A 59,208-nucleotide genomic window follows, 5' to 3' on the forward strand; every position below is an offset into this window, starting at 1 on the left:
GTTATTTGTGGTAAAGTGGGGCATCTGGGTAGAAAAACTAGTGTTGTGTGCACTTCGACCCACTGAACTAACATTCGGTGAAAATGTCGCATTGTTAGTTGGGGCATATATAGGTCCTGCCCCTCGTACGCCTGTTTCATATTGGTATGGCATTCCATATGGATTATTTGGTCTCCATTCGAAAGCAGAATTCGTGCCTTGACCAAACAAATTGTTTGCAGTATTTGTCGAGGAAAACGGTACGTCCTCTGCACTTGTGGATGAGGGTGCGGTTGTCGACACTGAAACTGGAATAGTCCCTGAGGGTCCTGTATTATTTTCAGGCATAGCCTGGGAATTATCTGCAGGTCTCGATCCATTTGGACCCGTTGTATCCCGTGTTCCTTGAGTGAAAGTCGAATTTGCCGCTCCTGATCCTGAACCTTGTGGGGGATCTTGATCACCCCCTGCACTGGCCGTAACGACCATTTTCTTGTTGTACCTTTGTTTGGGAATCGGTTGTGCACTGTTCGTTAATTTACCGTTCCTAAGGTTCATACAAGGTCTTGATATTGTCTAGACAAAAATAAAGCAATTGATTAAAACAATCCGCTTGACACTGTCCCACTGGGCGTGCCAATTTGTTTACGGTGATTTCCGGTAAACAACCGCTAGTCTTCCAAACTATAATAAATATGATTTGGTTACTCGCAGGATCGACTAGATTGATCCTAGGACACATAGTCAAAAAGATTGTTATCAATGCTCATTTGAACCATATTCATGATTCGTCTTCGTCAATAAGCGTTGTTCGATTAAAGAACAAGTAATCTTGATAATCACTTTGTTATATGTAAGTATGATTTCAATGAAAAGATAAGTAACATAACATATGAAACTAAAAGGACTGTTAAAACGTAAAGAATCTTAGAATGCAGAAACGTTAAAGACTTTGAAAGTAAATAACATGAAAGTAATTCGAAAGTAAATGACATTAAAGTAAAGATACAAAAATGTAAATGGCAAGAAGTAAATGGAATGCAGTAATTCTGAAAGATATTTGAAAACGAAAGATAATACACATGTATTAAAGTGGTGGTGTCATACGTACATTTTCTCAGCGAACTCTTTCTTTTAACGCTTGATACTTGAGTAAATATGTGAGTGATTTGTACAAAATGAACACACAGAATCCTAACATTAAGACTCCTATTTATACTAGTTTCGACCTTAACGGTCCTACACTAATCTGCTGCCACGTCTCTCATAAGAACTTCCAGCGACGCCATCTGTTACTTGGACAGTTACGAAACCGTCTTCGAATTTCAAATCTTCCCGCCTGAGTCCGTCTTCGACGCGTGGCAGTGTATTAAAAACACTACGAAAACACGCTAAGTAGTAATACTTGAATATATTTTATAAATTTTGTCTAAGTCCCCGAAGACACATACTTTCACTAGCTTTCAGTATTCATTATCTTCATAACGAACTTAGAAATCTTTATTCTCGAAGCATGGCCATCAGTAGCCATTCTTTCATTTTTAAGGGATGGCCATCAGTAACCATCTTTCCTTCGATTTTCCACTTCTTCGAAGGACAAATATTACAAGACGAAATCTTCAGCTAACATTAGGTCATGTACAAACTTTCAAGTTTCACCCATAATTCAGATGCCGTCGTTTCCTTTGATACCTGCCAGAGAACCATATCACCAAGGCTTAACAAAATTGTGATGTGTGCTCTCTCTTTCCGTTAACGCATTGTCCATAGTCGTCGCTCCCTTCAACGCTTCCAAGCAACCCTGCTGAACCAGTAGGGATTTCATCTTCAAGCGCCACAGACCGAAATCGTTCACTCCGGTGAACTTTTCAATCTCATACTTTGTTGAAGGCATCTTCTCCACGCTCACCGCACCAATTTGTTGTGAACTCAATGCCAGGAACGAAGTATAAAACAAGGGATGAATAAAAGAAGAACAAAAGAATTGGTTATAACTGATATTATTTTACTTTCTCTTAGAAAACAAGATTACAAGTTTACAAGAATAACAAATAACCTCTCTCACCCTAAATTAGGATTTGCAGTATGCAATGATGAGAGACTAGTATGCTATTTATAATAAAACTTAACATACTAACTAATGGGATTTTTCCACAAGGCCCATTACACAAGCTAACTTAATAAACAAGCTAACTTAACAAATTAGGGTTTAAACTATGTATTTTGAATATTTCACACAAATTAAAAAATATAATTAATTTTATATGAAAAATAGAAATTATAAATGACTCTACAATAAACTCTTTATTAATTATATGGAAAAGACAAATTAAAAGATTTGAAGGAAGAAACCGTAGTAAATACATATACATGTGGATATTAAAAAAAATTATTAATATTATATTGAAATTGTAAAGTGACTTATAATTTGAAACAATTTTTTACAAAATATTTTATAATTTGGAACACATGGAGGTTTTTGGCTCAAATAATATTACACTCATGAGTCAGGTTATTGGCTCCGCTACTAATCTTAAATATTCTTTTTTGAAGAAGTTAAAAACATTAAATTAAAACATTCTACAATGTCTAGAATGACTAAGATGCTAGAGTTCAAACAAAACAGACAATCATATGAACAAACAAAACAACAAATCAGGGTGAAAACTCAATGCAAAGAAGCAGATGAGTCCATCATATATTAACATCATAATTAAAAGACAATTTTTCATCTCACCTTTGCTATATGTAGCGCATCTTTAAAAATTTTAAAATATTTTTGGATAAATTTGGAGATACATCTCCAAATGCACCAAATACTAATTTTTGGCAAACTTAATTCGTAGAAGTGTCTCTGAATACACCAAGGGTAAATTCAAAGATACATCTTTGAAATAATCTTTTCACTTTGAATTTTTTTTAAACCGTTCAGTGATATTTTTGGAGATGTATATCCAAAAATGTCCAGCGGAAAATTAAATATATGTATGATCATCTTCCTCACTCTTCAAACTCTCCAAACTCCTCTATAACAAAAAAAAAACCTTGAAAAAAACTCATTCTCAATCAACTTTTCGATTTCAAACCAGATTTCTTACATTTTATCACATCAAATGGAGCATAATAAGCTACAATTTAAGGTAAAGTTCTCTCATTTCATCGCACATTGCATGCATAGATCGTCATTTTTGCTGAAAAAATGTTTGCTTGGTCCGGAAATACATATCTGAACTTACCAACATTATTTCGGATATGTATATCTGAATTAGTCTGTTACTGGTTTTTTTAGCCTTTTCCTATTTTGGTTATTATTAGATATGATTCATTCAAATATGTTTCCCAAAGCTGATGTATGTAACGATGTAAAACAGGATGAAGCAACTAATAATGTTAAACCAATTAAAGTTAAGCATGATGTTAACTGGAAAAAGTGAAGGATGATGTTAAACCGATAGAGATAGGCATTGGTCAATGTTTCATAAATGAACAATTATATACTGCTCGTGAACATATGCTTTAATGAATCTGCATGGTAGCTGGGAATTTGGGATTTGGCATTGTGATCGGAAGGTCCGACAATGGTTCAAATAGAAGACAAGCATTTGTAACCATGAGACGTGAGAGAAGTGGCACGTATGTTCCCCCGATTCGGGAGTTGAATAGTGAGGACACCGAAACCATAAAGTCTGGTTGTCCGTTTAAACTGCACAGATATTGTAGTGTCAATGAGATATGGAAATTTAATGTGCTTTCAGGTTTATTTGAAACCTAGGTGTCCAATTCCAGCTACATCGATCGAGTGGACGACACATTCAACAAATGATCCAGAAATTTAGCTGGATCAATTGATGGAGAGGATAATAGAGCTCACAAATTGATGGAGCTTGAAAGAGAATCAAATAAGGAAGCGTCGAAGGTGGAATCAATTTTAGATTTATGAGATACTAAATCATTTGATGTATTTTAGACTGTAATCGATACACTATTTTGTATGTATTAATATTGATACGATTTAATACATATTAATTTTATGGTTTGCTTTTGGTTTACATTGCATGTGTTTGTCTACAAAGTTTCTAGTTTTTTCTGATTCAGGTAAGTTTTCGTGTATATATCTTCGAAGTCACCCTTATTCGGATATGTATTTATGAAATTTTAACTAATATATGATAAGGTTTTTGACGTCCAAAGTGACTCAATACTTGTATAAATAGGGTGTGTCTCAACCCCTTATTTGCTGCACACCACCCCGGACTACCAAAAAAGTAGGGGCAGACTAAAATCAAAGAATGAGCTCATATACCCACCTTGCATTTATGTATTTCAATGGCGAGAAACCACCACTTCCGTTTAGAGCCACCGAGGATACATCCCTCGCAAATATGATATACAAATTGAATACTCTGCTACGCTTTCTAGAAAATTGCAAAGTTATCAAACTCGAGTATCGGTCACCCTCGTTTGACAACGCATCATCATTCCTCCCAGCCATAGTGTCACTACAACACAAAAACAATCAACACAAACAACAATACACAATTGTTAGACTACACTATAACTCGACACTTGGCCGGACATATTTTAATAAGCAACTTCATGCCCCGTTAAAAGAAATATTTTCAGTAATTTCATGTACCACTAATAATCAATATTTTGATCAATAACTTCGTGTCCCGTTTCAGTTGTATATTTTTTTTAATACTAAATGTACATTTTTTTTTAATATATAATTTTGTTTTTATTTATAACATGATTTTTAACTCTTTTTTACTTCGCAAAGACTTTAGTACTTCAATTTCACGTGCATTCTCTCCAATGTCATCATTCGCATCACGTTATAACCTTTATTTTATGGATAACATTATAATATAATTTTTTACAGATAATTGAAGACTGCAACACTGTGATTCGTATTATTCGCATTACATTTAAGATAATTAAAGAGTAAAATGAGATCATTTAATTAGAACAATGAAGTTATTGTATTAAGTAGAAAAATTGAATTTTAAAAAGTTTGTTAAAATTATAATATAAATATAAAGATTTCACAGGTATTACTGGAATCATAATTTTAATTAAAAATTATAGTTAAAAAATAATTACAAAATAGTCTTGATTAAATTGTTCATTTGTTGTTGTGATGTTTTTGAATTTGTGTGTTGATATTGTTGAAGATCTTAGTCATTTTTTAAATAATTTTTTTATTTATTTTAAGGTCTTTAAATTTTGATAGATTCATGATATTTTAATCGCACACAAACATAAAAAAACACTATTCTTTATTCTTTATATATTAAATAGTAATAATGATAATTAATTATTTTTTATTTTTTTCTTTTCAAACACTTTTTGAAAATGATCAATAAATTTTAATTTTTAAAATTCAAAACAACTTTAAATTATTTTTCTTTTTAAAAAAATTAATCGGTTGTACATATATTTGAAATGAATTTTAATTTTTTAAATAGATCTTAAATGTAAATTAATTATTATTTATATCGATCTCTTTATTTTACATTTATTTCTAAAATCTCTCTTTTAAATTTTGAAAAATATATTTTAATATTAAATTTATTTTTTAAGTTATAAATAATTAGTATTGTTTAAATATTATTATTTTGGTGTTGGTTTATTTTGTCTCATATAAATAAATAATTTAAATAATTTTTAAGTTATTGAACGATATATAATTCAAAAATTGTTAAAAATTTAAATAATTTTTTTTACAATATATTGAACAATATATATTAAAATATTGAAAAATATGATAATTAATATAAAAACTTTAAGTTATTGTAATATATATTATTTTTATTTCGTTTTAGTTGTTTTTTAAATAGTTGTAAATTCTAGAGTGTTTTTTAAGTAGTATCAATTATAGAAAAAAATTGAAAAAGAATGAAAGAATAAAAGAGAATAAGAAAGCAGTAAAGCAAGAAATAATGAAAGTAGGAAGTGATGAAAAGTTGGTTTTGGAAGCTAAAAGATAAAGATAGCCACGTGGACATGATCTTTGACAAAAAGGGCATATTTAAAATTTCAAGAACAATGAATTTTCTTATATGATAGATAACCCAACAACAAGCCAGCCAAATTAATTGAATGCACTAATTCACCTCCTTTTGAAACAAATGAACACCATCAAACTGAATAACATGCTCTTTAAGATTAATAGGCAAGGCACAACAGATAACCAAGCACTTCAACTCAAAACTTACCAAATAAGTTACAATAAAAAAACAAATGAGTAACATTCTCCTCTTTCCCACTAACACTATAGCACAACAAAGAACTGACATCTATAATTCCACTTCTAGCCAATTTATCTTTTTGTAGGAATTCGATTAGAAATATAAAGATAATAGGGTGTAAAGTGCTGTTTATTTCGAGGGTTGTATGTTTTAGTTTATACATAGCTAACTTTGTCAATATATGAATCAAACGGTTAATCAATTTATAGGACAATGTTATTACTCTCTTTAATTACTACCTCCGGTCCTATTTATAAGAAAAGATTCATTTTTCAGATACATTGAATAAATATTGTATCAAGACAATATGTTGTCCAGATACATTATTTATTCAATGTATCTAAAAATGGAATCTTTTCTTATAAATGGGACCAGAGGGAGTAATATGTAAGATAATATTTTTGTTTGGCAACTTGTTTTTGTTGATTAATCTCTAAGATATTGCATACAACACACACCCTTACTACAAGACAACACATAAACCAATGACCTGGGAATAAAAAAATTGTTGAAAGTTTCTATGTTAAAATTCACATGTTTTTAAGATAATTTTATAGGGTTCTGCCATTAAACATTAAACGTTCAGAAATCAGAACTACCTATTGCATCCACTCTTTCTGCAAGCAGTATATAAAAAACAAATTTCAAAGTTTAAACATTCAGAACTACCTAATGCACCCACTTTTTCAGCAAGCAGGATAATAAAAACAAAATATAGAACCAACAAAATTGAAAAGAAATGTATTTGTCCCCAGACAACAATAGAAAAATACTGTCTTGTAGCTATTTTACAGATAAATTATTCATTAGTCAAAGTTTTTCCACAAATCAAAGCTCTTTTACAAATAAACTATAATTAAGCACCAAAACAAGACACTTCACATGAACTTGCTTGAATTGCCAAAAAAAAATTCCTTGCAAGGGCTAAACCTGATTGATGAAAACATTGAAATGAAATGGCAGAAACTGTAGTTTCATTTGTTTTGGAAGAACTTTGCCAATTTGTAAAAGAAGAAAGAAGTTCGCTAGCAGGGATTGAAAGAGATTTCAATGACATCAAAGATGAGCTTGAGAGCATCCAAGCCTTCCTCAAGGATGCAGACACAAAGGCTGATGATGATGGCGGAGGAGGAGGATCCAATGGAGTCAAAACTTGGGTGAAGCAGCTGAGAGAAGCGTCTTTTCGCATAGAAGATGTGATTGATGAGTATAACATGTATGAGGCACAAAGGGTCAACCATTCTAGATTCAGATCTGTGCTTCAAATGATTCCTGGTTTTATCAAAACCATGAATCCACATCACCAGATTGCTTCTGAGATTCAAGACATCATGTTATCACTTGGTAGAATCAAAGAAAGAAGTACGAGGTTTGAGTTTCGGTCTGAAAATGGATCAGGAAGTAGCTATAGAGGGACTAAAGCTCCTAGAATCGGTGACCCTCGAATGGCTCCTTATTTCATTGAAGAGACTCAAGTTGTAGGGTTTGAGATCCCAAGAGATGAATTGGTTAGTTGTTTGGTCGGGGGAAACAATGAGCTCATGTTGGTTTCTGTGGTTGGCATGGGAGGACTCGGGAAAACCACGCTCGCTAAGCATGTTTTTGATAACCAACTAGTGAAGAGGCACTTTGATTGTAGATCTTTCATCACAGTTTCTCAATCATACACTATAAGAGAGTTGTTGACAGATATGGTAAAGAAATTTTGCAAGGACAACAATGAGCCTATTCCAAAGGGTCTGCTAAAGATGGACGACGAAACATTGATTACTCATGTGAGACAATATCTTGAGTCAAAGAGGTACTTGGTGTTTTTTGATGATGTTTGGAAAGAAAATTTTTCAGATGAGATTGAGCATGCCTTAATTAGTAATAACAAAGGAAGTAGAATTATTGTGACCACTAGAATGATGCATGTAGCTGAATATTTTAAGAAATCTTTCCCTGTTCATGTTCACAAGCTACAGCCTTTGCCTCCAAACAAAGCATGGGAGCTGTTTTGCAACAAGACATTTAGAGGGCGGTGTCCAGTGGATCTCGAGGTTATATCCAAGGAAATTATTCAGAAATGTGGAGGGCTGCCGCTAGCAATTGTGGCCATCGGTGGTCTTTTATCAACAAAAGCTAAAACCATGTTCGAGTGGATGAAGGTGAGTCAAAATCTGAGAATGGAGTTAGATCGCAATGTGCATTTAACTAGTCTAGTAAAGATTTTGTCTCTTAGTTATGATGACTTGCCTTACCATTTGAAATCATGCATGCTGTATTTTGGTATATATCCCGAGGACTATGCAATCTATAGGAAGAGACTTACTAGGCAGTGGATGGCTGAAGGGTTTGTTAGGCATCAGGATAGAAGAACCTTGGAGGAAGTTGCTGAAGAGTACCTGACAGAGTTGATACAAAGAAGTTTGGTTAACGTTTTCAAAGTTGGCTTAAATGGGAGAGTCAAAAGTTGCCAAGTTCATGATTTGTTGCGTGAAGTAATCATTAGAAAAATAAAAGAATTAAGTTTTTGTCATTTGTGCCATAAAGATGATGAACAAGTCACTGTTGGAATAGCTAGACGCTTTTCTATAGCAGCTATCTCCAACAATGACTTGAGAAACACAAGTAGCTCAGGAATTCGTGCTATATTTGTTTTCGACAAAGGTGAATTTCCTAAACATTTCATACATGGATTATATGCCAAGTTCAAGCTTTTGAAAGTGCTTGATTTTCAGAATTCTTTGTTGAAATCTATTCCTGATAACTTAGGGAATCTTTTCCATCTAAGGTACTTGAACCTGAGTTTTACAAAAGTTACCGTTCTTCCAAGATCTATTGGTAAGTTAGTCAACTTAGAAACCTTGGATTTAAGGCAAACTCGTGTGCGTGAGTTACCAAAAGAGATAAACAAGCTCACAAAGCTAACGCTTCTTCCAGTTTATTATAGAAAGTATGAAGGGTCTTATTCTATACTGAACTTTACAACTGGTGTACAAATGCAAGAGGGTATTGGGTGTTTGATATCTTTAGAAAGACTTTACTTTCTAGAAGCAGATCATGGTGGAATAGACATTATCCAAGAGCTCAAAAAGTTGAAACAGTTAAGAAAGTTAGGCATAAGGCGTGTCCGGCGAGAATATGGAAATGTATTATGTGCTACAATTCAAGAGATGAAGCACCTTGAATCTCTAAATATTACTGCTATAACTGAGGAGGAGATCATTGACTTGGATTTTGTATCAACTCCACCTAATCTCAAAGTGCTCAACTTGAAAAGTAGATTAACAAAGTTGCCTAAATGGATTCCAAATCTCAAGTACCTTGTGAAGCTAAGACTTGGCTTATCTAACTTCGAAGATGATCCACTAGATTTTGCCTAATTTGTTGAGGCTGAATTTGTGGGATGATGCATTTTCTGGTGAAAGATTGCACTTTCAGAAAGGAGGGTTTTATAAGCTGATAGAGTTGGATCTCACTAGATTAAATAGACTAAAATATGTATCTATAGACAAAGAAGCTTTACTTGGTCTTGAAGACTTCAGATTTAACAACAACCCTCAATTGAAGGTGGCACCCCAAGACCTCCAAAACTTGAAAAACCTTCAAATCCTTGAATTGATTGACATGCCAGCTGAATTAGTTGATAGCATTGATCTAGATAAAGGTGGACCTTACCATTGGATTATCAATCATATTCCTCTTGTACTGATTCGTCAGAAAGTGGGATCAAGATATCATGATTATGAGTTGCGCCCGATTCCTACTCAACTCAATATCTAAAACAGTATTCCTACTCAACTCAATATCTAAAACATTAAGGTACTCTTTCCTCTAATAATTTTAGGCTTCTCCTGAGAATGTTTGAAATTACATTGCCACTCTAACCAAAGTACATGAATGTTTCCCACTTTCTTGTTTTCTAAGTTATTTGTATCACACTCAATATTGAAAGTTTTTCTGTGTCCATGTGAACAGGTTCATATTCTCCATGTTGTAGGTCACATGAAGATGCCGTTTGTCTCTTCATTCCTTCTATGGTGTGCTTAATAAATTATTTCCTTGAATTGAATCCTCTACTATATATTCAAGGAATGTGTACTCTATTAATTGACAAATGCTTCTGTTTTCTGTCAGTTGTGTGTGGTGTTGTTTATTATTGGTTGTTGTGTGGATGCTTTTCATAAACAGTACAATGGACGTTCCAATTTGCTATGAAAGATATATGAAATTTTGTTGCTATTATTTACAGGATGTGTTACATTTATGAGTTAGTTGCAGCATACTTGACAACATGTGGTGTCTATTTAATTCTAATCCAACAACCTGTGTGTGTGTGTGTATAGGATGATATTTTTGTCATTAGGAGGTGTATAACTAAGACAAATCAATCCAAAGAAATGTAACGCACACAAACATATTGAGCCACATGCTCAAACATGTTATTTTGAAAAGGTTAGGGAAGCAAGAAAGCAAATCTCCAAAAAGCTCTTCGGTAAATGTAAATTACATCGCAATGGTGGTGCAAGGAAATTGCATTACCTAAATAGATTGAATTTGTAAGTTTCCAATGAAGCACAATGACTTGCATCCAATATCCTCATACTTGATGGAAACCCTGGAAACAGCTGAAGCATTCCACACCAGTTTCTTTGAAAAATACAAGTGAATACTATGATAGAAAACCATAAACTCTAAACCATAAATCCTAAACAAGAAGCGAGACTAATTCTTGAAAACCAGCATAAGCTAATCTAGAAAAGCAAGATTGAAGAAGTAGGAAACCTGATCAAAGCAACGAAGAACCTTTTTGTCTAGTAGCATCTTTTTCATTGCATCTATACAGCCTGATATCATCTCAAAACTGAAGTAAATTGAGTTAAATTGAAATTTGACATAAGCATTAACACTCAAACTCACAAATTAGATAATGTTCTAGTCATTGGGTGTGTTAAGCACCGTCTGCTTAAATCTAACAGCCACCCGTACAACCGCCTCTTCTCAATCGTGCGGTTTTAACCGCTCTCATTATATAAGGAGGAAAGCGCGTCATTTCAGGTATTCAAATTCATTCTCATTCTCACATTACTCTTTATTCTGTCATTGATTTTTCCGCCACCCAAAACCTACTCCGCCGATCCAAGACCTCATCTCGCAGTCTCACCTGCTCCACCGATCCAAAACCTCATCTCTCCGTCTCACCGATCATTTCTGGTTCCCAAGCAGAATAGATAAACATTGTTAAAGTGAACATGTTGAATATTTATGTAAATGCAGTCAAGTAAATAATTTGCTTCCAATTTAACAATGCTGAAAACGTGACTAATTGCTAGCATTTAGAGAAACTTGATCATAATTATATAACTATTGATTCCCAAAAGAGGATTAAAGTTGAAGAAATAAGAGAGGAACAACGAAAAACCTAATTAGAGAAAATGGTGAGTTTTAGTAACTAATTTCATGGAAGATAAATCAAGAGCAGTTGAGAAACTTACTGATTCAAGGAAAAATAAATCTCGTGGTGCTAGTCGTGGTCTCGCGGTGATTATAAAAATGGAGGGAAATAAATGGATGATAGTATCTAGATGAGTGGAAGCTAGTAACACGAAATTTAAAGGTTAATTATGAAATTTAATAATAATAATAATAATAATAATAATAATAATAATAATAATAATAATATATAATAATATATTAGGAGTGTTCGCAATTCAGTTTAGGTAGATTTTATAGTAAAACGCGTGGTTCAGTATATATAGAATATACAGCAGAGTAGTTATATAGTTAATTACAAATAGTTACAATAGTTAGTTACAATTAACCAAATAACAAAATCTACAAGATTTCAAGTTTAACTGAACAAGATATTACAGCAAAGATATTGCACATACAAGATACAACTAACAATTAAAAGAAAACCAAGCCACGCAACCTTGAGAATAGCACACTTCTATTAAAAGAATAGACATGTGTTTCTTAACTACCTGCTGCACCCACTCTTTCTGCAAGTAGTATATAAAAAACAAATCTCTTTCTACAAGCAGAATATTAAAAAAACAAACAACAATAGAAAAATATTATCTTGTAGAAAGCTATTTTGCAGATAAATTCTTACATTAGTCAAGGTTTTTCCACAAATAAAGCTACTTTACAATAAACTAAGCACCAAAACAAGGCATTTCACTTGAACTTGCTAGGATTGTCAAAAAAAATCCATGCAAAGGCTAGTCTGATTGATGACATCTTTGAATTGAAATGGCAGAAACTGTGGTGTCCTTTGTTATAGGAGAACTCTGCCAATTTGTAAAAGAAGAAAGAAGTTCGGTAGCAGGGATTGAAAGAGACTTCAATGACATCAAAGATGAACTTGAGAGCATCCAAGCCTTCCTCAAGGATGCAGACACAAAGGCTGATGATGATGGCGGAGGAGGAGGATCCAATGGAGTCAAAACTTGGGTGAAGCAGCTGAGAGAAGCGTCTTTTCGCATAGAAGATGTGATTGATGAGTATAACATGTATGAGGCACAAAGGATCAACCATTCTAGATTCAGATCTGTACTTCAAATGATTCCTGGTTTTATTAAAACCATGAATCCACATCACCAGATTGCTTCTGAGATTCAAGACATCATGTTATCACTTGGAAAAATCAAAGAAAGAAGTACGAGGTTTGAGTTTCGGTCTGAAAATGGATCAGGAAGTAGCTATAGAGGGACTAAAGCTCCTAGAATCGGTGACCCTCGAATGGCTCCTTATTTCATTGAAGAGACTCAAGTTGTAGGGTTTGAGTCCCCGAGAGATGAATTGGTTAGTTGCTTGGTGGGGGGAAACAATGAGCTCATGTTGGTTTCTGTGGTTGGCATGGGAGGACTCGGGAAAACCACGCTCGGTAAGCATGTTTTTGATAACCAGCTAGTGAAGAGGCACTTTGATTGTAGATCTTTCATCACGGTTTCTCAATCATACACTATAAGAGAGTTGTTGACAGATATGGTAAAGAAATTTTGCAAGGACAACAACGAGCCGATTCCAAAGGGTCTGCTGAAGATGGACGACGAAACATTGATTACTCATGTGAGACAATACCTTGAGTCAAAGAGGTATTTAGTATTTTTTGATGATGTTTGGAAAGAAAATTTTTCTGATGAGATTGAGCATGCCTTAATTAGTAATAACAAAGGAAGTAGAATTATCGTGACCACTAGAATGATGCATGTAGCTGAATATTTTAAGAAATCTTTTCCTGTTCATGTTCACAAGCTACAACCTTTGCCTCCAAACAAAGCATGGGAACTGTTTTGCAACAAGGCATTTAGAGGGAAGTGTCCAGCAGATCTTGAGGATGTATCCAAAGAAATTGTTCAAAAGTGTGGAGGGCTACCACTAGCAATTGTGGCCGTCGGTGGTCTTTTGTCAACAAAAGCTAAAACCATGTTCGAGTGGATGAAGGTGAGTCAAAATTTGAGAATGGAGTTAGATCGCAATGTGCATTTGACTAGTCTAGTCAAGATTTTATCTCTTAGTTATGATGACTTGCCTTACCATTTGAAATCATGCATGCTGTATTTTGGTATATATCCCGAGGACAATGCAATTTGTAGGAAGAGACTTACTAGGCAATGGATGGCTGAAGGGTTTGTTAGGCATGAGGATAGAAGAACCTTGGAGGAAGTTGCTGAAGAGTACCTAACAGAGTTGATACAAAGAAGTTTGGTTAATGTTTTCAAAGTTGGCTTAAATGGGAGAGTCAAAAGGTGCCAAGTTCATGATTTGTTGCGCGAAGTGATTATTAGAAAAATGAAAGATTTAAGTTTTTGTCATTTATGCCATAAAGATGATGAACAAGTCACTTTTGGAATAGCTAGACGCTTTTCTATAGCAGCTATCTCTAACAATGACTTGACAAACACTAGCAACTCAGGAATTCGTGCTATATTTGTTTTCGACAAAGGTGAATCTCCTAAACAGCTCATGGATGGATTATCCGTCAAGCTCAAGCTTTTGAAAGTGCTTGATTTTCAGAATTCTTTGTTGAAATCTATTCCTGATAAATTGGGGAATCTTTTCCATCTAAGGTACTTGAACCTGAGTTTTACAAAAGTTACAGTTCTTCCAAGATCTATTGGTAAGTTAGTCAACTTAGAAACCTTGGATTTAAGGCAAACACGTGTCCATGAGTTACCAAAAGAGATAAACAAGCTCACAAAGCTAACACTTCTTCCAGTTTATTATAGAAAATATGAAGGGTCTTATTCTATACTGAACTTTACAACTGGTGTACAAATGCAACAGGGTATTGGGTGTTTGATATCTTTAGAAAGACTTTGCTTTTTGGAAGCAGATCATGGTGGAATAGATATTATCCAAGAGCTCAAAAAGTTGAAACAGTTAAGGAAGTTAGGCATAAGGCGTGTCCGGCGAGAATATGGAAATGTATTATGTGCTACAATACAAGAGATGAAGCACCTTGAATCTCTTAATATTACTGCTATAACTGAGGAGGAGATTCTTGACTTGGATTTTGTATCAACTCCACCTAGTCTTAAAATGCTCTACTTGAAAAGTAGATTAGCAAATTTGCCTAAATGGATTCCAAATCTCAAGTATCTTGTGAAGCTAAGACTTAGCTTATCTAACTTCGAAGATGATCCACTAGACTCTTTGAAGAATTTGCCTAATTTGTTGAGGCTGAATTTGTGGGATGATGCCTTTTCTGGTGAAAGATTGCATTTTCAGAAAGGAGGGTTTTATAAGCTGATAGAGTTGGATCTCAATAGATTAAATAGACTAAAATCTGTATCTATAGACAAAGAAGCTTTGCTTGGGCTTGAAGAATTCAGATTTAACAACAACCCTCAATTGAAGGTAGCACCCCAAGACCTCCAAAACTTGAAAAACCTTCAACTCCTAGAATTGATTGACATGCCGGCTGAACTAGTTGATAGCATTGATCTAGATAAAGGTGGACCATGCCATTGGATTATCAATCCTATTCCTCTTGTACTGATTCGTCAGAAAGTAGGATCAAGATATCATGATTATGAGTTGCGCCCCATTCCTACTCAACTCAGTATCTAAAACATTAAGGTACTCTTTCCTCTAAGAATTTTAGGCGCTTCTCCTATGAATGTTTGAAATTACATTGCTACTCCAACCAAAGTACATGTTTTCAATTTCTGTCTTTTATTACATGCTTCAATCTCCCCTTTACATGAATGTTCACTACTTGATTTCAAGTAAAATAAGCTTTAATGCATGCACAACTTTCCTAGGAAAATTAATCTTATAATATTTTGTATATATAAAAATGATAATATTCAAGTTGATTTTGTATATGTCACACCCCTATGGATATAATAGTTGAATGAAAGTTTCTATATTTTTGTATTTATGTGAACAGGTTCATATTCTCCATGTTGCAGCTCACATGAAGATGCACTTTGTCTCTTTATTCCTTCTGCTGTGTGCTTAATAAATCATTTCCTTGAATCGAATCATCTGCTACATAATCAAGGAATGTGTACTCTATTAATTGACAAATGATTCTGTTTTCTTTTTCTGTTGTGTGTGGTGTTGTTTATTGTTGGTTGATGTGAAGATGCTTTTCTATAAGCAATACAATGGATACTGCAATTTGCTATAATATTTACAGGATGTGTTACATAGATGAGTTAATTGCAGCATACTTGACGAATTCTTGTGGTGTCTATTCAATTCTAGTCCAAGAACATGTGTGTGTGTGTAGTATGATATTTGTGATATTAAGAGTTGGGATGTGGGTGATTTCATTTGTAATCTAGAGTAGTCAAATCCCGGATAGCGGCGCGGAGCAGTCGACCCCAAAAATTGTGGCTGCTATAATATAATGCACCGCTAAGGCTCTTCTCATAATGGTCGGCCTCCGCTCCGCTATAGCGGGATAGCACCACTATTGGCTAATATTGACTACTCTATTGTAATCCATATTTTTTCATGAGGAAGTGTATAACTAAGACAACCCAATCAAAAGAAATGTCACGCACACAAACATAGTGAGCCACACACTCAAACACGTTATTTTGAAAAGGTGAGGGAAGCAAGAAAGCAAACCTCCAAAAAGCTCTTCGGTAAATGTAAATTACATCGCAAAGGAGATTGAATTTGTAAGTTTCCAATGAAGCACAATGACTTGCATCCAATATCCTCATACTTGATGGAAACCCTGGAAACAGCTGTAGCATTTCACACCAGTTCCTTTGAAAAATGCAGGTGAATACTATGATAGAAAACCATAAACTCTAAACCATAAATCCTAAACGAGAAGCGAAACTAATTCTTGAAAACCAGCATAAGCTAATCTAGAAAAGCAAGATTGAAGAAGTAGGAAACCTGATCGAAGCAACGAAGAACCTTTTTGTCTAGTAGCATCTTTTTCATTGCATCTATACAGCCTGATATCATCTCAAAACTGAAGTAAATTGAGTTAAATTGAAATTTGTTATAAGCATTAACACTCAAACTCACAAATTAGATAATGTTCTAGTCATTGGACGCGTTAATCACCATCTGCTTAAATCTAACAGCAACCCGTACAACCGCCTCTTCTCAATCGTGCGGTTTTAACTGCTCTCATTATATAAGGAGGAAAGCGCGTCATTTCAGGTATTCAAATTCACTCTCATTCTCACATTACTCCTTATTCTGTCATTGATTTTTCCGCCACCTAAACCTACTCCGCCGATCCAAGAAACCTAATTTCGTGTGGGAATCGAGAGCAGTTGAGAAACTTACTGATTCGAGGAAAAATAAATCTCGTGGTGCTAGTCGTGGTCTTGCGGTGATTATAAAAATGGAGGGAAATAAATGGATGATAGTATATAGATGAGTGGAAGCTAGTAACACAAAATTTTAAGGTTAATTATGAAATTTAGTAATAATGATAATAATATATAATAATATATTAGGAGTGTTCGCAATTCAGTTTAGGTAGATTTTATAGTAAAGCGCGTGGTTCAGTATATATAGAATATACAGCAGAGTAGTTATATAGTTAATTACAAATAGTTACAATAGTTAGTTACAATTAACCAAATAACAAAATCTACAAGATTTCAGGTTTAACTGAACAAGATATTACAGCTAAGATATTGCACATACAACTAACAATTAAAAGAAAACCAAGCCACGCAACCTTGACAATAGCACACTTCTATTAAAAGAATAGACATATGTTTCTTGACTACCTGCTGCACCCACTCTTTCTGCAAGTAGTATATTAAAAACAAATCTCTTTCTGCAAGCAGAATATTAAAAAAACAAACAACAATAGAAAAATATTATTTTGTAGAAAGCTATTTTGCAGATAAGTTCTTACATTAGTCAAAGTTTTTCCACGAATCAAAGCTACTTTACAATAAACTAAGCACCAAAACAAGGCATTTCACTTGAACTTGCTAGGATTGTCAAAAAAAAAAAATCCATGCAAGGGCTAGTCTGATTGATGACATCTTTGAATTGAAATGGCAGAAACTGTGGTGTCATTTGTTATGGAAGAACTCTGCCAATTTGTAAAAGAAGAAAGAACTTCGGTAGCAGGGATTGAAAGAGACTTCATTGACATAAAAGATGAACTTGAGAGCATCCAAGCCTTCCTCAAGGATGCAGACATAAAGGCAGATGATGATGGTGGAGGAGGAGGATCCGATGGAGTCAAAACTTGGGTGAAGCAGCTGAGAGAAGCATCTTTTCGCATAGAAGATGTGATTGATGAGTATAACATGTATGAGGCACAAAGGGTCAACCATTCTAGATTCAGATCTGCACTCCAAATGATTCCAGGTTTGATCAAAACCATGCATCCACATCACAAGATTGCTTCTGAGATTCGAGACATCATGTTATCACTTGGTAGAATCAAAGAAAGAAGTACAAGGTTTGAGTTTCGGTCTGAAAGTGGATCAGGAAGTTATAGAGGGACTAAAGCTCCTAGAATTGGTGACCCTCGAATGGCTCCTTATTTCATTGAAGAGACTCAAGTTGTAGGGTTTGAGATCCCTAGAGATGAATTGGTTAGTTGCTTGGTGGGGGGAAACAATGAGCTCATGTTGGTTTCTGTGGTTGGTATGGGAGGACTCGGGAAAACCACGCTCGCTAAGCATGTATTTGATAACCAGCTAGTGAAGAGGCACTTTGATTGTAGATCTTTCATCACAGTTTCTCAATCATACACTATCAGAGAGTTGTTGACAGATATGGTAAAGAAATTTTGCAAGGACAACAATGAGCCTATTCCAAAGGGTCTGCTAAAGATGGATGATGAAACATTGATTACTCATGTGAGACAATATCTCGAGTCAAAGAGGTACTTGGTGTTTTTTGATGATGTTTGGAAGGAAAATTTTTCTGATGAGATTGAACATGCCTTAATTAGTAATAACAAAGGAAGTAGAATTATCGTGACCACTAGAATGATGCGTGTAGCTGAATATTTTAAGAAATCTTTTCCTGTTCATGTTCACAAGCTACAGCCTTTGCCTCCAAACAAAGCATGGGAACTGTTTTGCAACAAGGCATTTAGAGGGCAGTGTCCAGCAGATCTTGAGGATGTATCCGAAGAAATTGTTCAAAAATGTGGAGGGCTACCACTAGCAATTGTGGCCATCGGTGGTCTTTTGTCAACAAAAGCTAAAACCATGTTCGAGTGGATGAAGGTGAGTCAAAATCTGAGAATGGAGTTAGATCGCAATGTGCATTTGACTAGTTTAGTAAAGATTTTATCTCTTAGTTATGATGACTTACCTTACCATTTGAAATCATGCATGCTATATTTTGGTATATATCCTGAGGACTACGCAATCTATAGGAAGAGACTTACTAGGCAGTGGATGGCTGAAGGGTTTGTTAGGCATCAGGATAGAAGAACTTTGGAGGAAGTTGCTGAAGAGTACCTAACAGAGTTGATACAAAGAAGTTTGGTTAATGTTTTCAAAGTTGGCTTAAATGGGAGAGTCAAAAGTTGCCAAGTTCATGATTTGTTGCGCGAAGTGGTCATTAGAAAAATAAAAGATTTAAGTTTTTGTCATTTGTGCCATAAAGATGATGAACAAGTCATTGTTGGAATAGCAAGACGCTTTTCTATAGCAGCTATCTCCAACAATGACTTGACAAACACTAGTAGCTCAGGAATTCGAGCTATATTTGTTTTCGACAAAGGTGAATTTCCTAATCATTTCATACAAGGATTATCTTCCAAGTTCAAGCTTTTGAAAGTGCTTGATTTTCAGAATTCTTTGTTGAAATCTATTCCTGATAACTTGGGGAATCTTTTCCACCTAAGATACTTGAACCTGAGTTTTACAAAAGTTACCGTTCTTCCAAGAGCGATTGGTAAGTTAGTCAACTTAGAAACCTTGGATTTAAGGCAATCTCGTGTGCATGAGTTACCGAAAGAGATAAACAGACTCACAAAGCTAACGCTTCTTCCAGTTTATTATAGAAAGTATGAGGAGTCTTATACTATACTGAACTTTACAAGTGGTGTACAAATGCAAGAGGGTATTGGGTGTTTAATATCTTTAGAAAGACTTTACTTTCTGGAAGTAGATCATGGTGGAATAGACATTATCCAAGAGCTCAAAAAGTTGAAACAGTTGCGAAAGTTAGGCATAAGGCGTGTCCGGCGAGAATATGGAAATGTATTATGTGCTACAATACAAGAGATGAAGCACCTTGAATCTCTAAATATTACTGCTATAACTGAGGAGGAGATCATTGACTTTGATTTTGTATCAACTCCACCTAATCTTAAAGTGCTTAACTTAAAAAGTAGATTAGCAAAGTTGCCTAAATGGATTCCAAATCTCAAGTATCTTGTGAAGTTAAGACTTGGCTTATCTAACATCGAAGATGATCCACTAGAATCTTTGAAGAATTTGCCTAATTTGTTGAGGCTGAATTTATCGGATGATGCCTTTTCTGGTGAAAGATTGCATTTTCAGAAAGAAGGGTTTTATAAGCTGATAGAGTTGGATCTCAATAGATTAAATAGACTAAAATCTGTATCTATAGACAAAAAAGCTTTGCTTGGTCTTGAAGACTTCAAATTTAACAACAACCCTCAATTGAAGGTGGTACCCCATGACCTCCAAAACTTGAAAAACCTTCAACTCCTAGAATTGATTGACATGTCCGCTGAACTAGTTGATAGCATTGATCTAGATAAAGGTGGACCATGCCATTGGATTATCAATCATATTCCCCTTGTATTGACTCGTCAGAAAGTAGGATCAAGATATCATGATTATGAGCTGCGCCTAATTCCTACTCAACTCAATATCTAAAACATTAAGGTACTCTTTCCTCTAATAATTTTAGGCTTCTCCTAAGAATGTTTGAAATTACATTGCCACTCTAACCAAATTACATGTTTTCAATTTTGTTTGTTTATTTCATGCTTTAATCCTCCCTTTACATGAATGTTTCCTACTTTCTTGCTTTCTAAGTTATTTGTATCATACTCAATATTGAAAGTTTTTCTGTGTCCATGTGAACAGGTTCATATTCTCCATGTTGTAGGTCACATAAAGATGCACTTTGTCTCTTCATTCCTTCTACGGTGTGCTTAATAAATTATTTCCTTGAATTGAATCATCTACTATATAATCAAGTCAATGAATGTGTAATCTATTAATAGACTAATGCTTCTGTTTTCATTTTCTGTCATTTGTGTGTGGTGTTTTTTATTATTGGTTGTTGTGTTGATGCTTTTCTATAAGCAATACAATGGATATTTCAATTTGCTATAATACTTGCAGGATGTGTTACATAGATGAGTTAGTTTCTGCATACTTGACAACTTCTTGTGGTGTCTATTCTATTCTAATCCAAGAACTTGTGTTTGTATATTTGTAATATTAAGAGATGGGATGTAGGTGATTTCATTTGCAATCCATATTTTGTCATAAGAAAGTGTATAACTAAGACATAAGCAGCACAAACACTGGACACGACACCAACACGTCGACACAGGTGATAATTTGAAAAAAAATTAATAAATTGACCATAATCACAAGTGTCAGTGTCGTGGTGGTATCTGAGTCCAACACTAACACTTACATGGACACATCTTTTGTCAGAGGTGTTGGTACTATAGAGACTAAAACAATCAAATCCAAAGAAATGTCACACACAAACATAATGAGTCACACACTCAAACACGATATTTTGAAAAGGTTAGGGAAGCAAGAAAGCATACCTCCAAAACGCTCTTCGGTACTCCAGGTAAAAACAAATGACATCCCGATGGTGATGCAAGGGGATTGCATTATCTAAATAGATTGAATTTGTAAGTTTCCAATGAAACACAGTGACTTGCATCCAATATCCTCATACTTGATGGAAACCCTGTCAAAGCATTTCACACCAGTTCTTTTAAAAGATACAATTGAATACTATAATAGAAAAACATAAACCTAATCTAGAAAAGAAAGATTGGAGAAGTAGGTGACCTGATGGAGGCGAAGATTTTAAAAACAGCCGCGACAAAATGTTCCGATACCTTTATTCCCCATTTTTATGATAAAAAACAAATTATGGTTAATTCACACTGAGACGACTGCTACCAGAGGTTCAACACATGTACTGACCGAAATCACGAAAGCCTTTACGCAACCGCGACAGTTATTTAAAACCTTGGGCAAAGAACCTTTTGTCTAGTAGCATCATTTTCGTTGCTCCGATACAGTCTGATATCATTCCAAAACTGAAGTAAATTGAGTTAAATTGAAATTTGACACAAGAATTAACACTCAAAATCACAAATAAGATAAGCTTTGTAAAAGTGAACAAGTTGAATATATATGTAAATGCTGTAAAGTAAATAATTTGCTTCCAATTTAACAAATGCTGAAAACGCAACCAATAGCTAGCAACAAGAGAAACTTGATCATAATCATCTAGTTATTGATTTCCAAAAGAGGATTAAAGTTGAAGAAATAAGAAAAGGGGAACTAAAAAACCTAATTAGAGCACTGTAGGTAACGGATCTCTCTGATAAAGACTTGTGGCAAATAGTTCTCGCGGTGGCTATCGCGGTGGTCTCGTGGTGGTTATCGCGGTGGTTATAACAGTTGTCGGTGGTGCTGAGTGGGAGATAAAAATGGAGGGAAATAAATTGATGATAGCATCTAAATGAGTGGAAGCTAGTAACACAAAATTTAAAAGTTAATTTTATCAAATTTAATAATAATATATAATTATAATTATATGTAAAGAAAATAGAAGATTTTGACAAAGAAAAATCCAAAAATATTCTTATGTTTATTTTTAATAAATAATAATATATTATCATTTTAAAAATTGTGTAATTAATAACTTCTGTCATGAGAAAAACTTCCATGGATACAAATATAAATTCTTAATATTAGAAACAATTAATAAGAACACGATATAAAATTTTAAATTATTTAAAATTTAATTTTTTTTTAAATTAGATTCGTGTGGGTAGTTGTGATTGAAATAAATTTATTTATTTTAATAAATAAAAAATAATGATTGATTATTTTTAAAATTATGATTTATTTATTTTCATGCAAATATTTTTTCTTCCGTCAATTATCATTTAACATAATACTATATTCACTTTTCTCATTTAAACCATATATTCAATTAAACCTTAGAAAAAAGATTATACAAAATAATCTTCATCACTTAAGGAAAATTGGGTAACCAAAATTAGATAGAATCAATGTAGCTATGATTTTAGGGTTTTAAGATATGTTCTAGTGGTAAAGGTTTAGGTCTTGATGTGTACTCACCTCAAAGTTTTAAATTAAATTTTGCTAAACACAAAATGCTTATTAAAAAGATAAATAATAACTTTATAATAATTAAAGCTTATTAGACTATACAATTTTTATAGCCTTTTTAATTTTTAAAATTTTATATTGTTATTTTTAAATGTTTTAAAAATAATACAAAAATATCTAAAATGTCATGAATCTCTTTTTTTCTGTTAAAAAAAGTGTATTCAATAATAAAATAAAAGTGTATTCAATAATAAAATAATTAATTTTAAGTTTTACTTAAAGAAAGTAAATAAGTTTTGCTTAAGTGTAAAACTGCAAAATTTTATATTGATGTCGCTTCCGTAAAAGCTCAAAAAAATAGAGTAAAATAAAGTAGACGCATTAGAGGTTACGGACTTAAACACTTGACCCACCTCACACTAGTACGAACAAAATAGACATATGCAACATGCCAGATCCATTTTAACACTCCAAATTTTTATATACTAATAATCATAAATTAATAACATAATATGTATTTTTTTTTATAAAATTCACTTTTATTCATTATATTTAAATAGAGAGAAGTAAAAGAATTGAAAATAATTTTTACTTTGAGCATTTTATTTGCCACCCTAAATTATATATGACACTCCCTAAAGGTAATTAAATCAAACAACATTTTCATTCAACACAAAATCCTCTCGTGTTTTTGAGCATTTTATTTGTCACCCTAAATTATATATGACACTCCCTAAATAATTTTTTTTAAAGAAATTTCAGGTGTAATATTGAAAATTTTGGTATATATGAAATTTCTGATAGAACATTTGAAATTTCCAATAAATTGTAATTAGTTTCAAAAATTTTAAATTTTGTGGTAAAATACCGTAAATTTCAAAAAATTTTATAAACCGTAAAATTTTCAAAATTGTTGGTAAAATCTCCCGAAAATTTTGAAATTTCCTGAAAAATCTTCCGAAAATTTCAAAATTTTCGATAAAATCTATTGAAGATTTCAAAATTTATAGTAAAATCTCCCAGAAATTTCAAATTTCTAATAAAAATCTCACTTTTTAAAAAAAATCCGATTTGTGCTTGAAATTTCCTGTATCTCCCAGGAAAATTCAAAAAATTTTTATGAAAACTTTGAACAAAATTACTTTAGTCTTTTCATACACTTTGATCTCCCAGGAAAATGCTTCATGTTTTTATATATAAAAAAAACAAAATTTGATCTGGTCTTAAAAATAGTCTAAACCTCTAATTTTTTGGTTTTAGACTGAACTTTGATTAATTTTTTACCAATTTTTTTAATTTACATTATGATTCTTTTACAATTTGATTTTTCATAATCAAATAGATATATACTAGATTTTCGATTTTCAATCCGACTGATTGAATGGTCAAGTCTAGTTTTGACTGTCATGCACACTACTCTTCTCTTATTTCTTCTCTCATTCTGTTCACAATCATTTTAATTTTTTTTTGGTTGATCTTTTTCTATTTAAATTTTTGTTATCGCTAGTTTTTGAATTTAACGTTTTCAATTTTTGTTTTTGATATTTGCTTATTAGTGAATTGTAGTTTACATCTACATAGACTTTTCTCATTGTTTGTTAGAGTCTTGGTCTATATTATTAAATGAAAGGTGGAAATTTCAAAAGACTTTTAGAATTAAAAAATTTCAAAGAAAAGTAGAAAATGGAAATGTTTAAAAAAAGGTAAGTCAATAAACAGAGAAGAGAGAGGTTGTGGGCCATGGAAGAAAGAGAGGATTTTGTTGCTTTATAATTTATTAATGTATTTTTATTTTATTTTATTTTATCTTATTTTATTTGATTCTCTTTGACAATAACATGTCTAATGTATTGTTGGCATCAATTCATAGAGATTTTTTTGAAATGATGGTGTTACTTTTGGAATTTAGAAAAAGTGTAGATTGAGTTAATGGTTAATGGTTATTCAATTATACTTATTCTGTATGTTACTAATGTTTTCTTTTAATCTGCATCCTTTTCATTGCAATTTAATTTCTCATCCTTCCCTACTTTTGCATTCATCATTTTTTAACCTTAAAAATGTTTTTGTTACTTTTATTCATTTTCTGTAACACTGAAATAATTATACATTTTTTTTTAAGCAAAAGAAGATTTCATTAAAAAAAAAAGAAAAGGATTACAAGGACAAAACAAAGGCAAGGCCTATTAATTACAAAGCCTGAATCTAGAATTGTCTTGTTTGTCAAGCTAAAAGTCCTTATACAAACCAAAGGGTAAACTATCAAACCAAGTGAAAGTCTTGATTTGAAACCCAAGATTAGCCAAGAAAGCGGCGCAAAAATTGGCTTCGCGAAAAGTGTGCGTAATCATGAAGTCCATATGAAGAGTATACGCACAACGATTGAGCCAACAAGATTTGATGTACCAAGGGACAAGATTAGAGTTAGTAAAAGCTTTCACCACTAAAATACAATCTGTTTCAATCCATTATTTAGACCAGTTTCGCTCCTTAGCTTTCTCAATAGCTATAACAGCAGCCAACAATTCCGCCGAAACAGAATTTCCCTCGTTAAGATAAGCACAAAAGCTTCCCATATGACCGGCCATATCATTTCTGAAAATGTCACCACAAGAACTTGTCATAGGAGAACCTTTCGCGAGGCCATCGATATTGCACTTGATCCAGCCCGCGAGAGGAGGAGACCAAAAAACCTCAATACACCTTTGAGGAGGCCGAGGGTGCATGCCAATGTCAAAGGTTTTAAGAACAGTGAAGTTGTTCATGTCAGAATTGGAGAACTTGGAGTTGTTACTGCCTGTTATCTTGATTTGAGAAGCAATAATCGACCTGTAGCATTCCCAGGAGGTTAGCTTATCCTCGAATCTAGCCAAGTTTCTAGCCTTCCAAATTTGATGAAACATAGTGGTGAAGCAAGAGGGAACAGTTAGCCTAGCTTGAGGAGACCACCCAGCCTTTAAAATAGAAAAATAATCCCTTATCGATGAAATTGGCAAACAATGAATCTTGGTTGACAACCAATTCCAAAGATGTTTAGCAAAGGAACAATCAAAGAAGATATGTTGAGCAGATTCCGGAGAGTTCCTACATAGCGAGCACATAGAGGGGAAGCAGAAGCCACAAGAGTTGAGATTCTCGTCAGAGGGAATTTTGTTATGGATGAATCTCCAAACAAGCAAAGAGTGGGAGGGGGTACAATTATCCCAAGGAAATGAAGACCATGAAGCAGACACAATAGGTTTCATTATGAAGTCATAGTCTACTTTTGTAGAAAGTATCCCATCAGCAGTGCAGGTCCATACCAGTAAGTCTTCTGTATCAATTGAATGAGGCATAATCTTAGTAATGAGAGGCAACAAGTTAGGAAAGGCTGATTGAATGTTTGCAGGAATGATCCAAGAACCATCGACCAACCAATCACTGACTTTTATGGAGAGATGCTTATGGTAGATAAGGGGAATTTTGAATTTTTGAGCAAGTGATTCACCTAACCAATTATCAAGCCAGAAGTTTACCTTAGTTCCTTTTGCAATAAGCTACTGGCAATTCTCTTTAACAGTTGTGTACTTCTCTTTAATGCTACTCCAAAGAGAAGAGTTTATGGAGTAGGAAATGATACCTTTGTTCCTCTTAACTCTGGCAGCAAGAATGCGGGCCCAGTTGCAAGATTCGTTCATAAAGTTCCAGCACATATGCAAATTTTTTGCTTCATTGAAAGCCCTAAAAGATTTAAGGCCATGGCCTCCTTCCTTTAGACTTCTGCAGCAAGTTCTCCATTTCACAGTTACCATCTTCCTCTTGTCTATGTTCCACTCCAGATGAAATTTCTCATCCACCTTTCAATAACTTTGATTATGCTGACTAGCCAACTATAGATGGAGATGCAGTGCACCAGCATGCTAAGGATCACAACTTTCACTAACTGGACTCTTCCAGCCATGGTGAGAAGACGAGCTTTCCAAGTAGCCAGCTTAATTCAAATTTTATCTGCAAAATATTGAAAATGACAGGCTTTAGGTCTGCCAATAAAAATTGGAACACCAAGATAGATAAAAGGAGGGGAAGCCATTGTAAATCCAACAAGGTCAGCTAGGCTTTTATGCCTCGAGTTAGATATCCCCCCAGCATAAATGAGAGATTTTAATTTATTGTAGTATTGGCTAGAGCAAGATGCATATTCATCAAGCAATTTAGAAATAGCAGACAAAGACTTATGATGACCTCTACAAAAGATCATAATGTCATCAGCAAAAATAGTATGAGAATCAACAAAGCTATTTCTAGAGGCTTTCACAAGGTTGATTTTGTCAATTTCCACAAGTTTAGATATACCTTTGTTGAGAACCTCCTTAGAAAGGCAAAAAAGTAGAGGAGACAAGGGATCCCCTTGTCTCACCCTATTTGAGAAATTAAAATAACCAGCTTGCTTACCATTAAAACCAATGGACATGGTATTAGAGTGAAGAATGACAAATATCCAGTTACAAAATGTTTCATTAAAACCAAAACAACTAAGAGTTTTTATAATGAAAGGCCAGCTAATAGTGTCAAAGGCCTTAGATGTGTAAATTTTTAGAGCAACATTACCACTGAAGCTCTTATTATTTAAGAGGTTAATAGCCTCAGAGGTTAGACAAATGCAATCCCTGATATTCCTACCATATATGAAACCATTTTGCTATTTAGAAATTAAAAAGGAAAGAAGAGTTGCAAGCCTGTCAGCAAGAATTTTAGAGATGATCTGGAATTTGAAGTTGGCTAGGGCAATGGGTCTGTAGTCTGAAAGAGAAGCAGCCTCAGGGACCTTAGGAATCAGCACAATGGTATTGGCATTATAGTTGTTAGGTATCCATCCCTGCAAGAGGAAATGAATCACTGCATTAATAACATCAAATTTTATAACATCCCAATACTTATGGTAGAAAATACCACCAAAACCATCAGGCCCAGGAGCAGAGTCTGCCTTCAGACTAAACACAATCTTTTTTATCTCCTCAGCAGTAGGAATCATGGTAAGAATGGCATTGGATTGATTAGTGACCACTTTAGGTATGACCTCAATTCAAAAGAGTTTTAATATTATATTTAGGATTTAAATTAGTTGGGTTATTCATTTTATTTCTTTCTTCTTCTTTTTCAAGTATATATGTTTAAGTAATTGTATTTTCTTTCTTTAAAAATTTAACTGTTTTGTTTACTTTCTTATTAAAAAGTGAAAATTTTAATATTTTGAAAATTAAACTTACATACATGTATACAACATTATTATTAGAAGTTAAGAAGATTGATAAAAAGAGGACATGAGAGATAATGTGACATAAATAATTTATAAATCGATTAGTTCTATTGTGTAAGGTAAGGGTGAGATGCTCGTCTATTTTTTTTGTGGGTTAAGTTTCTTTATGGTTAGACAACAAGGTTATACCTTTGGAAATGACATATTATGTCAATTACTATAGTGTAACAAGGTGACCCGTTTATGTGTGGTGATGTTTTTAATATTCAACTCATATGCACAATGGTTCATAAAATCTTGCAAGCTCCTAACTGTTGCCATTTCCAATAAAAACGGTTTGATCCAGTACGCGTAGCAGTTGAAGCTCTTAAGCTGGTTTTGGTGTTCAATAAATGGAACCTTAGGTGTGGTGGAAAGAGACAAGTGTCGGTCCAAGAGGATGCTTTCTCTAAAGATCTTTATATTGTACAGGTGGATGTCGGTGTTTCCGATGGTGGGGAGATTTCTAAGGATCAAGGGAGGAATACAATCTTGACAGCTTGTAAGAAGGAGGCGGTTTCTGTCGAACCGATGGTAGCAGAAGCAATGGTCATTAGATGGGGGCTAACGATGGCAAAAGGCCTCAAACTTGATAAGATAGTCATCCAGTCTGACGCTCAAGTGGTGGTAGATTGCATTAATATGGCTCTCAAGAAATGGTATAACATGATGGGTTATGGTAGTTTTGATCGACATGGTATAAAATGCTTGAATATGTTATAATATGATGGGTTATGGTTTATATGGTTAGAGGTTGAATAAGAGGGGTTTAAAAGTAATTTTTGGGAATTTTGATCTGTCTGGCTCGCACAGCGACTGCATATAGGAACACGGTCGAATGCATTGAAATTAGCATGTCTTGAGTCTCGTAACTCGAAATGGGACACGGTCGGATGCATTGAAAGCTTGTTTAAAGCTCTATTTGATGATGATGCTTGGTGATACTTATTTTTATGTTTTCTTTTGGTGAATAGATTATATATTGTTGTCGCTAGACACTTATGTGTATCAGTACCAATTTACACTATATGTAATATAGTTTCTAGATGTATATTATGTGTGAGTGTTACATTATTTTAAGAGGATATTTGTTGAGATGAATGTTTTATTAAGGGGTTTTCTATAAAAATAGCTTACAAGAATGTTTAGTTAGGCTCTAATTGGTAAAAATAGTGGTTGAGTGATAAACTAACTGATAGTTTATAGCTTATGACTAATGGTTTATAGCTTATAAACTAACTGATAGTTTATAACTAACCGATAAGCTAATTGAAGTGTTGGGTAAAATTAACGGTTTAAGTGACTGATGAATTAAAATGACGTAAAGGTCATTTAATACATAATTATTTTATTTAAATTAAAATAAATTATAGAGGATAAAAGTGAATTTAGTTATAATGATAAGGGTAAAAGTGGAAGAAAAAACGATAAGCTATAAGCTACAAGCTAAAATGCTTTTTAAAATAACGTCTAGGAAATGAGCTATAAGCTAGTAAAATAAGTTATAAGTTCGTGAAGAAAAGGTCGTTACCAAACATGTATTTTTTTTTTGTTATATGAACTTATAAACTATAAAATCAAAAAAATATCATACCAAATAAATGCATCTTTTACCATAATTAATGGATTCTCAAAATGGGTTTCTTCTACTTCAATCATGCATGGATATTGTCAAACTGTTTTTTAATCTAAGGACATGCCAATCTAATCATATGGAGGAAGTAACTATTTGGTTTTATAAAAAGTTATTATGAAAAGCGGTTGAAGACATCGTGATTCATGAAGGTCTATTCTTTAGAGACCTTTAATGAAAGGTGACTTCTTTAACCATGAGAGTTGGGGGATTTGGTTTGTATTTGACAATAGAGATTTCCTTATAAACTTTTACTGAAAATTCAAAGACTTATGAATAGTCATGTTGTATCTCTTAGGTCTATGAATGTAGTTTTTAAAAGAAATGATTTTGTAATTCAAAAAGAAATAACGATGCAACTTATTACTTATTTGCCTTCGATTTTTGTATAAACTTTTATTAACTTTATCTTTAAATTGTAAAGTATTAAGTAGTAAAAAAAAAAAACCACAAAATATTAATATTATATACCAAGTTCCAAGAAAAAATTATTATTTTAAAAAAATTACATGTTTTTTTTATAAATGCAAATTCTATGTAAAATTTATAATATTTCTCTATTGTATTGTTTCAAAATCAATTTTAATATAAATTCAATTCTATAACTAGTTTTGAAAATATAATGAATCTTGAAAATATAATTAGTTTTAATATAAATCTAATTTTATACTTAGTTTGAAAATATAATAAATCTTAAAATATAATTAATTTTAATATAAATCCAATTATATAATAAGTTTGAAAATTCAATTCTATAATTAGTTTGAAAAAATAACATTTCTCTACAGTTTTGTCAAATTAATTAATTATTAAAAGAAAGTTTGTAAGAAATATAACATTTTATTTTATTATATAAAACAGTTTAATTTAAAATAAATAAATTATAATAATTTAATTTAGTTCAAGTCGGTTTGGTTCAGTTTAATTTTTTTTAAAATTTAATAATTTAATTTTAAATTTTTTATTATGATTCAATTTAATTCAGTTTAGTTACTTTTTAAAATAAAGAAAAGTCCTAACTACATGGGTCAATTCTTTATGATTTGTTCAAAAAGGAAGAAAAACTTTCCACGATTGTGAATAGAAACAGCCTTGTCGCTACAATCAAATGAATTATTTCCGGGCATCCTTCCTGTCAAAACAACGATGGATATCTTGTGGTAGGGTCGTCAAATTCAACTTTATCAGTTAATTATTGTAGATTTTGAATCTTTTGTTGTTATATTTGCTCACTCATTATGTTATTAAGGAATACATATTTATATTTTGTTATTAAACTTTTCTTATCTAGTGAAGTGAATCTAAAATTAATTGTAATAGATTTTGGTGTTTACATTATAGTGATTTAAGGTCTATTGGTTAAAAATAGCGTCTGATAACTTAGCTTATAGTTGATGGTTGATAATTGATAGTAATTTATAATTTATGGTTATTGGGTGAGACGGATAACCTAATTGAATTATTTAGTAAAATTAGGGGTTTAAATAAGTTTTAAATATAAAATGACATAAAAAAATTTAAATATAATTATTTTATTTTAAATTAAATTAAATTATAAAGGATAAAAGTGCGTTTTTTTGTTGCTAAAATAATAAAGATAAAAAAGGAAAAAAAATGATAATCTATAAGCTATAAACTAAAACGCTTTAGCGTCTCAAAATAAATTATAAACTAAAAAAATAAACTATAAGTTCGAAATGAAAAAACCGTTATCAAACAGATCTAAATTGTCATATGAGTTTATAAATTATAAATTATAAACTCAAAATTATGTCTTACCAAACAAGTCTTACTATTTTTTTTAATTTCTCTAAATCAATCAATATCTCTCCTAAAATGACTTATTTTAATTATTTTTTTATCTTTAAAAAATATTCCAAGATTACAAAGTCACCATAAAATCAAAGTCAGTCAACCATTTCTGTTTATTTAATATGCTGATGTACGGTGGAATATTAAAATATCATTAAAATTCGAAAACCATTATCTCGTAACATGACTAAGAGCATTTTTTGGAAAATATTATTATTATTTTTTGGAAAATCATGCTCAAAAGTGTTAGCAGATTATGAAATAATATATGGATGGAAAGAAACACTAAGAGCATTGAAAAATAGTCTCAATGTGTATAGAAAAATCACAAGTCCCAAGTCTGTATCGACTAATCTATCCGAGAGCATATCTTTTGAGCATGCCTACGTAGCCTCTGAAAATTGATCATAGACTCCTTCAAATTCAGAATCTCAAAGAGAGCATACCTTTGAGACCCATACACCCTCCCATTAGGCCAAACTATGATGAATAATTCATCTTTGGATCACTAATGAATTTCTTTTTTATAGAAGAACAATTTCTCTCTCCTTAAAGAATGGAATCATTTTCTTTTGTACAATGTCTTTGGAACTGTCCAAAACTTTCTCCCATTTGTGTCTTTTTTTTCTTTCTTTTTTCGCGGTGTTGTTAGATTTAGAGTTTTCGACTCGTACTGGTCATGGAATTGTAGAACCTCCAAGAATGCCAAGACTTCATTTTCTCTACATTCTCTAATTATGGAGGACACATGCAACATATTTAAAGAAAGGGTATTTCATCCATAAAATGGATATTCGAACTAAGAAACGGGCAAGCAGAAGGCACGATAGGCGATATGCCATATCTTTTGCCTCTGCCTCGCCCTATTCAGGACATTTTCAAATATACCCATACATAGTCCATAAAGTACAGGAGATTGTAAATGGTGAAGTGATTTAACTTCTTATTTTTTAAGGCCGGTCACGACTTTTTAGAGGCTAGGGCAAAAAAAAAAGGATCTAAAATAAAAAAAATTCCGAACACAAGTATATTAGGCATATCCGAGTTTCCAATAATTAGTTCAGATTATACGACTTTGTTTGATCTAGGATTACACTTCCACCTGGCATAGTTTTTGCACGTTTCAAAAATAATTTTTAAACAAAAGTTTTAACTTGGGGATCTATTCATCCTCCTCTAGATAAGTTGTCATCGTCTAAAAACGAGTTTGAAAAAGATGAACTCGAGGGTTGAAAACGGGTTTGACCAAAAGTCCCGGTTGACTCCGATTTTACTGAACTTGATGGCTCGTATAGGTCACCTTCGCGAGCAGCCCAGGTCTAAGGTAAACGAGGCCCAAAAGCATTGTATCCAACTTTGACTCGTGACCCACAATTTTGACTTGAATTATTCTGATTCGTAAACTCTGCCTCAACATCACATGCAAGTTGCATAGCTTGGTAACAGTTTCTTGGCTAGAACGTGTGAACACGAGAGCAAATATTGTGGCATAATATCCCAACAAAATATCCCGAAAATTGCATATATGGAAACCGACCACAATATGACAAGTAGAGCTCGAATTCAGAAATGTAATCTTCAATGGAACCAAATTGTTTGAGTTTCTTGAGTTCCTTGTTGAAGCGGTAAAGTGAAAAGCAAAAGATTTGAAGTATTCCGAGTTTTATCGTCTCCACAAGAATTAGTGATTATCTAATTGTCATTCGACAAGTCTCGAGTTCTTGAGTTTGGGTTTGAATGAGTTTAAAACGGTAAATGTGGAAATTAAACATATGAACATAAAAGGAATTTCATTCTTCAGAAAGGAGAGAACTCCCAGAATTGAATTTCACATACCCGTTAAATACTTAAACTCATCACTCAGTTGTACTCAACCTAATTCATTCGTCAACATCATCACGTACCATACACACAAAGGTTATGTCTAACGCAACGTGAGAAACTAATCGTTTTGCTCTTGTCGGCGATGTCTCGTGCAACTCAACCAACATAGAGGCATTAAGAGTCGATACCCAAAGAAAATACTAAGCCTAAATCTATCTCTAGAGTCTAGAACCTAGCAAATATTCATCCAAGAACAAGATTTGAGGATTTTACCTCTAAAGCAACTCAAATCCAAGCACAAAGCAAAAACAAGGATAAACATCAACATTGATTTGTAAAAGAGATTTTATACAATACCATGAACAATAAATATACATACAAACAAGATATACTTACAAAAAAACTCCAACAAATGAAGCTTACAAAGAGAAGAATGGAAAAGAAAACCAAATCTCTCACGGTGTCAATCACGAGCAAAGAAGCTTCGACTCCGGATCATCCTATTAAAACCTCCAAATGTTGTTTTCTAAGCTCTATAACCTAAGAAAAATGAAGGTGATAACTTTGGGAACAAATACCCCAAAGCATAAACCTAAAAATATGTTTAGAATTCTATTTATACACTTTAAAAAACTCGCAGACCGCGCTTAGCTCGCCTACCTCGCTTAGCACGCTACCCCAGAAAATCAGCTATGTATTTTTGCCATAACTTGAGAATCGTAACTTTGATTTGCGCATGGTCGGGGAAGCGTTGGAAAGCTTATTCAATTTCCTATCTAACAATGACTAAATATCAACCAAATCGATGGTTTTCTCATATTTGTTTTGAGCATTATTCGTTGATGAATTGCTTAAAATCGCACGTTTGATGGATTGGGTAATTCGGTGGATATGGGTTTCAAAACTAAAAAACCAATTAAAAAAATTGGGTTTCGGGTAAAACCCAACCCAACCCCAAAAGACCCATTGACCCACTAATCAAATAGTTTTTAATACAATTTTAATAATTTTGATGAATATTAACCTAGAAATTGTAATTCTAGTCTCTAAACATTTATTATTTTAGTGAACCATGACATTAGCTAATTTTGAATGTTTCACTTTTTGGTAATTTTAATGCCAATACAATTTTATGCAATGCAACTTTAATTTGTTGCTAGTATTTTATGATAATTTTTATTAGTTGATATTATCATTTATGATAATAAAAATAGATTATCTAATTTTTTTAAGAACATACAAATTTTGAATAACTTATATGAAAAAAATGATGATTCATCATTTAGTCCTCTAATGTTAATAAGAAAAAAATTACTTGGACAACCCACTATCCAACCCAACCCAACCCAAAAATTAGTGGATTTGTCCAAACCGATCCATTGATGTAACAGGTGGTTAATTTACATCACCCAAACCGGAGTGTCCAATATGGGCTGGGTCTTGGGTTTGGTCAAACTTAATCCAAATCGACACATGTACACCCATATATATATATATATATATATATATATATATATATATATATATATACTAGTAACAAACCCGTGCGTACGCACGGGTTCTGGTACGGGACGCGCATTTTTTTCAGATATATATTTTTTAATAGAAAAATGTTTGATACTCGTAAAAAATTAATAATTGAATGTATAGTAAAAAATTTGGTACCCGTGAAAAAATAATAATTGAATATATATAGAAAAATGTCTGGTACCCGTGAAAAAATAAAAATTGAATGTATAGAAAAATGTCTCGTGCCCATAAAAACATTTAGATCAATAAAAGCGTTTAATAAAAAAAAATTAGAAATTTAACTAAAATGACATATATTTTTATAAACACGTTTAAATATCTATGAAGTGTGCATTTTTTATATATATGCATCAATTATACAAATAATTATTAATAATTTTTTATGTATACTTATCACACAAGTTGGTATCCAACTACCATCACTATCATAATTCATCCCAGATTATTGCTTTTTATTCCACATGGATTTTGGATTGTTTATCCGTGCGTTCACACGGTACTGCTGTGTTATCCATGTATTCAGATGAATTTTGATCTTATATTGTAGATAAGTACTTTTTAGTATGAACTAAGTGATTCATTAAGGTTTCAAAGAAAAAAGTAATTTGTTTCTCTTAGTGATGAATACATATAAGTACCAGATAATATGATTTGTACATTCAAATTTAGGATGTGAAATATACTCCAAGATGGTCAGTATGATTTGTACCCCTTTTTAAGCAATGAGATATCTCTACAATATATCTCTATATGGAACATGTATGGTGCAACCATGACCTATGAAGGTTGGCATAATTTTGTTGGGAATGAAATGATTCTAATCCTACCTTGTACTGTTTGTCTTTCATATTCATGTACTCAAACATGTTTAATGTAAAACTTAAAAAATAATAAATCTCTTAAATTATCACAGGTGTACTTTGTATCAAAAGTATTTTATGTAGGAAAGAACCATTTTTTTCTTTCTACTTGCAGAAAAGGTCTTCAACTTGTACTCAGTGTTGTTTCTCTGCTTGGGGTCCAATTTATACTTCTAAAATGAAATTAATAATATTTTTTAAGTTAGTTTTAGTGTATAAAATAAGATGCTAAAATAATATTATGTTTTACTAAACCTTTTTTAAGTTATTGATCAAAATATTGATTACTAACGGAACATGAAGTTACTGATTAAATTGATTATTAACGGAACATGAAGTTACTAATCAAAATATTTTTTAAGGTTGATGGGGACATGAAATTATTGATCAAACTAATATTTGTACACGAAAACATGAAATTATTGATCAAAATATTGATTATTATCGGGACATGTAGTTACTGATCAAAATATTTTTCTATTAATTATACATTCAATTATTATTTTTTCGCAGATTAAAAGATATTTTTTTATTAAAAAATATATATCTGAAACAAATGTGCGTCTCATACCAGAACCCGTGCGAACGCACGGGTTTGATAAAAAAGAAAGAATTTAATGTTGTAAAAAAAATTAACATGTGTGTTTGGGTATATTTTTGGTGTGGACTGCAGATATGCTACGACAAATTTTTGTATGGTCACCCGTCGTTTACATGGTATACACTTGTTACCCGTGCGTTCACACGGACTTTGGACTGGTTACCCGTGCGTTACACGGGTACCCGTCGTTTTCGCGCATTTGAATTGAGTCAAATAAAAAATATTAGTAAAAGATTATATTTTGGTTAAAATTGGAAAAGTTATAAAAATACTAATAATAAAAAATTGAATATTAAAAATAAAAAATAATTAATAAAATAAATTTATATTGTTTTAGATTGGAGAAATTAATGTAGAGATTCTATAAATAATATGTGTAAAGATAATGTATGTAATTGAAAAAGAAATAATAATATGAATAAGTATATTAAAGGTATTTAAAACAAATAATAGGTTAAAAAAAGTAGATGTGATTTTAATTTTTAAAAAGAAATAATATAGATTTGATTTAAAGAAAAAGTCAAACGGTTAATAATAATAAATAATTATGAAATAGTGAATATAATAAAATGATGAAAACATAACGAAACAATATAATTTTATAAATAGTGAAATAGTGAAATAGTGTTTCTATTATTCCCAAAATATTAATGAAAAAAAGAAGAAAAATGGATTGCAGTATAATTTTATAAGTTTTTAAAAATTTATTTTGTTAAAAAAAACTATTAAACACAACTTCGTAAAAAACAATTGTGAAAAATAGATAAAATTTTCTAACTAAAATAGTTTATTATATTTATAACAGATAATAAATTGGTTTCAATATTTTCTTCCATATATAAATTGGATTCATACATTATTTTAAATTTTTAAATTTTCATTTTCTTTAATTGTATAAAACATGTAAAAACTTGTGCGTTCACACGGATTTTGGCCTGATTACCCCTGCGTTCACACGGTACATACGTGTTACTCGTGCATTCACACAAATTTTGGTATGATTACTCGTGTGAACCGGGTAATGATGTGAAACGCTTAAATGACACCAATTTATTTATTTAATCCAAATAAAATAGATAATATTTGTAGTAGGTAATAAAAAAGAAAATTAATCTTAGTTGGGAAAAAAATTAATATATAGAAATAAAAATTAATTACTATTATTAACAAATAAAATTAAACATCCATACGTAAATAATACATGTTAATGAGTCTTAATATTTTGGACCAGCCTTACATGTTAATGAATGAGTAATAATCTTGAACAGACATAAAAATTTGAACACCTTTGGCCTAAATTGAAGTGTGATAGTTGTAATGAATGAGTAATAATCTTGAACAGACATAAAAATTTGAACACCTTTGGCCTAAATTGAAGTGTGATAGTTGTAGAAAATTGGGAGACAATATAGATAGTAGTAGAAAATTGAGAGACAATATAGAAACTTGTGAATTATATGAAAATATAAAAATTATTAGTTTGATATGGGAAGGATTTCATCTAAGGCTATTCATTCTTCAAACATTGAAGCATCCTAAAAGTGTCAATAGTATGAGCTCCGAAAATTTAACATGTTCAGTAATCATCACATTCACATTTAAAAACAATAATAATAGTCCATACAATGGAAAGATTGAGCTCTTTAAGTTAGGATTTGTGAGTTTACATTGTAATCATCCATATTAATCTCATCTTATATGTCATAATTTCAGCCATGTGACAGGCTACACCTTATAGATAATGAGTGGAAATTAAGAGGAGCGGAAGATCGAGAATCACCTATTCCATGTTGTCTATGATAATGGAACATCAAAGTATCAGCCACACGTTTCCCCTTATCATAGCAACTACGAACTTCTGTTTTGGACATAATTACTTTCTTAGTTAAAGCTACATTCTCATATTAGCTTCTTTTTTTTGGAAGAAGCAAAATATATTAATATCTCTAAGCACAAGATGTGCCAAGAAAGAACCAGAAAGTTCACAAAGTTGTTATGCTACATCATTATACATCACTGCTATCCACCTTGGCCATACAGCGCGTTAAAAAAACAAAAGAATCACCTTGATCATACAGAACCAAAAAACCATGACATGCATTCTTTTACTTAAGACATCAATTAACTATATAGCACCCACAGGCTGGCTTTCTGAGGAAATATAAGAACGTCGATGCAACCTGCTGGCCTGTAGCCATCAAACAAACTTCCGAAAACCGACACCGAACCAGAACAACAATATACTGCCATCCGGATAAAGTTGCAGGCTAGGTTCATCAACATCTAAACCGCCCTACCGCAAAACAATAGCTCCAGCTACATTTCAGAAAAATTGGAACACCGGCACGGCTCAGAATCTTACCCAACGCACCACCCCAATAACGAATTTTCGTATGTCAATATAAAGAATAATCAAACAATAAGCTATTTATATTTTATACAAGTTAAATATAACAAAACTTCACGGCTTATTTTGTACAGCTATCTTTCTAAACCGTAGCAACAAATATAATTTCATTTAGGCCAAATATAGGTTAGAATGACATAAAAACACGTACCAATAGGGTTAACATTTCCCAAATAGGTTTAAGGTTGAGGATGCTCAAGAGGATCCCCATATACCTCAAAGTTGATGTAAGCAAAATCCTGCATAAGCCGAAACTCAAGATTCACAAACCAAATGCCATCACATACATTTCAGCTCAAACCAATAGCAAAATCCTGACCCCAACCCTGTATTCTTACCAAACATCTCACAACTGAACAACCCGTTGCACAATTCGAAATCCCTGCACTTCAAAATGCCGACAAAAGTTGTCAAACCTGCACTACATCAGTGCATCCATCAAAACTGCATGTCATTTGGCCAAAATGAAAGAAAAAAAAAATGTAATGTCAAGTTCAAACATAACAAAATCTAACAGTTTCAAACAACCATTCAGCTACCTAACATACATTCATACATATCAAACCATAAGCAGCAATTAAACAGCTATACATTCCACTTCAATTTGCTGGAAAGATTCAAGCTTGCAGCACTTAACACATAAAGCCCATAACTGTCCAAGCCAGTTAACATCACAAACTCAATCTGACCCTGCATAATCCACAAAATCAGCATCCAAAACCAAGAACAACAGAAAATCAAATGAAACTAACCCTTAGAAGGATAACTCAATCTCACCCTGCATAATCCATAAAATCAGCATGCCAATTTAACCATCATCACATGAACAGAACTGCAGCCCTGCATAAAGCTCAACCGAAACGAATAACAAACTGGTTCCCGTAGAAACCGAGCCAGTTCAGACCTGCAAAAATGCCATGAGGGTTTATCATTGATATCCAATATGCATAAAAGGAATGACGGACAAATCATGCAGGATAAATCAATATGTTAATTTGAATTACATGTTCAGAGTCAGCTCCCTTTGACCTCCCTCTCCCTTTGTTTCCTTTAATATCGAACAATCCGTTTTCCTTCAAATCATTAATCAAAGCTGCATGATAGAAACCAAATTGCCATCAATGACTCACCCATACCACCTCAATATCCTACTTGAAACTCAATCCAGAATTCAATCTACCATATTTACATTCAAATTAACATTCAGAATAGTTTACATTACCATTCAAGCCATACAATAAATCTGCATCAGTTCAAAATATAAGAGAGAAATTAAGAGTCTATGAACCTTCAGCTTGTTATAACAGGCTGCATCACCGACTTAAACCGCCACTTTCTACAAAATTCTGCTAACCAATCCGCATAACCACCACAAAAAGTTCATGCAGAAACAAAACCAAACAGAAACCAAAAGCCGATTCAGCCAAACTAAAGAGTCTTTGTACCAAGATTCATAACACAACAATCTAACAATGAATATTATAGAACAACAAAACATTGGTTGGAACTTGAAACATACCATATTGGAAAAGAACTTGCGTCCGAGATCTCCTGAAACCCTAATCCCATAAAAGGGTCGGATCTGGAAAAAAGTCCTGTTAATGAGAAATGACAATGGATAAGGTTAAAAATCATCAAGAAAACAGCCACAGAGCAAAAACAACCAAAACCCTAGTTCATCATTTTCCCAATTTTACAAACCCTTCAGAAATTATCAAGAGAACATTGTTCGTCAAACATCAAAAGCTCAAACACAGATAAATCCCAACACTCATAAAAAAAACCTAAACAATTTGTTCATCATTTTCCTTAAAATCAAAACCCTTCAAAATCGTGAAAGAGGAGGAGAGATCAAGAACAAAAACCAGAAATACCTCACCCGTGATTCAGAATCGTTGATGTCCTTAATTTTTTCCATCGGACGAGCCATGCAGAGGTTGAAGATAGAAGATGGAGAGGTTGAAGATGGAAGCTGGCGCAGATTTCAAATCGCCCGTGAGTTGGAGAAAGAGGAAAAAGATTGAGGTAGATAGAAAGAGAGTAACAAAACCTAATGAAAAGACTTTGAGAAAGAGTTTGAGTATGGCAGAGGTTATAATTGTGTTTACCAAGAAACATAGCAAAATAAAATTATTATTATTATATTCAAAAATTTTGAAAAGGTTTTCTTTGGCTTGTTTTGAAATCAGACTCGGTGGTTTAGAAAAGGAGAGCAAGTAAGGTGTCCATGTGGCAGCTTGGGAAAGCAAAGGGGCAGAAATGTACTTTCCAGATCAGTTAACTTTCTTATATTGTAGATATATATATATATATATATATATATATTATTTTTCTCTCTTTTTAATGTTTTAAAAATTAAACCGGTTATCAAATATATGAGGACGAAACACTGATTTATTGATCCAATTACTAGATTAGTGGTTGATCCTCATGATTAAATTGAATAATTCAGTTAAATAAATCGGTATTTATAAAAAAACTATATAGTTATTAAATCAATCAAATCAGATAACTCGATCTAAAGAAAAATCACAACACCTAACAAATTTTAAAATTTCAAAATATCATAACTTTACAAATTCATTTTTTAAATTCAAATTCTAAACACAATCATCACATACAACAAAATAATACAAAATACAAATCAAAATAATTTTTGAACAAAATCTAATTGGAACATAAACTAAATAATAAAATAAGTGCAGCATCTAATAAATTTAATTTTAAGGAGAATAAGTTGTTCCAAATAAGTTATGACCAAACTCTACTTATATTTTAATTTTATAGTCTATTTGTCGATTTTATCCGTCGATTTTCCATAATCGCCGGTTAGTCGGTTTTTTTACTAGTTTTGATTGGTTTGGTCGGCTCTCACTAGTTTAATAGCTTATCTAGTTCAACAATCAAATCGATGACTTTTCTTAATCCCAATTCGACTGGTCGGTCGAGTTCGATTTTTGAAACACTGTCATCACCTTTCAAGTTTCTCTTTCACTTTAATATTTTTGCTATTCCCTCATATTTGATAAATAATTTTTATTATAAATATATTACTTTAAATAATAATTTTTAATATATTTAATTTATAATTGTTTTTTATATTTAGCCTCATCGACATGTATTGTCTGGATCCGCCTCTGCAAGCGATGATGCCGAAACGAACGATCAAAAACTCTTTGAGGTTTTCCCATGACAAACACTCTATTGAATCCCTCCAAAGTTTAAACTAATGGATGGTTTGATCTTCCATACTAAGTTGGGTGAGTTGAATACGCACACCTTCAGAAATCAGAAACATGTTGAACCTCAAAGTAGGTCTCGCACTGTGGTTGTGTCTCCAGCAACCTTCACATATCAGTTAAAATTGGTTCCTGCATTGTATCCTCCACAACTCTCTTTTTCTTTCTTTCATAAACTTTCCAAACTTTGGACTATCATGCTTAAAGTCCATTAAAATGTCACCCTCTAATATAGTGGACTTATCAAATACTCACAAATACTCACATATGGCTAGTGAAAAATTAACTATAAAATTATTGGTATAACATCTACTAATAGATATCTAACAAAATATTTCAAACATAGTCGTAAAATATTTGAAAAAATATATTTAAGAAAACTAAATAACAACAAAAATATATTAAAATATTTTACTTAGCGTGCTTATACCCGCCAAAAAATGAGCGGAACAGACAAACACGCCAAGTAAAATAGGCATCAAATTCATATCCACCCCGCCAAAGTGGTGAGTTGACGATTGACGGAATTGCCCGCCTATTTTTTTATTTATTTTTCTTTATTTTTTAATAGATTAATAATATTTTTTTATCTTTCAATTAAAATTTTTACTTATTTTTTTAGAACATTTTTTTTATAAAGAATCTTTTTAACAAATTTTACCTAAAAAATATTACATATATTTATAAATAAATGTATAAAATAAAACCATCAAGAATTTGCATGGCTATAATTAACTAAAAAAGAACCGACTTAAGGCAAAACGAGCTTAAAGAATAGGTGAGACAACTTTTAACGGACAACGGGCTTTGACGGAACGAGTTTAGGCAGGCGGCGGATTTTAACGAAACAAACTCTGATAGACGGCAAGTCTAAAATCTCAACGATCCGGTCCGGTGGACCACCGCTAATTTTGCCACTCCTAGTTTAACGTAACAATAACTCCATCTTTTGATTGAGATATAACCTACTTACAAATCCATCATATTTTTCCTACTTTAAATTAAAAATACTTTTTTGTTTTGTTTGACATTATAGTGTCAAATCATTATACGTTTGATTGGTTATTATATTATTAGTGCATCTACGACTAATCTTTTAGACGACAGGTGTGGTGTGTGGCTATGCTTTTTCAAACTTTATTTCATCACATGATCACATACTTTTTCACATTGGAAATTCTATAGAAATTTCATGTTAAATTCTTTGGTCTATTTTCCATATTTTCCACACACCTTCTAAAGCTAACTACTCCCGCAACCACTCTTATCCACTATATAAGAAACGAAGCTCATGCAATGAATCACAACTCACACAATTAAGAATCCAAATTCCTTCACATTTCAATTACATTTCTAACTAAGCAATATATCATGGTCCAAGAGAAGAAGGTAGTGGATGAGGTCTCCGGTTGGCTTAGAATCTACGACGACGGCTCGGTAGACCGGACATGGACAGGACCACCCGAGGTCAATTTCATGGTCGAACCGGTTGCTCCCCATGAAGAATTCATCGACGGAGTTGCAACACGCGACGTGACCATAAACACTACCAACAACGATCACTTCATCCACCGCGCTCGGTTATACCTACCGGAGATAACACCAAAGGATAATGAGAAATTGCCCATACTCCTCCACTTTCAAGGAGGTGGTTTTTGTATTAGTGAACCGGATTGGTTCATGTACTATGAGGTTTACACTCGACTCGTTAAGTCTACTCGGTCTATTTGTGTCTCCCCGTTTCTCAGACGAGCCCCAGAGCATCGTCTACCCGCAGCTATAGACGACGGGTTGGCAACGCTCAGGTGGCTTCAGTGTGTGGCCAAAGGAGACACACGTGACCCGTGGCTTGAGAAACACGGCGACTTTAACAAAGTTTTTCTCATAGGAGATAGCTCCGGAGGTAATTTAGTCCATGAAGTGTCCGTTAGAGCAAGTTCAACTGACCTGAGGCCAGTTCGACTCGCAGGAGGAATTCCCATCCATCCTGGATATGCCCGGTCGGAGCGAAGCCGATCCGAAAACGAAATGCCACAATCACCATTTCTAACATTAGACATGCTGGACAAATTCTTGAGTTTATCATTACCAAATGGGAGCAACAAGGACCATCCGATCACATGTCCGATGGGCAAGGCGGCGCCGCCTCTTAGCAGCTTTAAACTGCCGCCATTTCTGCTCTGCATAGCGGAGAAAGACTTGTTGAGGGACACACAAATGGAGTATTATGAAGCCATGAAGAAGGCCAACAAAGAAGTGGAGCTGTTTGTGAGCAAGGAGATGACACATAGTTTCTATCTCAACAAGATTGCCGTGGAAATGGACCACACTGTCAGTGCTGAAAGGAGTGCACTCATTGGTAGGGTTAAGGACTTTATTGAGAAGCATTAAATTTTGAAAATATTTCTATTTTTAGGGTTGGTTTCTTATGTGGTGTTATTGTGTGGGTAGTTTGTTATGTTTTCGTATGAATGTGCTGTGAACTTTTGTGTTTTTGTAATAAATATGTAATGGCACTTTGGATTCAATATTGTAATTCACTTTTTTAATTGTATTGACTTATGAAATATTTAATTAGGTCATTAGTTGAAAATCAAACATTCCTTGAGAATATAAAATAGTAAGTGTTACTTTAATATAATTTAAAAGATTAACCTATTAAATAGAGTTGACTACATGAATCTAGTTAGGTTATAATATTCTATCAAAAATTATATCTATTAAACTCCTTAATTTTAAAAATTTTCTTAATAGTTTATTGTAAAAATGTGTTTTAAAATGTCAAGTAAAAAAGAGAAGAAAAAATATTTTAAAATAATAAAAAATTAAAAGTGTGAGAATTACGAAAAAGAAGAAGGAAAGTTGATGGAAGAGAAGCCAGAGCCGTATAAGGATGGTTAGGAGTCACGATAATACGCGACATAGTCAGTCACGAAAGATGACGATCTGACGGTGGTAGTGCATGATAGTCTACAACAATAATCAAGTGAGATGACAACAAAGTCGTATGGCGGCGGTCTGCAACAAAAATATGTTGATAGGGTGCCTGAGCTATAGTGGTGGAGGCGTCAGAGTGCTCCCACGCTATATTTGCGGTGGCGGGCAACGGCGGTCTTCGATGACGAAGACCGTTGGTGGACGACGATGGTTTTGGGCTGGTACAAAACGGTGGCGGTCCGGCCAAGTATCAGGTTGATTCAGTTCATAGATCCATTCGATTATGAATTATTTTAAGTCAGTTTTGAATTTTTTAGGTTTTATCAATTATAAATATGTATCTCTACCACTTTAATTAACTAAGAGAATGAGATTGAGAGAAGAAATAGTAATCATATTTGAATAAGCAATTGTAAAAATTCTTAGAATTACATCCTTAGAATTTGACAGACATTAAGAAGTATGTAAGTGAAACATAGAGATGATTAGAGAAAGAGACTGAGAGAAGAAATGACAATCATAGCTGAATAAGCAATGGTAAAAATTCTTAGAATTTGACTGTAATTCAAAAGTATCTAAGTAAAATATAGAGAGGTTAAGGTAGAAATTTCTTGGAATGCATTCTTGAAAATTAGGAGACTTTATGAGATATTTAAGGGGATCTAAAAACACTTCTAAACTCTTTGGATTTTTGTGATTTATTTATGGAGTTGAAGAGATTGAAAAACATGGATAAAAATTAGAATTTGTTATTAGAAACTTAGAGATTGTTCCTTTCTAACACATGGATATAGCGAATTAAAAAGCTATTTTCTCTCTAAAGTAGACTCGGTTGATCAAATTGCATAAACAAATTCTTTGTGTACTCATCTTTTATCTTCCTCTAACTTGTTATAGATTTTCTTACAATGGTTGACAAATCATTTTATTTCTTCATTTTAGTTGGTTGTGTCAATATTTTTGTTATAGTTGATAAATTATCATATTTTTAACAACTAAACTAAAAGTTTTGGTGTGATTCTTTCAATTTCATTAATACTACAAAATTTTATGTTATTAAAAAATATATTTTCTTATCAATATCTATTTATTTAAATATGTATTTTAATTTAAAAAATAATATTTAATTAATTGTCTTAGTATTTTAATTATTTAAAGTAATTTAATTCACAAAATTAACTTGGTTTTATAAGGAAATCAACCAGGTAACATGTAAGAAAAAAAAACACAATAATTAAAAGTGAACCTGGGAATAACAAAATCACAATAAATCAATAGTAATAAAATCAAATCAAGAGAAGTCACTACAAAAAGAAACAACCCGTCAAAATAAGGGCATTATTGGAGAACAAAAACAGACACGTCTCTTGTCTTTCTTTTTAATAATGAAAAGAAAACAAAATGTGGTGGGACCCTTCTATATTCTTTCTCTCTTGAACAATCAAGAGAAGTCAGTTTTTTCTTTGCAATTCTCTCTTTAATACTTCTCTTTCTTGTTTCAAACACACCATTGAAATATTGTTTTTATAGTGGAGACACAACAAAATATATGATATGTGAGAATGCTTATGAATTTATAATGAGTTGTTAAAGTTGCAGTAGGTAAACATCTAATCATGGAATAAAATGAATCAACTTTTCTCTGAATATAAGGGTAACTCAACTTTTGTGATAGGTAGATAGCAGCGGTGTTACTTTTGTGAGAGGTAGATATGCGGTGCGGTTTGAACGGTTTTGACGAAAAAAATTATCTGAACTATAATAGAAAAATTGTGCGGTTTGATTTGGTTTGGTTCGGTTGTTTTTAGAAAAAAAAACATAATCAAACCCAAACTAATGCGGTTTGGTTCGGTTCGGTTGATTCGGTTTTTTATAAATATTTTATTGTCATACATGCACATATAGATTACAACATAACTTTGTATTTAGACATTCATACACTATCAAATAATAACAAAACTCATCATATTTTGACAACAACTTTCTATTTAATATGTAAAATTTAAATTAGACAAAAGTGGAACAATAAATATAAAATAATAAAATAATAGCATAAAACAATATAAAAATTATTATATTAAAAAAGAAAAAAGACTTGAGAGACTAGAGAATAAAATGTGTGATAAAAACTAAAGTGTTATTACCATTTTTGCCCCCTGCCATATAGGCGACTTTTGGTTTACCACCCTGTAAAATTTTTTTTTGCAAAACTAACCTTGCCAAATGAAGATTCTGTCGTTTTAGACCTCGCCAGCAAATGGCACATGCCATTTGCATATGTGGCATGCTGATTGTGTAATTCTTATATTTTTTTAATTTTTTAAAATTCAAATATGCTGACGTGTAATTATATTTTTTATATTTTATTATTTTTAATTCCACGTCATATTTATTTTATTTTTTATTTTTTTTTATTTTTTATTTTTATTTTCTTTTTTATTTTATTTTTTATTTCTTTTTTATTTATTTTTTTTTTTAAATATATATTTTTTTAAATATATATTTTTTTTAAAATTATTTTTTTTACGAATATTTTTTTTTGTCAAATAAAATACCTGCGGATTTACCTACGGATTTTAAAATACCTGCGGATTTACCTACGGATTTTAAAATACCTGCGAATTTACCTGCGGATTTACTTACGGAATTTAAAATACATGCGAATTTATCTGCAGATTTACCTACGGAATTTAAAATACCTGCAGATTTACCTGCGGATTTTCCTACGGATTTTAAAATACCTGCGGATTTACCTACGGATTTTCCTACGGATTTTAAAATACCTGCGGATTTTAAAATACCTGCAGATTTACCTGCGGATTTTCCTACGGATTTTAAAATACCTGCGAATTTACCTACGGATTTTAAAATACCTGCGGATTTACCTGCGGATTTTCCTACGGATTTTAAAATACCTGCGGATTTACCTGCGGATTTTAAAATACCTGCGAATTTACCTACGAATTTTAAAATATCTGCGGATTTACCTACGGATTTTAAAATACCTGCGAATTTACCTGCGGATTTACCTACGGGTTTTAAAATACCTGCGGATTTACCTACGGATTTTTAAAAAAAGTTTAAAAAAAAAATTAAAAAAAAATATTTTTTTAAAAAAAATAATTTAAAAAAATTTTGAAAAAAAATAAATAAATAAAAGAAAATCCACGTGGAAATAAAAAAAAATCAAAATAAAAAAATATAATTCCACGTCAGCTTAGCTAAAATTAAAAAAGAAAAAAAAATGCCACTAAGCACGCCACATAGGCTTTGGGCGTGTGCCATTTCCTGCCAAGGTCTAAAAAAACAGAATCTTGAAATGGCAAGGTTACTTTTACAAAAAAAAAATTTACAGGGAGGTAAACCAAAAGTCGCCTATATGGCAGGGGGCAAAAATGGTAATAACCCAAAACTAAAAATGAAATAGGGAACATTTGTATAAAATTGAGAAGGAGAAAAAGAAAGAATATAAGAGAGTAGATACTAGAGAAGAAGAGGAAAGTTGTATGTGGCAAAGAAAACGTCATAATGCTATTAGAGATTTGAGAAGATCGAGACTGAAATAATTTGTGTAAGGATGAGAAAATTGTTCGTAATCATAAGGCTAAGGTATAATAGGTTTAAGTTTGGTTTATATGTGAGTTAAGTAAAAGTTAGGTTGTAACATAATGCGGTTTGATTCGGTTTGGTTCGGTTTATAAAATACAAACCGCAAACCGAACCGCGCAGTTTTGTTAAAAGATGATCCAAACAAATCCGAACTAAATGTGATTTTTTGCAATTTCAATTTAGTTTAATTTGCGATTTTCTACTGCGTTGGTTTAATTTTGAACACTCTAGATAAGAATTCACCAAAATTTTAAATATATTACTTAATATTATTTATAATATTCTACGGGACTTGTTTGATTGTCAACTAATGAGGTTCGAAAACTTTGTGAGGGAGGTATGGAACTCGCAACAAGTTACGGGCACAAGTGCGTTTGTCTTAAAGGAAAAAATCAAACGCCTAAGAGAAAGGCTGTGTTGGTGCAATCACAACGTCTTTGGATGGCTGGACCTGAGAATTGAGGAGGATGTTGAAGAGTTAAACAAGCTGGAAGAGGAACTAGTGGTTAATACAATACAGGGGGAGGATTCGAATCACATTAGAAAGGATCTTCAGACTAACATATGGAAGAATCTGCATTACAAAGAGAGTGTATTGAAACAGAAGGCTAGAGTCAGGTGGATAAAGGAAGGCGACAATAATTCAAAATACTTTCACTCATGCCTGAAATCAAGATCTAGAAGAAATAATATAGTTTCCTTACAAACAGCCCAAGGGACTCTGGAAGGTGTGGAGGATATAAAAGCAGAGGTGAGAAATCACTTTCAGATGCGGTTCAAAGAGATAGGCAGACCAAAACCGTCACTCCGTAGGCTGCAATTCAAAAGACTTTCGAGGAGAGACAAAGAACAATTAGAGGAGGCTTTCTCGAGTGAGGAGATTAGGGAGGTTGTGTTTGGGTGTGATGGAGATCGTAGTCCAGGTCCTGATGGTTTGAATATTGCTTTCATCAAGAAATACTGGGAAATTGTTGGAAGCGATATTGTTCAATGTGTACAGGACTTTCACAACTGAGCTTCCCTCCCTCGGGCTCTGTCTGCATCTTTTATCGCCTTAATTCCTAAGGTAGAGCATCCTCAAGGGCTGGAGGAATTTCGACCTATTTGCTTGATAGGATGCATATACAAAATAGTTTCAAAACTATTGGCAGCAAGATTAAGAGTAGTTATCGGGAAACTGGTCTCGAATTCTCAAATAGCTTTTGTGCCTGGTAGACAGATATTGGACGGTGTGCTCGTAGCAAATGAGATAATCGACTTGGCAAAGAGAACAAGGCAGAGTTGTATGTTGCTGAAGGTAGATTTCGCTAAAGCCTATGATTGTGTTGACTGGTGTTTCTTGAAAGAAATGTTAACGAACATGGGCTTTGGCCAACGGTGGATGCGATGGATGGAGGCGACGGTGTTCAATAGCAATATGTCTGTTCTGGTTAATGGCAGCCCGTCAAGTGAATTTAAAGCTCAAAGGGGATTGCGCCAAGGTGATCCTTTGTCACCATTCTTGTTCACAATCGTAGCAGAAGGGCTTGTAGGGTTGGTAAGGCAAGCAACGATTGGTGGCATGCTCAAAGGGTTTAAGGTGAATGAAGATGTGTCGTATGACATCCTACAATTTGCTGACGACACGGTTCTAGTAGGTGAGGCTTCGTGGAGAAATCTTTGGGCTTTCAAGGTAATTTTGCGAGGTTTTGAAATGGTCTCGGGGTTACGGGTGAACATGTGGAAGAGTAGCTTATATGGGGTGGACCTGGACCAAAATTTTTCGCTGGCAGCAAGTCAATTTCTTTGCTGCAAGGTGGGCAGCATTTCTTTTAAGTTTTTAGGTGTTACGGTTGGAGGTAATCCTAGAAGTATTGGTTTTTGGAATCCGATAGTTGATAACATGAAGGCTAAGCTCTCTCCCTGGATTGGTAGGCTGTTGTCGATAGGTGGCAGAGTGACATTAATTAACTCAGTAATTACTAATCTCCCTGTGTACCATATGTCAATGTTTAAGATGCCGGTGAAGACTATTGAGGCTATGGTGAAACTGCAGCGAAATTTCCTTTGGCACAACGCAGACGAGAGAAAAGGGGTTGACTGGATAAGCTGGAACATAATATGTAAGACAATTGAAGATGGTGGTCTTGGGGTTAAAGACCTGGCTATGTTCAATAGAGCATTGTTAACAAAATGGTTATGGAGAATTCTAAAAGAGGATGACTCAATTTGGCAGGGCATATTGTAGTTTAGATATGGCAAGTCATATAAGAGAATTTTGTTTAAACAATTATCTGGCAGCCAATCTTTAGAGTCTCTTTGGTGGAGAGATCTAATGCTTATTGGTGATGATACAAGTGTTGTAGGTTTTACTAGCAGAATAGCAATTAGATTGGGAGTTGGTGTCAAGGTACCATTTTGGTTAAGCAAATGGCTGGGGAATATCGAGTTGTACCGTGCCTACCCAAACCTGTTCCAGGAACTTGGCAGCCAAGATAAGTGTGTGCAGGAGTTGGGTGCTTGGAACCAAAATCAGTGGATGTGGGGTGTGGTGGATGATGTGTCTGTTCTGAGCCATCTAGCAAAGGAGGAATGGTGTGAGTTGAGGCAGATTCTTATGGATGTCGAACCAAAGAGGACTGAATTAGACTGCTTTGTTTGGCCATTAAATGGTTCGGGAGTTTATACTGTAAAGGATTATTATAATTGCTTGATTATGGAAAATTCTGTAGGGGTGGAAGACTCGAGAACCAAAGAAGCATGGGCTATGGTTTGGAAATCGTGGATGCCGTCAAAGGTAAAATTTTTTGCTTGGCGGTTACTCAAGGATCGGCTTGCAACAAGGGCTCAGTTGGCTAAGAGAGGCATCATAGCAGATGCTAACGATTGCCTATGTGTTTTCGGTTGCAATGTGCTGGAGGATAGGAACCATCTGTTCATTTCGTGCTTCCTAGCTGCAGGGGTGTGGCGAAAGATTCATCAATGGCTCGGATCTGATTGTCAATCAAAACCTGATTGTTGTGATGATTTCATACAGCTTGTGGGGGTGCTAAAGAATAGGGCGTCTCCAAGGAGAGTGGGGGTAATTTGGGTGGCGGTGTGCTGGTGCATATGGAAACACCGTAACGAAATTGTATTCAACAACGGCGTATGCGATGCAGAAGAAATTATTCATAACATAAAAATGCATTCCTGGTGGTGGTTAGCAATAGGGAGCAAAAAGAAGGTTAATTGTAATTTCTTTGAATGGTTTCAATGTCCATTAGAATACTTGTAGGTTGATTATAGTTTAGTTTTCTTGGCTGGGCATCCTTATACTTTTGTAAGGTTCTGAGAATTTCTTCTCTGCACTGTGGGTGCTGTTAATATTAAATACATCATTGCCTATAAAAAAAAAAAACTAATGAGCTAAATATTTCATAAAGTCAATATAATTTAAAAAATGAAGTCCAATATAGAATCCAAATTGGAATTAGATTCTTATTATTACTAAAATAAATAAAAAAAGGTCAAAACACATTCATACGGAAACATAACAAACTACCCACACCACATAAGAAACCAACCCTAAATTTAATGCTTCTCAATAAAGTCCATAACCCTACCAATAAGTGCATTCATTTCAGCATTCACAGCGTGGTCCATATCCACAGCAATCTTGTTGAGATAGAAACAGTGTGTCATCTCCTTGCTCACAAACAGGTCCACTTCTTTCTTGGCCTTCTTCATGGCTTCGTAATACTCCATTTGTGTATCTCTCAACAAGTCTTTTCCCGCTATGCATAGAAGAAATGGCGGCAGTTTGAAGCCGGTAAGAGGCGGCGCCGCCTCGCCCATCGGGCATGTGATCGGATGATCCTTGTTGCTCCCATTTGGTAATGATAAACTCAAGAACTTGTCCACCATGTCTAATGTTAGCAATGGTGACTGTGGCATTTCATTTTCGGATCGGCTTCGCTCCGACCGGACATATCCAGGATGAATAGAAATTGCACCTGCGAGTCGAACTGGTCTCAGGTCAGCTGAACTAGCCCTAAGTGATACTTCATGGACTATATTTCCTCCGCAGCTATCTCCTATGAGAAAAACTTTGTCAAAGTTTCCGTGTCTCTCAAGCCACGGATCACGTGCGTCTCCCTTGGCCACAGATTGAAGCCACCGGAGTGTTGTAAACCCGTCATCAATAGCTGCGGGAAGACGATGCTCCGGGGCTTGTCTGAGGAACGGGGAGACACATATAGACCGAGTAGACTTAACGATCTTAGTGTAAACATGGTAGTACAAGAACCAATCCGGTTCACTAATACAAAATCCACCTCCATGATAGTGTAGGAGTATGGGCAATTTCTCATTATCCTTTGGAGTTTTCTCCGGTATATATAACCGAGCGCGGTGGATGAAATTATCGTTGTTGGTAGTGTTTATGGTCACGTCCCGTGTCGCAACTCCGTCGATGAATTCTTCATGGGGAGCAACCGGTTCGACCATGAAATTGACATCGGGTGGTCCGGTCCATGTCCGGTCCACCGAGCCATCGTCGTAGATTCTAAGCCAACCGGAAACCTCATCCACTAGCTTCTTCTCTTGGACCATGGTATAGGGTTTAGTTAGAAATGTAAACTTTGATTCTTAATTGTTTGTGTGATTCATTCAATGATCTTCATTCTTATATAATGGAGAAGAATGGTTGCGGTTAGTTTGTTCTAAAGTGGTTGTGTGGAAAATATGAAAAATACACCAAAGGACTTATCAACACAAGAAAGCTTCTAGAATTTTCAATGTGAAAGTAAGAGATGCATGGCATTAATGTTTGAAAAAGGATAACCACACCCCAAAGATTAGTCTAAAATATTGAAAAAGTAGATTTTTTGTATGGATTAAGATTAATATAGATGGTTCACTTCCGTTAGATGTATTTTTGAATGCACGAGGTAGAATTGCAAAGGGGGTTTTGGGAACGTCTTTGAGGTAGATATATGCATGACATTAATGTTTGAGAAAAAGATAACCACACCTATACATGTACTCTAAAAGCTTAGTCGTATATACATCAAATATTAGTCTTAAAAATTGAAAAATTGGTAACTAATAATTATTAATGTATATGTCTATATTTCTTTATTTTTCATAATTACACATTGTTGTTATGATATAATCTAAGACTAATAGTATAACTTATGTCTAAATCTAAATTAGTTACTTGATTTGGAAGTTAATTACTATCTAATAACACAATATAATCCAAATCCACCCAATATAATTTGTAATTTAGTTTGTACAATTTAGTAATAACAATTCTTATTTTTTTATTCTCTCTCTGTCTCTGCTCAGTAAAAGTATATATAACGCACTAAAAAATTGGTATCTAGAGTTTCTGAATCGTGTTCTTAATCGTGTTTTCAAAAACTTTATGTTGGTGGTCGTGTTTCCAAGAAACGTGAATCAATCGGTGCAAAAATGAATGACATTAACGGTATTCCGAATTTTCTTCCAATTCTTGACGGCAAAAATTGAAACCGATGGAAGCAGATGAAGTCCTTGTTCGGTTTTCATGAAACCCTAGAAGTGGTCAACAATGTTGTTCCTAAGCTTGCTCAAAATGCAATATATAATTAGAAAACCGTACACAAGGAGGCGAAGAAGAAAGATTGCAAGGCTACGTATTGTATTCAATTGGCGGTATATTCGGCGAAATTCGACAAGATCTCTCATGCTGAATCAGCGAAGGAGACATGCGTATTCTTATCAAGTACTATGAAAGAGGTGAGAAATTCAAAGTCGTCAAATTACAGACTTTGCGGTGATAGTATAAATTACTGTAGACGGGAGAATATGAAAAGATTGTAGGCTATGTGTTGAAGGTGAAGAATCTCGTCCATCTCATGAAGGATTGTGGTGAAACCTAACCGATAAGATGATAGTTGAGAAGGTAATGTGTATGTTGACCTATCACTTTGATCACATTATCGTTGCAATTCAAGAATTCAACAATCTTGATACCCTAAAAGTGGAAGATTAGGTTGGTTCGTTGAAGGGCGCATGAGATTAGGATTGTCAAAACAAAAAGAGATCAAGATTCGATACAAGCACTGCAGGCTCAGACATGGAAGAAACATGGTGGTTCCAACAAGTTCAAAGGAAAATAAGATAAGATTCAGACTTAGAAGGCTTAGTCAAACCTTCAAAAGCACAAGGTCGTTGATAGATCTTCTGAATCCTCAAAAAGAGAAGAAGGAAGCACATATCAAAAGGACAAAGAAAAGAAAAAAATATGCGCAATGCTATAACTATGAAAAGTGAGGTCACTTGGCTAAGAATTTTGGCCACAGGAAAGACAAGTGATCGACAAAAGACAAGGATGAAAGAGTAAACTTTGTACGCCATGATTCAAGTGATTCTGAAGATACGGTGGTTATTGCTTGATTTGCATACGACCATGTCTAATCTAAGACCTGGTTCCTCGAATCAGGCTGCTTGAATCAGATGACTGGTCAAAAAGTGTGGTTAGTATATTTCATTGAGTCAAAGAAGAGCAAGGTCAAACTTGCTGATAATAGCTCGTTGCAAGCAAAAGGTACTGACGACATAGTTATTTAAAGGAGTAATGAAGTGAAAGCTATGATTAAAGATGTACTCTATGTATCTGGAATGGAGTGCAGTCTGCTAAGTGTTGGACAACAGATCGAAAAAAGGTTTCTCCGTGATTATGAAAGATGGAGCCTTGGAACTACTCGACACTCAGAATAATTTGGTCTTGAAATCTCCTCTGTCAAAGAATAGGACATTTAAGACCATGATCATTTCGACTGAGGTATAATATCTAAAAATGCACGTGCGATATCACAACGGTTAGTTAATTCAACTGTTGTGAGAGACCTAATGGTCCCAGGTTTGATTCTCAACGGCGAACTTTTGGAACATAAATTATAATTCATCACAATTTCATTAGATAACCATTATGGTAAGTACCCATAGTTTATTATATACTATGTAGATTGCTAGTTTTTTCATACCCCTCATTAAAGAAATACAACTATTCAATTTGATGAAGAAGTATATAATTTAAAAATTAATCTATTCTTGAAAACCAGCTTAAACAAACCACTATTTTTCGAATTTCTTGCCTCTCATTATTCATTTCCTGCTCTATAACAAATAAAATATGGTTCAATGGTATGATTCCTTCATTGCATCGGTTCCTTCAATTCTAGTTTAATTTAAACAACATCAATTTATTGGCTGGATCTACCTTATTGTCGTCGCTTATCATCGCAACAATAACAATAATAAACGACGACAATGAGGTAGGCCCAACCAATAATTAGATTTTAGTCAAATTAAACTAGAATTGAAGGAACCGATGCAATGAAGGAATCAGGTCATTGAATCACATTCTAAATGCTAAAGAGCGTGAAATAAATGATGAGACACATGCAATTCTAAGAACATTGATTTATATAAGTTGGTTTCAAATACAACTTAATTTTCAGATTATAAGTTTCTAGGTAAATTTAAATGAATATATTTTCAATGAAAAGTTAATGAATGAAACAATCTACATAGCATATAATAAACTATACTTCATCTATTGTTAACCTGTATAAGAATTTAAAGAATAAAACATTGGTAAGTCACAAGAAGCCTCTTTCTTGTTACTTAGCAATGTCTTATTTTGAGAATATTTGTCAACAACAATAACATACAACAACATAGCAACATACGACATCACAAGATACATTAAATTGTTTTAAGAACGCACCATTATTGAAAAGGATCATGTAACTAGAACAAATTATGAAGTACATATAGTTTGTGAAGCTATGAAAAATAAATATAAGGTGGATGAAGTTACCACAATAACTTCATATTTCTTATATTTTTTTCCATAGTCACGCATGGGCTTTGTTAAGGCGGTGAAGACGAATCTGGAAAAAATCATGTCAACAAACATTTATCTACATTTATCAACAACAACTTATAACAACAACAAAGCTAGTGGCGATGAAGAAGAGAAAAATCTTACGAAAATCATGTGAAACATAACAACAACATACACGAAAGCGAGAGTATAAGGAAAAAGAAAAATACCTTCATGAATGAAGAAAAATATTGATAGTATTATGTAGATTAAGAAATCTAATGGCGATGAAAAAGACAAAAAAATGAGTTCTAGGGTTCTGCTGTCAAGGATACGACGATACTGTGTAGAAGCGACAATTTATTTGCTTATATATACGTAAATTTTTTCACAAGAATTTTCATTACCAATCGTGATGATAGGTTTATATATATATATATATATATATATATATATATATATATATATATATATATATATATATATATATATATATATATATATATATATATATATATAGGTAAATTTTTTCACAAGAATTTTAATTACCAATCGTGTCTTTACCATATATTTGTATAGGAAAAATTCACTGCCAAATTGAAAGATATTATCATATAGATCATGTCTGTAAAATTTAACATCAATCTGAAATCATTTGCTATGTCATCGAGATGCATTAAAATTTAAAACTAACGTTAATTTTTATCATTCTATTAAACATATCAAATGGTCTCCGATTCATGTGAAATTTTATAGACATTATTTATATGATAATACCTTTCAATCCAACAATGGGTTTCATTATACGTATATGGAATGAAAAGTTAATAAATGTTTCAGGTTACTAAATTTGAGAATGACATTTTTATATGAGAACATGAGAATGAATCTGAACCATTAGATTTTAAAATAATTGGTCCAGATTATGTGTCAATCTTTTTTTCTCTCTCCTCCATTATTAAAATAAATGATAGAGGAGAGAGAGAGAGAGAGAAAAAAAAATTGACACATATTCTAAACCATTTATTTTAAAATCTAGTGGTTCAGATTCATTCTCATGTTCTCATATAAAAATGTCATTCTCATATGATACGTCCTTGTTACTAAATTTAGTAACAAAGATGTCATGTTACTAAATTTGACACCTTGGTGTCATTTGATCATTATATATATATATATATATATATATATATATATATATATATATATATATATATATATATATATATATATATATATATATATATATATACAAATGTAGCAGCACTATGTTCATTAGGATGTGTTAACTTGCTAAGAAGAACAGGTTGAGCAAGAAGCCAAATTCTATGAAGAAACATGTTGAGTTAAGATGTTCTATCAACTGAAGCAACAGGTCAAACAAGATGTCCTATGTAGAGTCACTCGGCATCGTGACTGATTAGTGTTTATGCGATAAAGTGGCAGCAAAAAGTAAGTATTTATTTAGTTTTATCATATAGTCTCCATAGGAATTAGTGCATCGAGTCGTCGTTCGACAACTCTCACGTTATTGAGTTTGTGTTAAAATGGGTTTAAAGTAAATTGTGGGAATTAAACTATAAACAAAAACAAGAATTTCATTATTCGGACAATAAAGACTCTCGATATTTGAAACTCATATACCTGTTAAATACGTGTACTTACTACTCAATTAAAATCAACTAAAGTACTCATCAACATCATCACGTATCGCTCACACGGAGGTTATCTCTAGTGCAAAGTGAGATGAAGACCATATTACTTGCATCGACGATCTCTCAGCACATCACAAGCAGCACAGAAGCATTAAGAATTGATACTAAAGTGAATACTAAGTTCTAATCTATCTCTAGAGTTAAAACCCAATAAATGTTCTTCCTAAACCCGGATTCGAATCATCCATCTCAACAATAATCCAAACCCACATAGAGAAACCAATCACTAATGAAGATTTGTAATAAAAACATTAAACAAAACCATGAGCAATAAATATACATATAAGCAAAGCATACCTACAATAAAACCCCAACTTAAATGGTTACGAAGAGAAGATGAAGAGAACAAAACCCAATTTCTCGTGGTGTCAAACACGATCCACTAAGCTCCCAATGCCTAATCTTCCACGAGGATGCCATAAATGATGTTTTATAAGCTCTAATGTACAAAAAAAATGAAGGTGATGGAGTTTGGGAACAAATACCCCGAAAACCATCCCAAAAACAATTACTGAAATCTGTTTATATAAAACTAAAATACGCAGACCGCACTAAGCGCGCTACCCGCACTAAGCGCGTCCTCTTTTATTTCTTAAACCTCCATAGCGCACTAAGAGGGCTCTCAAGCGCGCTTACTACTTCCAGAACATGCTGTGTATTCACCAGGGGGTGCTAAGCGGGCAAACCGCGCTAAGCGCGACCTGGGAAACCTTAGTTTATTCCTTTTTCTCCATTCTGAAGCCGTGCCTTCAACACTTTATTCCTCAATGCTCCAAACATGCCCCAATACCTACAAAATAAAAGGAAAACTTTCATACGGTACACTATATACACCAAAATACGATTAAACATAAACTAAATGTATTTACAAACTAAACGAGGATTTATTCAAAGAATATTAACAAAAGAATAGATAAGTGCAAAAAAACG

General features: G+C 33.2%; 5 protein-coding genes, 1 long non-coding RNA gene and 1 pseudogene across 9 annotated transcripts; 4 read left to right on the plus strand and 3 right to left on the minus strand.

Annotated features, from left to right (window-relative positions):
• Positions 1-6,929: 6,929 nt before the first annotated feature.
• LOC131659969 (uncharacterized) lies at positions 6,930-21,962 on the plus strand (annotated as a pseudogene).
• On the plus strand, positions 12,271-15,890 carry LOC131593608 (disease resistance protein RPM1-like). The gene is made up of 2 exons (XM_058866176.1): positions 12,271-15,302; positions 15,616-15,890. The coding sequence occupies exon 1, from the start codon at positions 12,471-12,473 to the stop codon at positions 15,291-15,293; it is 2,823 nt and encodes a 940-aa protein (XP_058722159.1). The 5' UTR covers positions 12,271-12,470; the 3' UTR covers positions 15,294-15,302; positions 15,616-15,890.
• Positions 21,963-25,467: 3,505 nt separating the features above from the next.
• LOC131659970 (uncharacterized) lies at positions 25,468-26,334 on the minus strand. The gene has a single exon (XM_058929076.1). It carries the CDS (start codon positions 26,332-26,334, stop codon positions 25,468-25,470), a length of 867 nt encoding a protein of 288 aa, XP_058785059.1.
• Positions 26,335-39,534: 13,200 nt separating this feature from the next.
• On the minus strand, positions 39,535-40,998 carry LOC131657425 (uncharacterized). 4 transcript variants are annotated; one of them, XR_009300653.1, is made up of 6 exons: positions 40,821-40,998; positions 40,461-40,536; positions 40,230-40,287; positions 39,946-40,034; positions 39,719-39,845; positions 39,535-39,631 (listed from the first exon to the last, which is right to left on the minus strand). It is a non-coding gene; the product is annotated as an uncharacterized LOC131657425 (long non-coding RNA). The 4 variants fall into 4 exon arrangements; XR_009300654.1 differs by having other exon boundaries at positions 40,230-40,290; XR_009300656.1 differs by having other exon boundaries at positions 40,816-40,998.
• A 2,382-nt stretch (positions 40,999-43,380) lies between these two features.
• On the plus strand, positions 43,381-44,729 carry LOC131657427 (probable carboxylesterase 15). The gene has a single exon (XM_058926830.1). It carries the CDS (start codon positions 43,552-43,554, stop codon positions 44,569-44,571), a length of 1,020 nt encoding a protein of 339 aa, XP_058782813.1. The 5' UTR covers positions 43,381-43,551; the 3' UTR covers positions 44,572-44,729.
• A 6,311-nt stretch (positions 44,730-51,040) lies between these two features.
• LOC131659971 (uncharacterized) lies at positions 51,041-51,982 on the plus strand. Its single transcript, XM_058929077.1, has one exon. The coding sequence runs from the start codon at positions 51,041-51,043 to the stop codon at positions 51,980-51,982; it is 942 nt and encodes a 313-aa protein (XP_058785060.1).
• A 236-nt stretch (positions 51,983-52,218) lies between these two features.
• LOC131657428 (probable carboxylesterase 15) lies at positions 52,219-53,402 on the minus strand. The gene has a single exon (XM_058926831.1). The coding sequence runs from the start codon at positions 53,296-53,298 to the stop codon at positions 52,279-52,281; it is 1,020 nt and encodes a 339-aa protein (XP_058782814.1). The 5' UTR covers positions 53,299-53,402; the 3' UTR covers positions 52,219-52,278.
• Between the last annotated feature and the right edge of the window lie 5,806 nt (positions 53,403-59,208).

This window comes from Vicia villosa, linkage group LG3 (genome assembly GCF_029867415.1).
Source record: "Vicia villosa cultivar HV-30 ecotype Madison, WI linkage group LG3, Vvil1.0, whole genome shotgun sequence".
Classification (NCBI taxonomy): Eukaryota; Viridiplantae; Streptophyta; class Magnoliopsida; order Fabales; family Fabaceae; genus Vicia; species Vicia villosa.

Coding starts and splice junctions, on each gene's coding strand:
- LOC131593608 (XM_058866176.1), top strand. CDS start 12,471: ATGGCAGAAACTGTGGTGTCCTTTGTTATAGGAGAACTCTGCCAATTT.
- LOC131659970 (XM_058929076.1), bottom strand. CDS start 26,334: ATGCCTCATTCAATTGATACAGAAGACTTACTGGTATGGACCTGCACT.
- LOC131657427 (XM_058926830.1), top strand. CDS start 43,552: ATGGTCCAAGAGAAGAAGGTAGTGGATGAGGTCTCCGGTTGGCTTAGA.
- LOC131659971 (XM_058929077.1), top strand. CDS start 51,041: ATGCTTATTGGTGATGATACAAGTGTTGTAGGTTTTACTAGCAGAATA.
- LOC131657428 (XM_058926831.1), bottom strand. CDS start 53,298: ATGGTCCAAGAGAAGAAGCTAGTGGATGAGGTTTCCGGTTGGCTTAGA.